The sequence below is a fragment of the Pyxicephalus adspersus genome, chromosome 11, assembly GCF_032062135.1.
Source record: "Pyxicephalus adspersus chromosome 11, UCB_Pads_2.0, whole genome shotgun sequence".
Taxonomy (NCBI): Eukaryota; Metazoa; Chordata; class Amphibia; order Anura; family Pyxicephalidae; genus Pyxicephalus; species Pyxicephalus adspersus.
This window is the reverse complement of record NC_092868.1, coordinates 10,707,734-10,779,822: the sequence shown is the minus strand read 5'-3', so window position 1 is coordinate 10,779,822 and position 72,089 is coordinate 10,707,734. Positions and strand designations below refer to the sequence as shown.

Genomic DNA, 72,089 nt, shown 5'->3' with positions numbered 1-72,089 from the left:
CTGGAACTGGACAACGTGGCTAATAGTTATTAATGAGCATTCCACAGGAGAGCGCTCCTGTGTATATAAAGCTTTCATCACTCTGGACAGAGTTCAGTAGACTAATATTCAGCTTTCCTCCATCTGCATGCATGATTTTTTTTTTAAGTTGAAAATAAAGTTATTACATACAGGCTTGAGTCAATTTTTTTTTTTTTTTGTGTACTGCCATCCATAAGACTAGCGGGGTCAATGCTAACCATGTAGATGTAAACCCAATCACTAAAACATCATGTAAGATTTACCTCGTTATATAACTTTGAAAATAATTTTTGAACAATTTTAAAAGCTAAAACATTACATGGTAATTATGACATCAAGGTCATTTTCCAGGCATTTCCTATTATTGAGTGGCAACTAGGGATGAGCTGGAATGCCTCTGGCATTCTCGCGAAAATTTCCTCAACTTTCCGATGGGTCCATGAAATTTCGGCGAACGGATTTTGCAAAACCATCGGAAGATCGAGGAAATCATTACAATCCCTGGCATCGTGATGATTAACCAGAGATCGCAGTTGAACTGCAGATGAACTCTTAATTGAGAGTTCATCTGCAGTTCCACTGCAATCCCCGGGCACTAAAGGTTAATTAACGTCTAGTGCCCTGGGATCGCAGTGGATTCTCAGCGCTACATTCGTTCATGCAGCCCTGGGAATCCTGTGTGGGATCCCCGGCACTAGAGGTTAAATGGGGACAAGCTTTCCTCAGCCAATCAGAGAGCACTAGAGGTTCTGAATGGGGAGACTTGTCCCCATTTAACCTCTAGTGCCGGGGTTTGCACACTGAGATGAGATTTTTTTTTTACATTTGATCTTGTTTGGTGAATTTACACTGGTCGTTCTCGCTTACAATTTTGGTAAGCAAGAATGGCCGAATTCACAGCGAGATTGAGTTTTAAAAACTCGCTCACTCATCCCTAGTGACAACCCTCTGTCCCGTCTCCTGTGATCCTGCATTGTCACCCTTTTACAAGTGCGTCCAAATGACAATTTTAACACAAACGAAAAAAGTTTTGCCACCAATAGCAAACCTGCAATGAAAAATGGGGAGAGGGTCTGGATGTGCACAGAGGACTGAAATCAATTCACAATCATGAGCAAAGACGGAGCACAGAAATGTATCATTTTTGAAGAATCAAGATGCATTTTCTGCATTTACCAAACATATATAACAAAATAGTTTTCATTTTTACAGACTAGAAGTGACCATACAAATGAAATCTAATATTAGGTGTTTTTACATACATAAAATTAGACACTCAATAAATAATAAATTCTGCTCTGGGCAGGGCCGGATTTAGACTTTTTTTCTCCTCTAGGCTAGGAGCTTGGGATTCTTCCACCAGAAGTATAAAAGATGATAAAATAAAGCTATAGTGCATTTCTGGCCTGTCAAATACTCACCAATTCTGGAGAGAGACTACTTGTACCAAACAATGCAACCTGTCAATTATGGATAGCCTTGGAACCCCAATAACTCTTAATTAACTTCCAGAGAAATGCCTCCCCTCTTTACCAGAGCACCCTAGTTCACAGGTTGACCTTATGAGAAACCCGGCTCTGTCTCTAGGTCCTACTTTTTACAGCCAGAGGTGATTGTGGGCCCATTGGTGGAAAGCTAGAAAGAAGAACAAAATGTTTTTTTCTATATCAGATAGTATGGATGTAAGCACATACATCTAGGAGCATACTATAACATAGGCCATAGGAAAGACCACCATTGGAGACCTGCCAGGGCTATAAATAGGTCTTCCTAAGGAAGCTTTCCATTAATAAGTATAGCCCACACCCAGCTTTAAGAATACTCCTCACTCAACAGCATGGGGGGCCTGCCTAGAGGAAATTAGGTTCTAATTCTCCCTGACTTACAGTAAATACAGTAAGAATGGATGCGCATTACAATTGTGATCCTGCTAAACCTGGGATATGCATTTTTTTAGCCGGATGGCTTTGTACATGGTAAATTCCCAAAGCTCAGTAATAGGTTTGCTGTGAACAAAAGTAAAGGTTCAAATTAATAGAAGTAACAGTTCTGAGGATACCTATTATTACCCTAATTAGCCAAATTATAACTTATAAACTGCCATGATGCTTTTCTATAGGACCCCCATGCTGGTGTCTAAAGTTGTTTCATTGTACACCAGAATGGCATTTGGCTTGGAAGCTGTGAAATCAGAGAACTTCTGCTTTCGTCTATTGATTTATGGTCAATAGATTGGGGCATTAGGCTGGTTTCCTGGAATGTTGAAAATTTTTTAACGTCCTGAAGATTTTAAAGTTCTTGGGCTTTACATTGGCCACACTAGAAGGAATGATTCACTGGATGAAGACCTGTGTTGTGAAAAAGGCACATCTTCTTGATAATGTTTTAGAACGAAAGGCAGTGTTTAATAAATCTTAAAGTTAACATGACAAGGGCCAACCAATAGTGCTTTTGTATCAACCTAGAAGTATACATTACCACCAGGTTAACCCTAATAGAACATATTATTTTGAACATACAGATACAAATTGTTTCTTATAGGGTGTACATGGGAGTAGAGTCATATGTTTGTCACTAACCCATTACTAAACAAAGCATTAACAATTGCAATAACCAAGCTTCTGGGGGGCTCTTTCCTTTGCCTCCAAGTTCTTTTTTCATAGTTACATAGTAGGTTAGGTTGAAAAAAGACATAGGTCCATCAAGGTTAGCCACTAGGGAAATAAACATATCCCAGATATAAAACCCTATATGACATAGCTGGTCCAGAAAAAGGCAAAAAACCCTGGTACAATTTGCTTCAACAGGGAAAAAAAAGTCCTTCCTGATTCCATGAGGCAATCGGATGTTCCCTGGATCAACAGTCACTGTTATTTTTTCTTTAAAGCCTTAATACCCAGTTCTATTCTGTGCTTCTAGAAATACATCCAGCTTTTTCTTAAAGTAATCCATAGTAGTTGCTGAAACTACTTTCTGAGGGAACCGATTCCACATTTTCACAGACCATACAGTGAAGAATCCCTTCCTTATCCGGAGCTTAAACTTCTTTTCCTCCAGTCGCAAAGAGTGCCCTCTTGTTCTTTGTAATGATCCTAAAGAGAATAATGGGGAAGAGAGTTCTCTATATGGACCGTTTATATATTTATACAGGGTGATCATATCCCCCCTTATACGTCTCTTCTCAAGGGAGAATAGATTCAGTTCAGCTAATCTCTCCTCATAGCTCAGCTCCTCCATTCCTTTTTTTAGTTTAGTAGTCCTTCTCGGCACTTTCTCTAATTCCACAATGTCCTTTTTGAGATGTGGTCTGACCAATGCTTTGTACAGGGGCAGGATTATGTCTCCATCTCTGCAGTCTATTCCTCTTTTATTACAAGAAAGTACTTTACTAGCTTTAGATATTGCAGCTTGGCATTGCATGCTGTTATTAAGTCTATGATCTACCAGAACCCCCAGATCCTTTTCCATTCCTCCTTTTCTGACTCCCCCAAATGTATTCCCCCTAGACAGTATGAAGCATGCATGTTGTTAGCCCCCAAGTACATCATTTTACATTTATCTATAATAAATGACATTTGCCACTTGGCTGCCCAATCAAACAGTACATCCAGGTCTGCTTGTAGATTATAGACATTCTGTATGGACTTCCATTACATAGTTTGGTGTCATCTGCAAACACAGAAATGGTACTTTTAATCCCAAACTCTATTTCATTTATAAAGATGTTAAACAGTAAAGGTCCCAACACTGAACCCTGGGGTACACCACTAATAATCTTAAACCATTCAGAGTATGAATCATTAATTACATCTCTCTGGATATGGTCTTTAAGCCAGTTCTCTATCTTTTTACAGATTGACTTTTCTAAACCTATTGGCCCTAACTTGCATATTAACCATCTGTGGGGTACAGTGTCAAATACTTTAGCAAAGTTCAAGTACACTATATTAACTGCTACTCCACTGTCTACCTGTTTACTTACTTCCTTTATAAAAAGAGAGTTAATTTGTTTGAAAACTTCGGTCTTTCTTGAAGCCATGCTGACTATCACTTATAATAATATTTTCCAGCAGAAACTTCTCTATGTGGCTCTTTATCAAACTCTCTAAGACCTTTCTAACTATGGACGTTAAACTAACGTGTCTGTAGTTACCTGGTAATGACATGGCTCCCTTTTGAAGATAGGAACCACATTGGCCTTACGCCAATCCATCCGTACCTTACCAGTGACTAAAGAGTCTCTAAAAAATTAGAAATAATGGCTTTGAAATAATTGAGCTCAACTCTTTGAGGACATGTAGATGTAGTTTGGAGTCCTAAGCAGGCAACCAGCCCTTGAAATCTGATATTTGAGGCCCTCAACTTGGACCTTCCTAAAAGAGATCCAGATGTTGTAGCTCAGAGGTAAGTGTTCTGGCCTTTGCAATGCTAACAACACTATCTGCATGGAGTTTGCAGGTTTTGCCCATGTTTGTGTGGGTTTCTTCTGGGTACTCTGGTTTTCTCCCACATTCCAAAAACATGCAGTTAGGTTAATTTGTTACCCCCCAAAACTGACCTTATTAAAGACACATGACTATGGTAGGGACAATGTAGATTGTGAGCCCCTTTGAGGGACAGCTAGTGACATAACTATGGACTTTGTGCAGCGCTGCATAATATGATGGTGCTATCTAAATACTGTGTAATAATAATTCTATACATGGGAACATTCACTAGAGAAAACAGTGGGATTATTTTTTTACTGAATGCTACTTCAGCCTACTACCAGCATTGGAAATTCACTTACAAACGAAGATGTACAAACTGACCCAAATCATCATCAGAGAGAAACAGACCAAGGTCCTTCAGACCATGGAGCTAGAAAATCCAAACTGACAGGCCCTCGAGTGGAGCAACTTTGAAACTTACTTTATTTGCTCCTTTCTATGGTTTTTTTTGTAAATATTTACCAATGAAAGCAATAAGTTCAAAAAGTGCACCTCAAACTGCCTTCAACTGCACAATAAAATGTTTGGCAAATGCTGTGACTGACATTACAAAATGCATAGTTTTTAAAAGATGAGCATGGGAGCCACTAACCTTAGGATTTTTGACCTCAAGTCTAAAAAGGGCCTAAGTGTGCCTAAGTGTTATATTTTTGGAAACATATATAGAATAGCAATCACATAGATTAGATTGCCTAATCTCCATTGTCTTCTCACTAATAAACCAGATCCAAGTGTATCTACAGGTTGTCTCCTTCAACCAGTTCTTTGAGTGCACCAAATATGTTTAAGCATTCATTTGCCAGAAAGCATTTCCCTTCACTCTTTAGTATATATTGTATCTGTTGTCCTTAACAGGGTACTGTAGCACAAGTAAATTGCAACATACCTATGCAGATGCAGTAAGCAGTTGGTCCCTGTGCAGAACTGACTTGTGCCCCCTCCCAGGGCCACCATCCGACAACCAGTGCTACTGTACTGGGGCCTATTACTGAGCTCTGCCTGAAGGTCTGCTTTGGAGGGTCTGTTACTGAGGTCTGACACAGGGGTTTATACTGAGGTTTGCCACTTGGGGTCCTAACTGAGGTCTGTAATGAGGGTCTGTTATTAGGATCTGCAATTAAGGTCTATTACTGAGGTCTACCCTGGGGGTACATTACTGAGGTCTACAGTTGGGGGTCTGTTAGTGAGGTCTGCAGTTGGACGTTTGTCACTGAAGAAAATGTCACTGAGGTATACACTGGGAGTCTTTCACCAGGGGAATCTGTCACTGAGATCTGCGCCGAAGTCGGCACTGGGAAACTGTTAAGGGGGTTTGTCACTGAGGTCTGAAGTGGGGGTCTGTCACTGAGTTACTGAGATCTACACTGGGATTCTGTTACAGAAGTTTGTCACTGAGGTCACTAGGATCTGCACCAGAGGTCTATTTACCTGTTTCCCTCTAATCCTCACCCAATATTCAGTAGCCAAGCACACTTTGATACCAGGTGAAAACAAAAGGTCTGGGTATCCAGCATGGGAGCCAGGTGGAAGTGAACCCTGACCCTTCAGTTTCCTTGCTGACACTCCACTTGCACCTGAATCCCTTGCTGGCTCACCCTTGGAGTAACTATGGCACATTAAAGAGACTGACTTAGTCCTCCAGGCTTCATGGAAAACTAAATAAATAAAATGTCACTTTGTAATGTATGGACGTTTTTAAGGTTGCTCATAAACAGAGAGAGCAATCATATGTGCAGGCACAATATCATCATACTCTGGTCAGCCCAAGTTCCAATCCCTGGAGAGCTCCCTATCAACTTTCAATGACCACTTAGCAGTATAATTTTAGTAAGTTTATGCAAGTGCACGGAGGTGTGTTCAGGGAGGGGGCACAGAGTACAGTCAGTTTGTGTCTGCATGTATACTCAAAGCAACGCATTCACCATGGCTTATATCAGGAGACAACCATGGGGACTAAGACAAGCTTTCCAACATTCATTTTATGTTCCCTCAACACCGCCAAGCCAGTGGATGTCTTCTTGCTCCCATAGATGAGGCACTAGCTCAATCGAGCCACTGTACTTTCCTTTATGGATTGCTTTAACTGTAGATTTTAGAACTTTGGGCCTAGACTGCTTTTAATTAATGAACCCCTGCTAGTTTAATGGGATCATACAAGAGATTCAATGTTCACAGATTTTTCTGATTTGTTTCTGACTTGTATTTTGTAAAGAATGTTTGATGGTTATAAAATGCAGTGTTTAAATTTTTTTTACTTTTATACAGCTTTATTATGTTTTATTGTGGTATATTAAATTTGATTGTTGTATCAGTTGAACTTTGATCAGGAATGGCTGCTCCTTGTTTTATTGGGACTACTCTCTACTGTGCCATCCTCTGGTTGGTATAGTAAACAACAGGGAGTGCTACCATTAGTTGCTGGTTGTTAGGGTGCACTCCCTGCTGTCTAATAATTATGGGTGCACAACAGTAATTCAGGTAAGTGATCGGGGAAATATCAGTCATTTACCTGGTTGTGCACCCATTGACTAATGTATATCAAGCTTTACCTAACAGAAGCACAATTTGACAACTTGTGTTGTTATCCCCATGGGCCCCCCTTGCAGTCACCAATTCTGTCTTAATTTTAATTACAGTTATTATTATTATTATTATAGTTAGCTCGTCCTGATGTTATCAGCATATTCTTTTCAAAAAGAAAAGCAGAAGAACAAGTTTATCACATGCAGTAAAAGCTAATGTAAAGATTATAAGGAAGGGGCAGAAGAATGCAGTGGGAGGGGGAGCATTTGTAAAGAAACTACGCAGACCCAGACTTTTTAAAAGCTTAGGGAGGTACAGAGTTTAGAGGAGGGAGGGGATGTGGTTCAAATGAATAGGTTTGTTGGCTTGTTGGTTCCACTATTGTAAAATACCTCTATTAGGAAGATGTCTGCACAACAAGTAAGTGTCAGCTCCTTACTCATTTATTAAACTGGCAGAGAAAAACTTTAGACTATTGTTTTCTGACTGTCACTGAACCACCTGTTTGATGACATACAAATAGAGTTGTAGAAATTTGCTTTCAGGTACTTAAATCTATACTTTCAGGTACTTTCCGGGTATTTTTCGGGTACTATGTTTTCGGGTACTTAAATCAGTAAATCTATTTCAAATGACTCTGGTTATTAGGAGCAGTGTTGCCATTTGCTTTTCTTGATTTTGCACTTAAATGTTTCTTTTTTTGTGCATGACAGGTAGATTTAAATCTGCTGTGAGTTTTATTATTATGTATTAAACAACAGCTTTTAAAGAACAGAAAATATCTGTTTTGCAGCTGTGGGCAGTCACAATTGATCCACCGGTAATACGAATGCTAAGTGTCATGATTGGGCATGGGTTAGACTTTTTAGATTTAAATTAGGGAATGATAAAAGGCAGAGTTACCTATACTTGTTATCACTCACTCACTTTTATTTCTCCTAATGAGAAAATAAGGTAAAGGGAATTTGGGAAAAGACAGATGTTAACCACAGCTGGACCTATTATGCACCGTTGTACAAATTGCACAGAACAAATTTGGACATCTGACACATTTCAAAGTGAATGTAATAATGCTTTTTAAAATGTTCCTAGTTGTATAGTATGACACAATCTGAAAATGAACTCTTTAATCACAGGTTTTTGCTTTAGGTATACACATTCTACAAAAGTTTTCTGATAAAACAATCCAAATAATTGATGTTTGCTGTAGTATTTTGTCTGTTTCATAGATAGATTTCATCTATATATTTTTGAAGTTTCAATAGACATCTAATAGACTTGTTCTTCTGCTTTCATGGATGGTTTGTTGTTCATCCAGACATCCAATAAACTTGTTCTTCCTAATGTTTAGCAGATGTGTTGATCCTCCTTTGCTTTGTTGTTCCTCCAATTCAGTGTAGAGATAAGCATTGCAGAAGTCTCAGTAGAAGAAGAGTGTAACTGTGGTTGCATTTGAAAGCACAAAGATTTCTATACATACTGATTCTACCGATTTAAAATCCACTGTGTTATATGCACTTGCAGAAAAAGTAATGTGAATTTAAAGTGACCTACATTTTTGACAGACATTTCTTCCTGATTTGTTTGAATCTGTAATTACTCCCTGATTGATAGCGAAATGCGTCAGTAGGGATCATATCCGATGGGAAGGATGATATCAGAAAAGCCATGAAAGGGCTTGGAACTTTGCCAAAAAGTGTATCAAATCTTGTACTAATGCAGGCAAAACACATTTTTGGAAGCATAAATCTACAGTATCTACCTTACCCCCAAACACAGTGATGATTGATCTTATAAACATCATATATTATATATAGCATCTGTTTTAGGGAAGTTCAGTCAACCAGCCTAAATTAAGGAGAATGCAAAGTGGGAACTGAACTTAGCACTCCTCTACTACAAATACCAAGCACCGAGACACCAAAAAATAGACAGTAAGCATTTCTCGATAGGCACCTTTTCTCTTTACCCACACCCACACAGTAAATTGTTTACTGAATTCCTTTGGTGTTACAAAGGCAAACACCGGAACACTGCTAGAAATTAATCTTTTTATTTAAAGGTATTTACATTGTACAGTTATAAAGAACATCAGTCTACGTGATAAAATGAGTGGCAGAACATAATAACCTCTTTATCTCATGCTGGGTGAGTAAAGCTTTGCCCAATCGTGGTCACCTATACAATTCATTAGTAGTCGTTTTGGGTGGCAGTAGGAAAGCGCGAGCGTTGTACATATAGGCCGCCTAACGACCTGTTTGTGCTATGAAGAGTCAAATGGGAAGGACAAGTGGGAAAAAATGCTGAACATCGTTGGGAGACAGCTGTACTGGTAGACATCAGCGTTACAGACGTTCACCACATCTATGGTAAAACTAATATAGCAATATGTTATTTTTTAAAAAGTAGGTTCCTATAATTTCTTGTGTCATAGTTGCTTGTTCTCGCAAACCCCTGAGGAAGCGCAGCAGGCGAAACGCTTCGGGAATGAGACCTCACGCTTTCTCTTCGTCATTTCGTCACAGTATGTGATTCATACCTTATTCTAGGAAAACTGTACCTAGTTATTAAGTTGATTCACAAGCATTTGGGGACATACTTGACAAATGTTAATTGTTTGGTAACCACCAATTTCTTTTGAAAGGTAGCCCAGTGTCCAGTATATTATTGAGCAAGTTTGAAATACATTTGCCAAACACAACCCTCCATCCCTTTTTTCTTCTTATTTTCTCACTATATGTTTTAAAACTGACCACTACTAAGGGGGAAAAAAATAATTGGATAGATTTTGCTATTTCTTCTAGTACCCCCATTATAAATACTGAGAAGTCCACCCATCCCTGCATTTATCCTATGCATAACCTTTCATGCTTGGTGACCTGAGCATACATGTAGATGCATGAAACGTTTATCATGGAACTGATGACAGCTTGATTATGTCTGTGCATCCAACTTTCATCAAAAGCTTGTCAGGGCAGTAAGTTACATAGTTATAAAGACACACGTCCATCAACACAAAAATAAGGCAATCTAAAACTGTGAACCTTAGAACCCTAAACCCATAATTGGACAACAATCTACAATGTTTTACGAGGCTGGCTAGACCAAGCTCCAATGGAAGGCCATTCAATATTTTATTATAAGTATGTCTTTCTATAGGTTTTTCTACAATGGGCCTCTTCATGACAGGACTACTGAAAAAAAAATAACTCATTTTTATTCTGTAGTTTTAGTGAGCCAAAAAAAAAGTATATGCAGCCATGGAAGATGGAACTACAGACCTCAGATTGACCTGTTCTTGATCACAGTGGCTCTGTGCACGCCACTTAAGTTCTTTTGCACAAAAGTCATAAAAACCTTGTCTATATGGAGCTTATCATCATATCCTATTGTGTGCCACTTCCCTTACATCTTAGATTTTAAGCTCTTTGGGGTCCTCTCCTCCTACCGTGTCATTGTTTGTATCTGTCATTTGCAACCCCTATTTATAAGCATAAAGCATTGTATAATCTGTTGGTGCTATAAAATACAGTTTATTATTTATTTAAAATAATATTAATTTATTATTAGTGTAGTGTAACAATGATGCATTTCTAAAGTAAAGTAGAGTTATGTTTCTGTGGTAAACTGTGCATTTTAACAAGCAATGGCAGGCTATTATATTCTAAATGTAGAGTGTCAACTTTTAACTGTATACATGCAGGAATTTAAAGTAATGCCTTCTGAGAAGAAATTTTTTCCTAATCCCAAAACATGACCGGATACTGCCTGGATCAACATTCTATTTATTTCTTATTATAAAAGTTTAAAATAATAAATATAAATTTTAATAACCAGGTTCCATTTGTGCATTGATAAACACATTCAGCCAATTTACAGCAAAAATCTCCTGTGGAATTTTATTTCCAATTTTTACAAGCACTTACATTAAATAAAACTTTCGGAATTTTAAGTTTAAAACTCTTTCACTTCATATGACAGGGATTATTACTCATGGCCATACATGTGTTTTTGTTGCTTTGGAGTAGAACATGAAAACAATTACCTGAATAAATAATTATATATAAAAAACTTAAGAACCAATAGCCAGCAATGGGGAATAGATGGGCAGTTATGTATATGTATGTATATAAATATATAAAATAAAATAACAGGTAAAATTAGGCACACCCTTACCACTTCCATATTAATTAGGAGGGTAAGTAGCAGCCAGGTACTAATCAAATGCATTTGATTATTTAATTAACATTAAGTGTGACCACTGCTAAAAAGGCAAATGTTTTGGCAGTTTGCTACTCTGGGGCGTTCAGGTGTGTGCTAACACTATGCACTATGATCTTAGAATAGTAATTGTTGCTGCCCATCAATCCGAGAAGAGTTATAGGGCCATTTCCAAATAGTCCATCATTCTGTAGAGAGAAAAATGGAACAAGTGAAGAACATTCAAGACAGTTACCAATCTTCTTAGGAATGAACTAGTAAGCAAATTGAACTCATGGACAGTGCAGTATAGAGAAATTTACAAAAGAAACCCAAGAGCTACATGTCAGACCCTGTTAAATGTTAAAATCCATGACAGTACAATTGGAAATAGACTGAACATGTATGGTTTGCTTGGAAGGGCTGCCAAGAGTGAGTAATTTCTCTCATGGTAACATGGTTTAGAATTGCTAAGTTGCATCTGAACAAACCACAAGACATCTGCAACAATGTCCTTTGAACAGATAAGACCAAAGTGAAGATAACCATAATGCACAGGGCCATGCTTGGCAAAAACCAAACACAGCATATCAGCACGGTGATGAAGGGGTGATAATTTGGAAGGGTGATAATTTGGGCATATTGTGCAGCCATAAGACCTGGGCATATTGCAGTCATTGAGGTCAACCATGAACTCTTCTGAATACCAAATGTGAGGTCATCCTTGCGACAGCAAAAGCTTAACTGCCATGCATATGGACAATGGGCCTGATTTATGAAAGCTCTCCAAGGCTAGAGAGGATACACTTTTATAAGTGATTCAGCAGACTTGGAATGGATCTGGTCCAGGATTGAAAACATACTTTTAGGAAACTATTCCGGGTTTGCTGGATTACTCAGCCTTCCTGATGAAAGTGTGCATTCTCTGGAGAATTGGAGCTTTATAAATCAGACCCGATAAGTACAAACATGCCAGCAAATCTATATCAGAATGGCTGAAAAAAAGAAAAGAAGGTGTTACAATGACAAAAGTCAAGGTCCAGACCTCAACCCAATGGAAATGATGTGCCCGAACCTTAAGAGAGCTTTTTTCATAAACAATTGTTCTCTGTGAACTGAAGCAGTGTTGAAAAGGAGAGGACCAAAACTCCTCCGCAATGATGTCAGACTGATAGTCTCTTATACAGAAAACGTTTACCATTGCTATTTTCATTTTGACCCCATTTCTGTTGCATAATGACACAGTGGAATCTTTTGGGTGTTGTTTCAACACCTGAGGTTAGACTTAACTAATTTTAGAACCTGCTAAGAAACAGAAATTAGCATGTTGTCCTGATATGTAAAATGTCCTGATATGTAAAACCCTAGAACTAAAATAGGATGTACTTTCTTTTTCTTGTGACTGTGTATAAAAGTGGGTTTATTCATGTGAAAAAAATGTTTCATGGAAAGGAAATGTAGCCAGCCACAAAGACTCCTGCATCCTGTCTCAAAACGGCCTTGAACAGATTGAATTTAACTCTTTACAGATGTGTGCCATTCAGCTGCATCGGCTACCTATGTCACTTCCAATGAATACGTTTTGAGCCAAATATGTGGAATTAAGTAATGTATTAGAAAACATGGATGAGAATAAAAAAATAAGCTACTCCTTAAAAAACATTACCTAAATTCAATACTGTTATGAAAATTTTAATTGTTTTAGGCTCTTATTTTTTTTTAGGATTTTTTTATTTTTATGTTTTTTTTAATTTTGTAATAAAAATTTGGGATATTCTGGTAAATTAACATACACCAACCAAGATACACCTGGAGCAGATTTAAAGTCTACACCATCTGTTTGAAAATCTCATTCGTTCCAATGGGCCAGTCCACGCCAAAGCATTTTCTTGATGTAAAGGAAGCTGTAAAGAAAGTGCTTCTGGTAGCATATGAAAGCATTAAAACACCCTAAAACACCTTACAAATGTCTAAAAATGATCAAAAAGTTCCAAGAAGAGAGTAAGAATAGCGGAAAACAACTTTCAAATGCCCCAAAACGCCCCCAAACACCTAATAAATGCCCCAAAATTCATTCATGTTAATGTAGTGTTTTGGGGCATTTGAAAGTTGTTTTCCCGCTATTCTTAATCTCCTCTGCCATATATCTTGCTTTAAACCTGCGGTGGCGGGTCACATGGTAGCATGCTTAGGCATCTGTCATGTGATTATTGTGATCATACCTCAAAGGGGCCAATGGACAGACTTTAAGTCCACAGCCTATATAGTTTGTCAAGGCTATAAAGTGCTATTTAAGTGATTGAAGATGAAGTTACAAATATAATGAGAGCACAGCTTCCAAACTATTCTTCACTAGGTATAATTTTGCAGGCTTAGAAAACTTGTATTTTGTATTGTACTTGTATATTGTCATTATGATTAGTACAATGCATTTCGGTTGAGCAAAGAGGTGCTCATGTCTGTAAAATTGCTGCAACATATTGCACTTGTGAATATTATATTCATCTCCACCTAGACCAATACACCTAGACCCTATGCAACATATAAAAAATTCCATCAGATGACTGATCTTTTTGGCTGGACCTAGAGCTGCCAATGAGCATGGACCCACGCCCAATTAGTAGCTAATTTACTTATGTCCAGATTCACTACAGTACTCAGGTACAGGTAAACCCTGTAATATTACCATGTGTGCACAGATACAATACATTTCCTGTTCTTTGGTGATCGCATGCACTCCTTTGAAGAATATTCACCCAGCAGAGCCGAAGTCTTAAAATTCCTAGATCATCATATCATATGACAAGTATTGACAAGCTGCCATTGATAGTGGTCCCTTTTCTCCAACATAATTATCCTGCACAGTGTCATTCCCCTTTGGAATGTGCCAACAAACATTTCCGCCAGGATCAGTCTCTCAGTCCTGTGCTATCCTGTCTTCCACCCACAAATGTTGTTATGTGTCTTCTAGCTTTATGAGAGCTTGCAGCTACAGTTTTCTTGTTGAATGAATGAGCGTTGTATGATAAGACCTCGTTCAATACAATTCAAGATGCAATAGGTTGTAGTTTTCATATAATGGGAATGAAGCCTTAAAGGTGAATCTTATTGATGGCTGAATTATAATGCAAAAACCTGCTTTAATGGCTTCCCAAAGGAATCTTATCTAAAGTATTGCATTCAATTATTCCTCTGCAGCATACTTGCAATGCTAGGATGAATTTTTAAATTTTAAGAAAAGAATGATTGTTCCACACTACATTGAGTTGTTTTTTGACTTATTAATATATTATTATTGTTGTTTTTGTAAAGGGAAGGTCACCCTGTAAACTTTGAAATTGTCAGTTTTCCTGTAGGAGCCGATATCTGTTATTTCAGGGATATTGCTCAATAGGGATTCACATGGGACCACTGACATCTGTCCAGATTCTGTGATATATGTGCCATAGCTTCCTCTCTGGGGGTATTTATATGTATTAACTCCATTTATAAAAATAATATATTTTCAAGAAATGAAACAGGTACTACATTCTCAGTTGTTACAGATGTCACATGTACTTCCCAAATTACTTCCCTATATTACAAAAATCAAATTTCAGTGGTTTACTTTTTGATGGAATGATGCATTTTTATTGGACATGGAACAAAAAAAAAACAATATATTAGGATAATATCAAAGAAGTGTAAATGTTAGAAATAAATAACATAGAAAGTGGTCCACTGAGTTTACCAATTAGTATAACCTTTTGGTCTAAAGCCCTGTAAATGATAGATTTTTGTTACTGGAAACAATATTTCATGATCATTTCCAGTAACTGGAGAATGATTGAGGGCTGTAGTCACAGCGTTGTTTTGTTCTGATTGAGTGGCTCTCCGCTGTGTCATAGGAAAGTACAGTGGCCATCGCTGTTTGGTCATTGGGAACGCCAGGATGGATTGATACATGTCATATTCTATTTTTTTGTCCAAGAAGATCACAATTATTCTTCATTGGCAAAAAACATCTACTGTGTATGTACAGCAGCTTAGGAGTAGTCTTATATTTATTAGAAACATGTTTAGGTTCACTGTTACTGTTGATTGACTCATTTCTTTTGCTGAAAGTGTCTACTCTTACATTGAATTCCATGTACAAATATCAAATTTTTGTAAATCTCACACAGTTTTTCCTGGAGACTCTACAACTAATGAGCACTATCCAAACAACTCTGTTCAGTTTCATAGAAAGGGGAAGGGGAGAGAAAGAGTGGGAGGCATCCAGCTTCAATCTCTCCCGTAACAAATGACCACGGTTTGCCTTCAGTTGGTCCACCAACTGGATGGATCACTAATTAATCGGGAGACTCATGCACATATGTTAAAATTACTTCTATGACAATCATATAATATGACAATTATCTATGACAATAAATATCAAGCATGTGCAAGTAGCTTAAAATGATACATTCTATGGTTGGTATTACACTTTCCTTCTGCTAGTTCAAATTTTCACGTCTCACAGACCCACTGGCATGAATAGAAAACTGCAAAAAGCCATAATTTTTTTTTGCAACCCCCATAGGCAACTTGCACTCCTCCATTGGACTTTACATGACTTTGCTTCAATTGACATAACCCATTAGCCTGCTCAACCAAAGCAACCAACTCAAATAAAATATTTAAACGGTGAACATGCTTGCAGTTAACCTAAGCAGAATACTGGCCCTTATAAATGGAATATTCAAAACTTAAAGAGATGGAGCTTGCCTGCCGCCTCCGGTTTCCCACAAACACCCATTGTCCAATCAGACATTCCATCGTAAAAGGCATCAATAGGAATGAGAATCGGCAAGCTTAGGCACTATCCAGAAGTGTTGGGGCTTTGCCTATTCAGAGCAGAATTATTCTGAAACAGAAGTGAATGAGAACCTTCACTTTAAACCAGCCAGCAGCTTTTATTTTTACTATATGGAGATATCTTCACATGGGTGGGGGTCGTCATCTAATTCTAAGAGCCAACAAAGAAAATAGTTTAAAGGTACCACAGAAAAAATGATGAAAAAATAAGGAAATGAGTATAGAAACCTAAATACGGTGTTCTGGTATTTGAGAAAGTTAAACATACTTAGGCAGCCACCATCAGACCTTTGGGAGCCTCCTAGTTGTCACTTGACATTAGGACCCAGCTAAACCATGAGCATGGAAAATACTATAAACAATCAGGGTAATAAGTGAATACAATTGTGTATTCCAAAATGGAATGGGCCAAATTTTCTTGCACATTGCATTTACGTTACTTCCCATCTCTAGACTCAACCAATAGGAGGGTCAGTCACATGTGACCATACATCCACAATACTTGAAAGTAAGCCAAGTATTTACTATACTTGCACAGTTTGATTGGCTCAGTTTTAAGTCATGGAATTTACATGAGCACTCTTTTCTTTAAACTGTTTTGCTAACCAGCAGTATATGTGAGGGTTACACCTATATGAGGACTGCATAAAACCCAGAAAGTAAAGTCGATGGATTTTATCTCAATTTATGTATTTCCTGCATAACCTTTAGTATTTGTAATTATCTTTACTTGATCAACTTGATTAGGATTCCTTTTGAAGGTTCAATAATCTTTTTTTTTTTGAAGGTCACCATGACTTACCCAGTGAGCACCCAGCCTCAGATGGTACAGCTAATGACCACTTCAGCAAGTTCCAGCAGCTGGAATTCTGATGTCTTTGACTGCTGTGATGATTGTGGAATCTGTAAGTATAATGTAATGTCCCACTATAATAGGTTATTTTACAAGCTTGTAATTTAGTAAAGTGGTCACCAACCTTTACAGACCTACGGACCACTAAATGCACAGAATCTAGACCGTGCATGTGCAGGGAGCCGTGTGTCATTCAAAGAGGAAGAAACTTCCCCAATAGTGACGTCATGATGTCAGAACCCTCCCACTCAGACCTGCGATAGGAGAGTGGGTGGGTTGTGTCAATATGGGGAACATGATCCACGGCTCTGGCCGCTGCGCCCCCCAGTTGGGTCTTTTTCCTGACCCCGCTTTGGGATGCACCGACAAGAGCCACAGACCACCAAAATTTTCTCTTGGACCACCGAATGGAATCTAATATGGTGTTGCCAATATTGTAATGTTGCCTCTATCGCCTATGGCCATTATTAATATGAAGTTATGAAGTGGCATTCTTCTCCCTTCCCAATGGCAAATAATATTCTCTCCTCTTTAATATGGCTATCAGTGTGGCTTTGCCCCCTTCTTTCTCATGACACTTTTTGTACAGTTGCTCCCAATCCCTCATAGGGATTAATATGGAGTTGCACCCAGCCCCCATGGTCATTATTATAACATTGTCCCTATTAGAGCCTCCATTCTTCTATTTTACCAGGAGTTAACAACCAAGAAGTTTTTGAAAATGTTCTTATATCTGCTCATTGTATGGAAAAAAAAAACATTGTCTTAGCATAAACCGTACTTGGGAAAATTATCCTCCAGGTCCATGTGCCAAGTGAAGTTGGGGTGGATGTTGCCCTAGGTAGACCATTTTCATTAAACAGTTGTGTTTTTAATTTTGAAGTTTCCAATATTGTTGGTTGGACACCAAGAGTATATTGTAAATAGAATAGAAAATTTGTAGAGGTAAAGTAAAAAAATGGAAAGGTAAAAAAAGTTATTACTTTCCCCTGTCTATGCCCTCAAATGGCCACAAATGCTGATGTCTACTGTTTGGGCAGCACGGTGGCTCAGAGGTTAGCACTCTAGCCTTTGCAGGGCTAGGTCCCAGGTTTGAATCTTGGCCAGGACACTATCTGCATGGAGTTTGCATGTTGTCTCCATGGGTTTCCTCCAGTTTCCTCCCACATTCCAAAAACATGCAGTTAGGTTAATTGGCTTCTCCCCAAAAATTAACCTTAAACTGTGGTAATGACATATGACTGAGGTAGGGACATTGTACAGTGCTGGGTAATATGTTGGTGCTATATAAATCTATGTAATAATAATCCAAAAATTCACCAAAAATCAGAGCAAAAGGTTGGAGTGAGCCCCAGGGCCCACCTTTCTGTTGAGGAAATCCCGAAAGTGTTCCTGAACCAACCCAAGTATATCAACATGTTCACTTATAATATCCTAAATTTAAAGTATATTATCCAGTCATTCATTTTGCATTCTCTATATATTCCCAGAGGTGTACGTTGAGGTTTTAACAGGGTGATTCTAGCTATCTTTTATGCTTATCATGTTATTTTATTCCTCCCAGGTCTCTGTGGAACATTCTTTCCTATATGTTTAGCCTGTAAAGTGGCTTCAGATTATGGGGAATGCTGCTGCTTGCCAGTGGTTGGTGGTGCCATGCTTGCCATGCGTACAGGACTCAGGGAACGACACCGTATTCCGGTAAGGGTTTTTTTTTTTGCTAATTTGTGAAACTGGAATCAGTATGAGCTTTTAGCTACTGAAGCCCAACAAGTTTAACAATCTAACACTCTCTTAACAATCTAGCCTCTAAATATTAGAAGAATTAGAGAGAAAGCAGAGAGTAAAAACTTACCTCCTCTCCTGCCAACCCCATGAATGCTACTTGAACCAATAGAAATGCCCCCTTATAGTCCACCAAAAAAACAATACATTTGGAAGTGCCAATCTCCTGGGTGCCCCTCGCCATTTAATGGTCCACTGCTGAGTCCTGTAATGTGAAAGTCAGCAGAAGGATCCAGTGTGGACGACGCCAGTGAATTTCAAAGACCCTTTCTACTGATTAATGAGAGGTTTATTGGCAACAATGCCATCTTGTCCGTTTGAGGTTAGATACGGGGCTACTTTACACCCCTTTCTAGAGCACTGCCTCCGTCCATTGAGTATGGTGGGTGAAGGCTACACAGGCTTGGGTATTTGCTTTTTTTCTTTCAAGTGTACAGACTGAGACAGGTGGAAGACGAGAATTTATCTAGACTAGAGGCAGAAGACTAAAGCAACGTACACATGTCCAATGGTTCTCGCCCGATAATCGGCTCAGGGCCAATATCGGGCAAGAATCTTGTACAGCACCAGTCGTCCATCATCCAAATGACAGTTCTGGCGGATCCATGGACGATGGACGACAAACGATCCTAATGCAAGGGAAGGGGGAAAGCATGCAGCGGGGTGCTGCTTTCCCCCTCCCCTCTACGCATAGAGCAGAATGGTGCTGTATGTACAGCACTCCATGCATCGTGCAGTGCTAGTCGGTGGAAAGGAATGTGAAAGACCCTTTCCATCGACTATTATTGACGTGTGTATGCGGCTTTAAAGGGAATAGATTGAATTGAATCATCAGGTTCTGAATTCCTCAAGTTCAAATAACCAATAATTTTAAAAATCACCAATCTGTCCTACACATGATTGGCCATAAAAGTTAATAGAACTTCACTAGGCTAAGCGAACATTCCGATCTTTAAGTAAAAAAAATATAATCCTACTGGCAAGACCCTCCATTTGTGGCTGAAAAACAGCTGGTAGCATAAATTTTTCCCTTCCTTTCTTAATCATGTAAACATAGCAGTACCTTCATTATGCACTTCATCAATCTTGTCTCAACACTTGTTAAAGTAAACCTTTTCATTCCCGAGCATGGAAACATAGCATCTTCATAATCTGTACATCCAATCTTATCAGTTATAAAGTAAACTTTTTTATTCCCCAATCATATAACTTCTTTAAACCCTGACCCCCCCCCCCCCTCCCCCGGCAGCCTTGACAGATTAAACAGACTTCCAACTGTTGCCATTGGCCACTGGAATATGCAGAAAACAGTGACCTAGATATCAAACTTGGCAACTTTTACCCTTTTTTAACCCCACTTTAATTCCCGGAAGATTCTCAGGCTACATAAATGGTGTCGCTCTCTGCAGAGTAAAACATGTATATTATTGTGGGAAGTCTACTCAGTATCTTGCCGTAAAGACAAAGAGCCCTTATGTACAAGCAGACACCACTGTAATTATATAAACAGTCATTTACCTTCTTCAGCCATAGTTGGTTTTCTATAGAGGTATAAAGGAACATTTGACCCTATGCTATCTCCAGTCCTGTTTTTAATTACTTCTTTGCTGTTGGAGCCTTGTTTATCTTCTTGCTTTTGATTTTTGCCCTTTGAAGTTGTCTGCAGAGGGACCCGAGACATGTTGCCCTGGGGGGCTCAAATTCCTAAAATCCATAGTATGAAAACCAGACCATCTGATATTACCTCCCCTTGTAAAGGAAGGAATAAGTGTCAACCAAAGTACAAGTAGCAGTATTTTACATACTGTTTAGATACAGTATGTTGGTAATCTCGTTTCTGGTGTAATCTGTAGAGTATGGTTATATCTGTAAAAAAGAGATAAAACATCAATGGAATTTTTCCAAGGACATGGTTCTTCAATCTTTGAAGAACCCAACCATTAATGCATGCTACTTCCATACTGATTACACTTTAATTATCTGTTTGCAAATTTTTTTCCCATTTGCTTTAAAGTATCTACTGATTTTATCAGCTTAAAATCTGTTTCCTATTTGCCAACATTGTCATGTCTGTTATGTGAAGGAATGGAGTTATTTACGAGAATAGAGTGGATTGAAAATAGGGTTACTGGGAGAGTGAAGACAAATTTATTCAAAGCAAAAAAGGGGGGGTTGCTAGATCCTTGTGTCTGGTGATATTTGTGATGGATTTGTATCTATTTACATTGTTCATTCTTGACGGATTTTTTTAGACCATCATTTATTTTTGGGCTGTCCAAATCTGAATGGAACATGGAATGTAAAACTATCTATAAGTACTGGTAGATGGGGTGACAATACACTGAGTTCCAAACCGGTAGTCCGTGAGAAATTTTTGGTGGTCCGTGGCTCTGGCTGGTGCACCCCTAAGCGGTGTCAGCAAAAGGACCCCGCTGGTGGGGTGCACCGGCCAGACCAGCGCACCACGTCCCTGTACAAATTCCGGGCTCAGGGAAGTGGGTGGGATGTGTCCTTGGACATAACCTGCCCACTCCCCCATTGCAGGCTCAGATCTGCGATGTTAAAGTTGGCGGGATTTTGTCATCATGACATGACTATTGGGGAGGTTTTTCTATTTGAGTGACACCTGGCTCCCCGCACATGCACGGTCAGGAGCCGGTAATTTTAGTGGTCCACGGGACCGAAAAGGTTGGAGGCCACTGCTGTAAAGTATAGGAAGGTTTATTTCTGGTCCGAAATTCTCAAGGAAAGTGGGAGTCATAAAATAGAATAAAATGCTGTTGGGTGGCAAATTGCAGTTTCCAACAGGACCAAAAGCGGCACATTTTTGGTTACCAGTAAGATTAACAATGGTAACATTTTTGTGTCAAAATTATAATATTGGGAGTCCTAAAACTCCTTCCAATTTGTGTTATGGAGGGTACTATTATTATTACACAGTATTTATATAGCACCATCATATTACGCAGCGGTGCACAGAGTTCATAGTCATGTCACTAGCTGTCCCTCAGAGGAGCTCACAATCTAATGTCCCTACCATAGTCATTTGTCTTTAATACAGTTTATGGTCAATTTTTGGGGGAAGCCAATTATCCTAACTGCATGTTTTTGGAATGTGGGAGAAAACTGGAGTAGCCACACAAACACAGGGAGAACCTGCAAACTCCATGCAGATAGTGTCCGGACCAAGATTCAAACTGGGGACCCAGTGTTGCAAAGACCAGAGCTAACCTCTGAGCCACCGTGCCCGAAGGGTAGACTTCAGCATTTTTGGCCGGAGGGCATAGTCAGGGGAAAGTAATAACTTTTTTTTATCTTGGATTGCATGTTACCTTTCCATTTTTGTAGTTTACCTCTACAAATTTTCTATTCTCTTTACAATATACTCTTGGTGTCCAACCAACAATATTGGAAACTTCAAAATTAAAAACACATCTGTTTAATGAAAATGCTCTACCTAGGCCAACATGTATTATTATTATTATTATTTATTATTTATTATTAGATTGCATAGTGAACATTGATTTGTGAAGGGAATTAAATTGCATTGATCTCTAGCAGACTCTGTTCTTTAATGGTCCCGTTCAGCGTCTTCAAACACAGCAGTTGAATGCCACCAGTCCCTGACCATCTCCAGCAGTATGTCATCAGCCAATCTTCCATAGCACTGAATATTATATGTGGCCCCATTGGGAATGTAGGGTATGCACTTGGGCCTCAGCATATGTAGTAGGTTTACCACCACTTTTAAAGAATCTAATTTCTCTTTTTGCATTTCAGGGTACTATCTGTAATGACTGTGCATGCCTCACATTCTGCGGACCTTGCTCGGTGTGTCAGATGGCGCGTGAACTTAAGGCCAGGAGATGAGAGGCCCTTCAAGGAAAACCTAGGACATGTATACACATAGTTCTGCTTTGCTTTTTTTACATGACGTAGTACGGAAGGTTTTGAAGTAAATTAGTGCTTCAACCCCCCACTACCTAGTATATATTTCCTCGTTTTAACTATTTGGCCTCCGGCCCTTTTCTCTCTAAACTAACGTCTGCATCCTTTTACGTCTGGCAAAATCTTAATTGCAATGTTCTGCCTTATTGAGAGGCCATAGGAAGAAAGGGAGGCCCCAAGGCTGAGCAAGATTCAAATCACTGAACTATACCATATGTATTCTATTATCCTGAGCTCAATCACATTCAAAATTTAAAGACAGAAAAAAAAAAAGATCTGGAAGTCATTATAATGCAATGTGGGCACCCTTGCTTGTTTGATCCATTGCCATTAAATTCTAGTAGTCAATATGTGATAAAATATCAATCAACAGAACCTATATTTATTAGATTTTCAATAGATTCAAAGTTCTAATATCTTTTCTATTAGATATATTGAATAGCATGTGGCCACATTTAAACATCCAACAAGGAAGAAGTAGTCATTAGGAGTTTGATTGGTGAAGGGGGGTGTATTCATACTTACTTCGCTTAGTCAATCCCTTTTTTGGTAGTTTATTATAGAGTTGCCCTTTCAAAAGATTTCAAAGTCAGATTTTCTTTTTGAACTTAGCGCTGTTTTTTCAGCGTGTGGAGATTGTGGACCGGCAAGAATGTCTCCTTACTTCTTTTGTACCGGGTGTATTACTTTTCAAAGCAGCTTTTTTAAATTTTTTATATAATTCTTTGCAAATTGCATGTTTTTGAATTTTATACTTGTAACACACAAGAATAAATAGGACATTTGTTCTCAATAGTTTGTTGTGATGACTTGTTTGTGTTTTTTGCATTTTTCTAGTTAAACATACTTTGTTATTGGGTATTCATGAACTTACCTGGAATGTAAGGATTGTACATCTGATAATATACACACAATTGAGTGCACATGAAAAAAAAAAAAATAATGGAATTAAAAAAAATTTACATAAAGATATTAAAGTTTTGGTTGCAGCAACGGTTCCTGCAAATTAGCAAATGTTGTGCTGCTGTCTTCGGAGAAAACTTATAAATCACCTTGACATAGGGGTCATTTATACCCATTGTTACAAGGGTGGCCAAACGCCTGCCAAACACTGATCAACCACCTCCTATATCCTTGTAATATAAACTCCTCCATTGAAACACTATTTCTATGGAGGATACAATGGCTGTGACCCCGGGCTGCTCTCCTGATTTGGCTTTTATTCCCGCCCCTGCTTAATCACTATCACTTGATATGATTGTGGTTCATAGAAGAAGGTGCATAACTCTGGATGGGGCCAGTAATGTCACATACCTGGTGGATGCCCAAGGTGATCGGGGAAACCTATTGTCTGAATATGGCTGCAGTGGTCCTCATGTGGATATTCGGAATCGTTGGGCACCAGGGGGCATCATTTTCAGAAGACAGGGTCCAGGAAAGCAGATCAGAGGCAGGTCATATCACAGACAGGGGTTGGCAATTTGCCAACTAATGCGGTACAAGGCAGGTCTAGGAACAAGCCAAGGACATCACCCATAATACAGTCCATACAATGGTAATAGAAGAATAATCCAAAAGCACGGTACAAACCTGGTAGCCAAAGGTAATCCAAAACACAATGTGCATATAGGGCATTAAAATATGTCACTTTGCATCAGCTAAGAAAGTACATTATTGCACATGCCGGCTCATGGATGTGTTGACCCCTCCGGTGACCCCTTCCTCGGTAGGTATGTGCGCACATGGGCATGCATGAGCCTGAATTAATCTGAATGCTCCTTCCTTACAGTCAATTTGAACAAATGCAAATTTTTTTATTTATTATTATTTTATAATAGCTCATTACAAGAACTATGTAGGCATGTGGTATCAATAATAATTGCTAACCAGGATGACCAGAAGCCCTGGGAGGAATAAATCTGCACTGCTAAAATGGCTACAGAAATTCTGATTACTGCACATCCAGAATATAAATTCTATATTTCCATTTCCACAACCAGTCCCATAATGGGGTCCTCTTCTACATCCCGGGCTGGGAGGTCTATCCCAGTGGAACACTGCTGGTCTCCATGCTCTTGCAGAACGGAGGTTGAGGATACCTGCTCTAAGAGATTCAAAGGTACAGATTAATAAATTTAAATTCATTTATGGAAAAAAAAACACTGCAATTAAGGATTTAAAAAAACTTGATTTCCCTGTGTTTTTACCTGAAGTTTTTTCAAGTGGCTCAGTTTTTTCAGTAGATTGTGAACAGGCAGGTAAGTATGTTGTACTGCAGAAGAGACAATACCTGTCTTTTTCTGCAATAAAGACCTGCCTACATTTTGAAAGCAGAACTGTAGTTCCACTTTAAATTGGTGGGAGGGATTCTTTAAGTATATAAAGATATATGTGCCCTCTTGCTCTTTGTAATGATCTGGAGAAGAGTTCTTTATATGGACCATTTATATATTTATACAGGCTGATCATATCCCCCTTATACGTCTCTTCTCAAGGGAGAATAAATTCAGTTCAGCTAATCTCTCCTCATAGCTGAGCTCCTCCATTCCCTTTAGATGATCCGTGGGGGGTATATGTGAAAATCACTGATACCAATGAAGGAAGAGAGGTGTGCAGGGGGCTTATTATTCTCAATTTTGTCGCCTCTGGCATTGATATAAAAGGATGCGATGCCAGTGGTTATTACTGCTGGTACCAATAAAGGGGAAGGGGGGGCCATGACCACTGACACCATTGAAGGGGGTAATATTGCTGCCACTGGTGCCAATGGCGGGGTGGGTTATGGTCTGACACTGATATCAATCAACAATAAACAGACAAATAGACTCCTGGTAGGTCAATACACATAAAATCTCTTGTGCTTAGTAAACTAAAAAAGATTTAAAAAGTTTTATAGAACACTGGAGGAAGCTCATAGAAAAGTTTTATTTGCCTTGTCATAAAAGGTAACCCCAGTGATTGCTATGTACAGCAACACCCCTTTTTTCTCATTGCACTGGGCTCCATGTTAATATAAATGTTAATTCCACATAAATCACCCATTATCTAGGCTAGGATGGTAATTAACACTAATTAGTTTCAGAGGAAAAGATTATCCATGGAGGGAGTGGAGAGATAGCAGAAGCTGAGTCTGTGCTGGGATTTTAAATACAGGGGCTGACAATGTTTGTGAGTATTTTATAGTATATTGTGCTGTTACTGGATAAAATATTAATAATAAATGCTATTAGTTACATGTAAATCTGAAATCCCAATAATATATTAATATTGTTTTGAGTCATAGAAATTGTTTTCCTGAATTTATCATACATACCCAAGGTATTGGTGAGGCACCTGGGATACATTCAGACATCTCTGCATGTCCTGTATACTTTAATGTGCATTAGGCACTAAAAAAGTTATATATTATTTATATGTGCTAATGTTTCACAAATACTTTGTGCTTTAAAAAAATGCAGTGTTCCTAACGCTTTTTACAGAGCTAAATTGAACCCTATACATGTAAAATATATCTTGCAATGCATGTTATAATGCAAAATTATATTGAAAATGCTGCAGAACTGCTGCTATAAAATACTGCTGTAACTACAGACCCATGGGTCCCAATGCAGAATTTGGATTTGAGCCCCCATTCTGCAGCAACAGTGCACCACCACTGATGGTCTTCTAGATACAGGCTCATGGTTTTTAAATATAAACTGTCTTTATATAGCGCCAACATATTATGCAGCGCTGTACAATAAATAGGGGTTGCAATTGACTGACAGATACAAACAATGGCACTGGAAAAGGATCTTACAATCTAAAGCTGCGTACACACTTGCAATTTTTGTCGTTGGAAAGGATCTTTCTTTGTCGTTGGAAAGGGACTTCACGATGCATGAACGGTGCTGTACATACAGCACCGTTCATGCTCTATGGAGAGGGGAGGGGGAGAGCGACGGAGCGGCACCCTGCTGCGCGCTCTCCCCCTTCCCTTGCATTAGGATCGGTCATCGTCCATCGTCCGTGGAACCGCCAGGACGGTCATTCGGACGATGGACGACACCGACTGTACACACGGCAGATTTTCGCCCGATATCTGGCCGATGCCGATTATCGGGCGATAAAAATCTGACGTGTGTACGGGGCTTAAGACATCTAGCGGCCCCAATGCTACTTATTTGGGCCATTAGTGCCTCTTTACTTCCCTTTACATAAGAGTCTTACAGGCTATCTGGAGTAAGGGGACAGATCTTGATTGAGACCTTTGAAACACATCAGTTAAAATGCATAATAAAATAAAAAAAGAGGTAACAAGATAATATAATAATTCTCAAAGTTTTATGGTTAATGATATGTCCCCAAAACCCAGTACATAGATCCATGATGAATGTTGTGTCTAGCCATTCTCAACAAGGGTTCATTCAGAGTTTCCTTGATCTGTAGCTGATTGCCCCCCATTTGATGATGCCTGCAGAATTCTAGAGCCAACTGCTTGAGTCTAATACTAGTATATTTATCTATAAAGGTGGCATTCTGGCCGCCACTGTACCATTTACTTCCACTTGCCACTGATTTAGGTGGCTTTTTCCCATTGATCTCCCTAAAAATTGTTTTTAATAGGGGTTTCCTGAAAATGATTTCAAGGGTAAAAAGGTTGAGAAAGGCTGGCCTAGAATTTGCTGTGTTTTGGCTTTCTATGTATGCTGCAAAAAGTTGAACAGGAATAAAAAAAAAAATGTAATGATAACTAAATACTATAATGCAGTTTCTAAAGTTGATGATCCTTATGCACATATTTTATATTTCCCTTTAAAGGGGATCCTGCAATCTTTTTCAAGGAAGATCTATATTCCCCCACAGCTTTCAATAAAATACCAGTTGCTGATTCTTCCATGAAAGTCTCTGTTCGCGTGAATCTGTTTATGGGGTGACTGTTTTTGAACCCTGGTTCTATGTTGTCAGTCTATCACAGGTACTGGTGATCGAGACACCTTGATCAGTGACGGTCCATCATTGCCATTATAAGGAAGCTGGTCCAGGGCAATATTGGACAAGTAGGCAGGGGCTGAAAAAGTAGATCTGTAGCACTGTACTCTATATCTCCTCAGAACAATGACCGAATCTCGAATTAGTTTCTAAAGGGAAAAGGCTCCATAAATTCTGATATTCTGGAAACTTTCTAACTGCAACGCTCAGGGGTATTGGTACAAGAATGAGAACCTGTCTATGAAATATTATGTGTTATGGATGTTAAAATAAAAAAATGCCTGGCAGGTGACGGCTCTAAAGGAAACCAAAAATGTAGTATTTTCCTAATATTCCACCCATGTCCCCATCAGGCAGTAACTGACAACCAGAACCAAATGGCGCTGCCAATGATCCAGGTACCACCTACAACACCAGTACATATGGTGCCGGCTCCAGCTCCCATGCAGATGTCTGTACAGAAAACCATGCCACTGCAAATGCTGCATGTCCCACCATCTACGCCTGTACATATGGTGCCAGCTACTGCACCCATGCAAGTACCAGTGGCTGTGCCCATGGCAATGCAGACTTCAGGTCATCCTCCTGCACCTCCTGGTATGTGATTCTTATTCACTCTCCTCCTATCGTCATGTACACAACTTACAGGTACCAATCACAGTGATGACTCTATGGTATCCTATGCTGATTCCCCAGCCAGAAGCTTTTCTTGCTGTAGTTGTCTTCCTTCTTGAATGCCAAGGATTGGCATTCACAATAGAACCATGCCACCTGGTAATATACTCCACCCTTTTGTATCTAGCAGAATGATCTCTGGGTTTTTGTATCTGCCTATATTTTAGTTACCATGTTGGGGGGATTTTTGTTGTTTACAAAGCTTAATATCTCAAGCTGAAATGTGTTTACAGAGCTTAATAACTCAAGCTGAAATGTATAAACTCAGCTGAACAAGTTGGAGTGCCTTATCTTTCAAATGTTGCAATATGGAAAAAGAGTGTCAATTAGAGAAAGTACAGTCTGAAGGCAAACGGTTTCACTTCTGAAGACTTCTTGGGGCTATAATAAAATCATGGGGCAAAAATGCGTAATCTGCACCAAGTACATAGTTGTCTAGGGAGAACTTGCAGGCACTTTTATGGAAAACCTAGCTGAAAGTGGTATGGTTCTGCTGCTGCGTGGACCTGTGTAGCAATTTACGTCTATGTGCTCACGAGTTTAATCTTCTATTTTTCTAGCTGTAGTCACCCAGCCCCAACCACAGACTTCTGTTGTACTGAATATGCAGGGCGGCTCACAAATGTATGACCGTACGGCTATGGGACCCTATGGAGGGCCTATGGCGTTCGGACCGATCTCATGGAGCAGCAGCCTCCTCCAGTGCTGTGATGACATCCCAATATGTAAGTACTTACCACATAAGTGAATTTACTATGCTTTCCTTGTTCCAGAGAGACTCCCCATGCAGCTCTTTTTTTTTTTAAAGCTGAACTCCAGGCAGATGAAATACATGAAGTGATCTGTTTTACCTGTCAAAGGATTTGTATTCTTTCTATCCAGTTTTGAGATTTACACTGCTCCGGTATGGGGGGGGGGGGGGGGCCCACCTTCCCCACCTTCCCCACCTTCCCCACCTTCCCCACCTTCTGAGTAGACAATCCTTACCAATTAAAATATGCTGGAGGTCACCAACCTAAAAGACTGAGGACATCCACTGTAGAGTATAGGTACTGCAGAGGACAGCTCCAGATTAAAAACTATTCTTCAGCATATTCTAAAACTTTTGTTTTCCCCTTTCAGGCTTATTGGGTTGTTGTTGCTCCTTCTTCTTTCCCTGCTACCTGTCTTCAATGTTTGGTGAATCGTGCTGTCTTGGAGTGCTGCCCGGTGCAATGTTCGCATTGCGCACGGGAATGAGAGAACGTTACAGAATACCAGTGAGTCAAATACACATTTTGTTTTTTTCCTTCCAAATAGAAGGCTGATTTTAGGTTCAAGGTTTAAGGTGAGCATTTTAAAATGTTGATGTGTGTTTTTTTTTTTAGCTCTTTTTCTATAGACTCTTCAAAAGACATTTGACCCTTTAACTAATTGGTGCAAAGCAATAGTGTTTGCCTGCCTTTGCATCAAGAAATGCTCACCAATTCTCCAGCAAGTTATACTTGTCAATTTAGCTATTTTTTTTTCTTTCGATCTCCTGACCTCTTCCATGTGACAATGATTGGAGTTGGCAACCAATCGCCAGGCCTGAACATGTTATATAGAAGAGGCAGTGACCTCATTCACCCTGGTAGGCTCTGACCGTGGAATTGAGTGGACTCCAGCAGTAGGAAAGCAGAAAGGAAGTATGGATAGATGAGGATACTTTGCAGGGGGCTAAAAAACGATGATCTGAATGGGCAACATGACATTGGCTTTTTACAGACCTCTGTGCCCAAAAAAGTCAAGGTACTCAAAAAGTTTAAACCCAACTCTGCCAAATGAAGAAATGACTAATATTTCTGCAAATGCTAAATAGAGGCACATGAATGACAGACCTTACCACTGCCCCCCAACCTTCTGGCATACCTGATGTAGGTAACCTTAATACCCATACCAACAGAGCCAGGAACAACACAGGATGGAAAACTGGCCATTAGGAAACTAGATTTGGAAGGTCTGACATTGCCCAAAGTGTGTCTGATAGTTGTCTTACCAGGTTAGTATACAGCACCTGGAGCAAAATAATAACAAGGGCCAATGGAATGGCTTCCATCCTACTTCTTAGCAGATGATGATTTTTTTAGGGGGAGAAGAAATGGATTGAGATTTAGTGAGCCCCTAGAATACATTGTTTCCACCAGGGGATCCCTGCATTGAGACTTGTCTAGTCTGGTGGTGTCCTAGGGGGATTATCCTGAATAGTCTGCTGTTGAACCTGGGGATGTGCGGATACACATCTGGGTGTTTTCAATCTGTGACACTCTCCAAGCTCAAACCACCTGACCCCTGGACCAGACCACTAAGGAATGAGAAGATTTGGGAATTTTGCTGCAGACAGATATGGAGGTTGGTTTAGCTTAAGAGGTTCCCAAACCTGGGGCAGTTGGCTAGATAAAGCCCTAGCCTTGCATAATTCCTCCTGCCAATGCAAAGCATGGGGCACAGCATCCCCCAACAGACCACATGTGCATGTATGTCTCTATCCCAATCTCTCTCATTAACTGTAAAATGTACACCAAAATAAAAATAGTTGCAGTTGAAGCATTGATACCCTCACTGCCAAAACTAACTCTCCATACCAAAGCCTGTAATGAATGTGTGGCACATTCTCTTACCATATTCTCACTCTGTACAGGGAAGTCTTCTGAACGACTACTGTGCCGTTTGCTGCTGCTTGCCCTGTGCCCTCTGCCAGATGGCCCGAGAAATGAAAGGGAGAGAGTGGCGGAATAGCAGATTACCGATGCCATGGAGGGTGCATGATCCAAGAACCATGTAGGCCACATTGCTTTGTTGTATTTGTATTATATTGTAACTTTCTGTATTTATTATGAAATATCACTTTATATATTTATAATCAATAAATATTTATTTATAGCTTTGTGCATGGCTGCTTATGTTATAGGGTTCATCCAACCAAAGTATTTTCTGTTTCAGTGTTCTTTCGGACCTGGCTTTCCCACAATAAATGTACTTAGGGGAAAATCACTTTTACTGGTGAAAGCCCTCAATCCCTCCACAAGTCTACTGAGATAGCAACGCAAGTATCCCAGGAGGCTGCGAGTTTCCCTTTTGGTCTTTATCACCACTGCGGTAAAGACAGAAGGTGAGGAGACCCCTCCATGAAATAAAACAATTTATATAAGTGGATTTTTTTTTTGATAAAGAAACTGTCATGATAGGTGCGCTTTAACTAGAGGGGTGAACGTAACTTAGTTAATACATTTCAAGCGGGATTTTCCAGGAATAAAACAATTTGCCAAATAGCAAATTTTAAGAAATCTATTTCAGATTTCATGGGTCACACAGGTTCTCCCATGATCGTTTATCCTCTCCAGTCCTGGAGAGCTTTAAAAACCCAGACCCATTATTAGTTTTATACACAAGCCATCTATTAGTGACCAAAAATAATGCATAAACATGATTTAAAGAGCAACTTCCATATCATAAAAAAAGAAAAAATGTACACTTACCTTTACTTCTGCAGAGCCCTTGATCCTTCCAGTTGGCTTAGAATTATTCCCACGTTGTCTTGAACTCTTTCTTCGCCCCAGCACCACCATATTCTTCCTTGGTCTTTTGGCTTCTGCCACCCAATCACGCACTGTGCAGGTGCAAGATCGAGTGATGCTTCTTCCTAAATGCACTGTGCATGCATGAGATTGGGCTGCTCCTTCTGCACATGCACGAAATCAGGCATGCATGGAAGGATCAGCCCAAAGGCTCCTGGGATACCTGATGTAAGTAACCTTACCAATAGAGCAACAACACAGGATGGCAAACTGGCCATTAGGAAAGTAGATTTGGAAGGCCTGGCATTGTCCAAAGTGTGTCTGATAGTTGTCTTACCAGGTTAGTATACAACACCTGGGGCAAAATGGCCAATGGAATGGATTTATTTTTAGATTGATTGATTGGATTTGTCTTAGGGGGAAAAGAAAGATTGGGATCTAGTGAGCCCTTAGAATCTATTCCTTCCACCAGGGGATCCCTGAATAGAGACTTCTCTAGTCTGGTGTTGTCCTAGGGGGATTATCCTGAATAGTCTGCTGTTGAACCTGGGGATGTGCAGATACACATCTGGGTGTTTTCAATCTGTGACACGCTTCAAGCTCCAACCACCTGACCCCTGGACCAGACCATCAAGACTAGCCTCTGCCCAACAGGCCATTGTGAGAACTTTCTAAGACTGCATGCTAGGACTTCAGACTCCCCAGACTCCAAAGCCACGAATCCAGGGATCAACAAAAGAGTCTGAAGTTGTTACTGAGAAAGGGACGCACTAGCCTGAGATGTGTCAAGGGCCAACAGAGTTAGTATAAGTAATAATTTCTGAAAGATCAGGATCCACCTGAACCTCCGAAACATTTTGGCCAGTCAGAAATGATGTTCATGTATGCATGATGGGGATGTCATAAGCGCATTACGAGGCCAACAATTTGGTGAACACTCAAGCTGCCGAAAATAAGCCAAGATACAAACTGATAGCAAAAGGCCCAACAAACAAAACTTTGTATACACTGGAACGATGGGGACATGGCAAGTAAGCATATTATGCTTATGGTTGGTAGGCCTAGACAAGAGTTTTCATTTTGTTTAGTCCTCTTGTAAGTAGCAGAAGAACGTAAAGGTATATGTAGCAGAAAAAAACACTTTGATAAGTAACTCTTTCCTTGCTCCCCAAGCAGTTGGTGGTCTTTTACCTTAAATACCCCAGCTTTTGGGTGAGCCCACACAAAATTGCCCTTGAAATTATGTTTATTTCCTGGTTTATTCCAATTACGACATTACCTGGTATGGTCTCTCTAATACCCCTGAGGAAGCCCAAGGGGCGAAACGTGCCGGCTTATAGACCTCCCTCTTGTTCTTTACAAACTATCACGCCAGCTAAAATTAGGAGTTCGATGTCTAGTTGATTCCGTTCACAATTTGTGTATATGAAAGGACACCACTATATTGGAAATAATTGGTATATCAACGTCACAACTACTATAACCTGCACTAATATTTTTTGTTTGTATATACAGTTTATATACCACTACCGTGTATAAGTAAACTGTAGTACTATGTAATTATGTGATCAAGTCTTTCTATATAAAGAAGTATTGTTTCTGGCCACACAAAAAAAAAAAAAAAACCTCTGCCTTCTTTTTCTTAATCCTTTCAAGTTTCCACGAAAAACCCTGTTTTATTAGATTGATCCAAACCAAGAGGCCTTATCATAGTAGGAATTTTTGTATACCAAAACTCTGTCTATAGCCGCTTATACTTATATAAAGTTTTAAGAAAGAAAGCCGAGACAATTCAGACATGGATGGCGGACGTGTTTATTATCCGGACACATCTCTCTGTAACAGTCAATGTTCATTGAAATGAATACTCTCCCATGCACAGCTGCCTATGTACAAGCTATTTGTTCTGGCAGGACAACAGTGGGTCGAGTATATGGACACTTAAGTAACACCAGTGTAGGCAACTACTAGCTGCTGTAAATGTACACTTTCCACAGGCCTGTGCTGTTTTTAAAGGATATACAGGACCCTATCAAATGATGCCTTACATTCTTTTAAATTATTTTATTTTCTATATTATCTGTTTGACATGTAGGTGGTGCCGGTGCATCATCTTTAGCATAAAGCAGTGTCCTAGGACCTATTAAAAGACCCTGTTTGCAAATTTTAATGTAGGAACATAGGTGTGCTAATTAGACAAACCAGATTGGATTGTATTACCACCTGTGATTCTAAAAACAAAAAAAAGTCTAACAGCCTTGTATGCACATCTAATCCATATGTAGGATTGTGATTTTTTTTTAAATTTACTAATATAGTGCTTATAATTGTTGTTTGTGTGAACTAGGCTTAAGGTGACTCAAAATTGCATTTGGCTGTCTCATTCTTCCCTAAGACAGCTTTCAAAACTAAAAGTTTCAACCATGTAAAGGTTCTGGCTGCTTGAAGGAATCTATTATATTACCTCTTATCTTAGTGACATGAGTGGCTGCTACAGGCAACAATAGTGCAGAAATTGTTCATAAGGCCTAGTGGTTGAGGTTGCAGTGTCCAGCTGGTGGTACAAAATGGAATGAGAAGTCTGATGACACCCACAGAACCACAAACCCCTCATCTTCATCAGTCCTGGTTGCAGGGTTCTCTAGAACATACATTGATCACACGAGTTGTTGGCAGACAGCAGCTAGAAATTTGTGAAATGCTGACCTATGAAGCAGTGTTCTGTTAGGCCCAAAAAAAGCCATTAAAAAAACAAAAACAAAAAAAAAAAACAGATTGCACTAAACCATCATAAATACCCTCCCCCCCTCTTTACTTAAAAAAGTTCATAATATAATTTGTTCATCTCAGGCGGAGTGTTTAGGGTACCATGCCCTTACATAGTCTTTTTCAGTCTTTTTTTTTAAAGCTGACAGCCTTTACCAGCTTATCAAAAAGTCTTATGAAGTTTTATAATTTCCAGTCTGTAGTTAGTGTCTTCACCACTAGGGACCCATTTTCAAAGGGACATGCTAGTGAGGTTTTCATGGCTGAGAAGTCCTTTGCGGGAACTGCTGACCACATGGCTGGGGCCACAATATTCCTGAAGGTTATGGCGTAAAGTTACAAGGGCCGATCCCAAGCATGCTCTGTTAGGAGCCTGAGCTCCTCCAGGCAACTGTAACAGTACAGTGACAACACCAGCCATACCATCATCTGTGGGTTCTAGTGTGATAGGTCCCACTCTAAAGTTGCAGTATGTATACCCTAACAGCTGTGACAAGAATGGATCAGAGTGGCGTAACGAGGGAGGTTGAGGGGTTGATGGGTCATACGACTTTACTCTTGGTTTGGAACGGTGATGGTGGTGATGATGGTGGTGATGTTGAAGCGATGGTAAGACTGGTCCTCCAGGGTGACATCCAACCACCTCCACATCAGGGTGGAAGTACACAGTCAATTTGGCAAACGGCCTGCTCGCCATTTTGCTCATCTCTTGCAGGTGACGTCTTTGCTCCCGTCTCACATCGAGCCACTGTTTAACTTTCCAGAGCAAGACACAAGCAGAAAGGAATAGGAAAAAGCAACTAAAGAATACAGAGAAAAAAACAAAAAGGTCTATATGTGCTTGGTCTTGACGGAAGAAAAGCAAGCCTTGGGACTCTCCAGAGCCTGTGGTTGCATTGCCCAAAAGCAGCAAGTAAAAGCGACTATTCTTCAATGTGTGGAGTTCATGAGGGTAAGTGATGACCACACGATCTTTGACACCCCGAACTATAAGTACCGTCTGTTGATTGCGAACTGTAATGTAAGTGATCAGCGCTTTTGGACGCTCTTCACGAAGCCAAGTCGACCTGCTGACAGCATGCCATACACTACTGTTGATTGATGCTACTGTTAATGGCTCTGGACCCGTAGGAATATCATTATCTGCTGACCTGTAAACTCTGACTGAGTGAACTCCTGTTGATGGGTCAACATCAATGGCAAAGCTCTCCGGGGAGGTGGACACAAACACATCCACACAGCCAAAAGTCACATCAACAGTGACCCTAATGTCAACATTGGTGAACTTTGGCTGGACTCCAAAAAAGACACTACGTCCATATGGCAGGTTCTGGATGTTGGGCTCATGAAAGCAGTTATTCTGAGATGTCGGGTCGAAGCAGTATTCTTGTTCTACAGTCATAAGCCTGTAACACTGACGCCCATTCACTGGATTACCATGGAAAGAGTCTTTACATTTTGCACACTGTAAAATACAAAAAGAAGAAATTATATTTTTGTCTAGTCAGAAATATCTCTACTGGTTCCAAATGTTCATCATTATAAATCACCACAATTTTTTTAGTTTTTCGTGAATGTAAAATTTTGAGTAATCTGTAACCATCAATTAGCACAAAATCAACCAGTTACATTGGGTACAGCACTTTTCTTGTTGAAACTTTGTTTTACAAGTTGGATAATGTCATTAAGGACTGTCCAAAATACAGCACGCCGAACACATGGAGATTATTATTGCGCCACCATGTGACATGATGTGAATACAACATCCTAAAAATACTCAGAAAAATACTGGTCATGTCCATTATACTGATTTTTGTAACAATTGCTATGCATCATTGAGTTTTCCCACATAGTGCTTTGCCATGTTAAGGCTCTACCTGGTATTTGTAGCATTCCTTTTTGTCACTCTGGGGACTGTTCTGACAATTCTGCGTCTCTGTGTTGTTACTACAAGGACAATTGGTGCCATCAAGCTCGTTGCAAGTATCTGCATGTCCATTACACTGGCATCTGTGAAAAACACACAAAACTGTTAGAGAATGGGTCAAAACTGATACCTTGAAGCAAAGCTTTGTATTAAATGTGAAATTTGATATCTGACAACATTTAAGCAGATTTCACAGCTTGGAGGTGCTGTGTTTGATGTGTGTTATGTGTGTTTACGTGTGGCACATTAAAGCAGCCCTTTCTTTCGGAATAAATGTCATTGCAATTAACCAAAGGGTGCAGTACTGTGTGACTTAACAAAATACAAAGGTGATAAATCAGCCTTAAACCATATTATCGATATAATTAAAGAAAAAAAAGTTTATACACATTATGGTACAACACAGAACTAGCCGGACAATACATTATGGTATGTGGCCAGGGTATGGAGGCCCTTTCTATAATGTGAGTAAGTAGAGACACTTTTGGAGGTAATCAAACAAGATTATTTTACCAATAGTGGACAGCAAGATGTCAGTTCGTATTTTGTTTTATTGTGTCTTTTTACCACCACTCAAACATTCACTTTATTAAACAGGCTAGGACACTGGTCAGGGCTCTTGTTTTCCATGGTTGGGTTTTTGATTTAATTTGCCAACCGAGACACTATCAGCTTGAATTTTTTCTATGGAAATGAGGCCCTAAAAACAGTGAGTAACTGTGGAGCTTCACTGGAATGTAAGCTTTTCAAGGGAAGGGAGTCTGATGACACTCACTTGGTGCAGCGTTTGTCCAGCAGGAAATATCCAGACAGGCAGCCCTCACATTTGTCTCCAAGACTGTTATTCTGACAATTCACACAGATAGCGGTGTCCTCTGTGGGACCCTGAGTAACCCAAGTGGGGATCTAGAGAATTAAAATGAAACAATTTACTAGGAAATAACAAATGCAGAAAAAAAACACTGAGGGATACCTGCATTTATAAAACAAAATACAATTATCCAATGACCCCCACCTGTACCTAAACAAAATAATAAATATAAAAAATTGTAAGCATGCATTTAATTGCTGAAAGGACATTGCCCGTCCCTTCTGCAATAAAATAATCTTACCTGCCTGTTTGCAATTTTTATAAATAACACTCACCTGTTTTTGCCAATTCATGGGTACCATGATCTTCACCAAATCCTCTTCTTGGTTCGGGTCTTTTGTAAAGCAATTCTTCAAATTATAGCCCTCCGCCCCCCAATTTACCTACCTACACTCTTTGAAGACCCATGTTGTGTGACCCAAATGGAGCCATACAGCTGAATGAAATGACCTTTTTAGGTCCCAGTAAAGCACCTTGGGCATTTCCTTCTTTAAACTGAGATAAAGCTCCACTCATTATGCTCAAATACCAAATGCCTAAACTTTACCGGGTAGGAGAGGCTCTGAAATTTGACAGTTGAATTATAGGAAGCAGGATGAGGTGCTGGAAGGGGAGAGGCCTGCTATACACAGATGTAGGTAAGGGTGTTGGAACAATAAGTCTATATGGTGTATGGACATTATATTGTATTAAATACGTTTAATAAAAATCCTGGCCTGTGTGTTGCACTTCAACACTGGAGCTGAACAGCCCTATTCTAGATAAAGCAAAAGCCATATCTGTACAATGTGCCTGTGTATGTTTATTCTTTACACACCTTCTCTGGATCCAAGGAATATTTCTCTGGCTCCCACAGGGCTTTCTCGTGTTCCTCCACTGTCATACACACCTCGCTGTTCCCTCGGCAGAAATCCAAACAGGGCCGACAAGTTCCACCATTAATAGCTGATCCCACAAAGAGGGGCTTACACTTTTCACAGTGCTCTCCCTGCAGAAGAAAGAAAAAAGCCATTTACATGGTGAAAATAGACCTGAGAGACCCTGACACATGAGCTACATCACTGAACTACAACTCCTATAATGCACCGCTTTCACTGCACACTAGAGCTGGTGTAGCACCTGCCAAATTAGGCAAATTTAGAAAAGTGTCTAAAAGAGGAACCAAATACCCTCATAGCAGCAAAATTCAATGTTTCTTGTAGTCGACTGGTATTGAATTTGAAAGTTACCCACACCTCAAACCTCAAACTCATCCACATCCCTAATCTTACTTTTCATTAATCTATACGATTCATAATGTGTGACAAAGAAAATTAAAGTAGATCATGTTTTACTAATGATGATTGGCTTTTACAGACGACCACACTATTTGCTACAGTTACAGCAACATGTCTCATAGAAAGTTTATAATACAGACGTAAATACGGCACTCACCATGGTGTTATTGTGGCACCGCAGACACACATCTTCTGCTCCGAGCCCCACACAGTCACTGTGCTTATTGCAGCGGCAGGCTACCGAGCAGTTCTCTCCTACATAACCAAAGTCACAGCGGCAGCGGTTTGGCTCAACACAGGTTCCGTTCACACATCCGTGTTCGCAGACAGGGTGACACAGGCCTGTAATGCTAAAGGACAATGCAAGACTGAAGTGAGAAAAAATGCCTCCATATGTGGGTCAACACTTCTCAACTCAACCGTTCTCTTGTGGGTGGATGGCAGATAAATGACCCCTACCTGCAATGGCCAGTACAATGACATCACAAAAACCTCCAGAGCTGTTCACATATTTTATACTTTGTGAAATATGGGGAAAGACATTTAAACTGTCATAATCTGACTGGAGATTTTGACCTACATAGGTGGATGATAAATAAGCCAAAAATATAGGCAGATTTACTTACACTATGAAAAAGATAAAGAGTCTTGCACAGTTGTACAGGCTCCTTTACTGTACTGAAATGACTTGCTTTAATATTTCACCGCATATGATGCAGCTTTTACTGCAAGCAAGTCAAATAGAGTCCACCTCACTTCCTAGATAGAAGACATCTAGTATAATTTAGCTCTTTTTTCCCTTGCCTGTCTGTCCCTGGCCTGCCCCTTTCATTTGCTGAATTTCAGGTCTTTGAATTAGGGGGCTCAGCATTACATGTGGGAGTTACCTAGGACCACCAAATGCCCCAAACCCATGAAGTAATTTTAATATTTGCATAACTTCTCACGAAAGCCTACTGCTGCGTCATGGCTGAGGGCAGGGTGCTATGAAAGCTATGTAAACCACCTCAGTGGCCCCTCTCACCAACCTTGACAGGCCTTTATTGCAAAACACCAAGAAACACAGAGACAAAGTAATGACATAAGTGGGTATAGTTATGGTTATAGGGCATGTAATAAAAACTAAATGGTTTTGAATAAAAATTTAGCATGCTAATGAAAGGGAAAGACTGCAAAACATAACACCCAGCAAATAAAGATCTAGTGAAAACTGGACATATCTTCTCTATGATAATGTAATCATTGTAACTTTTTTTTACGTTTCAACAGTTTTATTGTGAACATTTTTAAGCTTAGAAAACCATAAACAAGGGACGTTTATCACAATGTTCATTATAAAACATTAGCATACATTTCATACAGATTAACTGATGGCTAATATTGAACAAGTGTTGACTGGTATGCTCAATTTCAAACTATAGCAGTCCATCCAAAGCGTTGTAAAATTAGATTATATATGAGGGATCAAGTGAAATTTTTGAGACAAACTTCTTAAGAGGTGGCAAGTGATTGATCAAGTACGAAAGACCTCTTTAAGTTATGTCAGGCCCAGTTTTATTTGAACAACCCTCAATTGGATCCATCAGTCAGCAAAAGAGGTAGAAAAGTAAGGAGAACAGTGACCAGGTTTAGTTTTCCTGTATTATTTTGTAAAAAGCCTGTTGTAATTCAACAGCTTGACATAAAACTCACTTAATAAGTGAGAGAGGAATAAAGATCATCCTCAAACAATATTTCACTCTATTTTGTGATTCTGGGGCTGTTTACTTACGTGTGCAGGGTGTAGCCTTTCTTGCATGTGCACTTAAAGCCGTGAAGAAGGTCGCTGCAGTTTTGAGTCTCATTGCAGTCATGATGCTGGTTCAGACACTCGTTTTCAGGTGGGCAGGACATGAAGGCCCAGTCGGACTCCCTAGAACTGCACTGCTCCCCAATACCTGAAACCAGAACTTCGATTAGTTTCCAAGTTACTTTTACCCAAATGTTATGACCTGAACGTGAACAGAACTAAAATCAAACTCAGCAAATCATATTTCTGAATTACTTCGCTTACCAAGCAGTTATACCTTTATGAATATCACACTAACATTTTTTTTTCTTTACAGGAAGATTACTTTTACAATAGCTTAATATCTGTGGATGCTAACCATCACACCTATAAAAGCATGTTCTTGGCCACCCTCATTGTGCCTTCACTCTTGGAAGCCTCATTACAAGATTTTTGAATGTGTCTGTGGGAAAGTTTGCCCATTAAACCACAATGGCATTTGTAATGTCAAAGGAAAGGAATTGGAAGACTATACATTTTAAATAGAAGTGTGTCCTTCTATGTTCAGGTATAGTCCAAGTGAACTGTTAAACAAAAGTATCTTACTTTGTGTGGGCCCACTGGGTCCTCCTTCCATGCATCTCCCTTCCCCATTTCCTTCTTTGCGGGCGCACCAGCCACAGCGGGGATGCTGGATACAGGCAGCACAGTGGGTATGTCGTGAGCAGGATGGAGAGCAGCTCTCTGTACCACTCAAAACTCTGCCACAGGCTCCAGCAGCACAACGCATAGGCAGGAATGTGGGACTCATGCACTGTAAAAAAGAAAGGTATTTTAACAGACCAAAAAGAATAACAGAGGCTATTTGATGAATTGCAGATATGATGCTCGCAACATCCTTGGAACCTTAACAACGTTTTAGTACAAAACATTACACTAAATATTACAAATAAAATCTCATTCAATAAAGGACAATTCTTGTCAATAATGGAAAATGTTGGCCAAGCGAAAGCTACCTGTTTCAGTGCGACGCTCCACACACATTGCTGCCAGCCCCCATCTGCCCCCTTAGAACTGAGGCATTCATGGCATGTGCTGTGATTGTAACAAGGAGTGGGACAAGGAAGAGGTGGTGAAGACTCCACTGGCATTGGAGAAACATTAAGCAATGAGTGGCTGAAACAAGTCCAGTCATAAGTAGGTTGAACACTGAGGATCCGCCGGGTTTCACCTACAGGCGAGGAATAAAGCAAAAGAGAGGGAAGGGAGGGAGAGAAAGATACATGGGTTATTCAAACAGCTTGTTATATCAAGAAAACCCATAAATCTTCTGTGATTTTGATTTCCTTACCTGTACGTTTAAACTGACGGGTCCACATGCACTTTCCTGACGCAATGCATTTTTGGCAATCAGAAGCCTCACATGAGATCTCAGAGCAGTTGCTGGCCAGGAAAATCTCTCGCTGGTTAATACGACAGTCATTCTCAGAGGTGCAGCTCCCATCACTGCCAATGCAGGCTCCCTCTGGGCAGTTTGTGCACCATTTGCAGCGTGGGGCTCCCTAAGAAGTAAACTTTTATTCATCTCAAATGTATCAAAGTGAACATTTTTATTACAACCTTTCTGTTCTTATATCAAAGCAGCAAAATAATTACAAGTGTATGTGCACCAATGATCCAATATTTTTTGCATTTAATTTGATAGCTTTGGTAAAATTCCTATTAAAGGTTTAATTTTTTGTTCTATTTCACTTGTATAAATTAAGCCTTAGGTAGACACAAATTAACTGATTTAGTTAAGGAATGGAAAGGCCTAATACTATACATTGTGTAAATATTGACTTTAATTGTACAATAATGTGCAGATTTGCAGAAAATTTGCTTTTCACACAATTGGATAGATAATTGCTAAAAAAATCTAGCTAATTCATAACAAAGATTTTCAACTCTGAAGAGACCTCACACTGTCTATGCTCAATTAGTATTTCCAGCAAACATACCAAGGTAAGCTGGGCACTCATGGAACGAGGGTGCTGTGCCAGGCACTCACTGCAGGTTTTCAGTCTTCTGCAATCATCTGCCGATCTTGGCAATGGGAAGCATGATGAGAAGGCTTGGGGACAACCACGCCTGTAAGACAAAATTATAATGTTTATTAGCAACTAATCAATAATCATCTCCTGTGTAAACAAGACATGTGATGCCCACAGCAATTACTCACACCCTACTTTTACAAATTTTGCCCTTTGAAACTGGTGTTTAACAAAACTTTTCTGCTTTGATTATATACCTCCTTTTTTATGCAATGCTGACAGATATTGGTTGGGAGAGGGTTAGCAGGATGCAGTACATAGCTTCCTAGAAACATCACAGCATTTTTCCTCTGTACTTCTCTTAAGAGAGCTTTGTTGTAATGAAGCAGTAGGCTGGCTCTTGGGTGAAATGCAAATATCAAAATACCATAATGGTTGGATGTCAGTTTGAGGGGGGGGGGGGGGGGGCATTCTTAAGCAGTCTCCCAAAAATGAGCCTCCATGATTGAAAAGACTGGAAACCAATTAATTAAAAGTGGGCTAAAGACATCCAGGCTGAGGACAAATGGGTTAGATGATGCTTTTATTAAACAGAAATCCATCCCTTATGTACAAATGCTGCCAGAATGGATGGTCTGGCTTACTGCCTTGTAATGTGCTATACTTCCAGTTTTAAAAGAAAGTATAACAACAGTACCATAGAAGGAGAGGGGCAACAGTAAGGAAAACACAACTCACCATATTTAACTGGTAATTTAAGTTACTGTATGGACCATTTCCCCCCTTGCTTTAAGAGACTGGTGAGGAGGTAAAATCTATTATGATATTGCCATTTTGACTTTGTTTTAAGTCCACTGGAATTCCCAGCTTGGACTGCACACCTGTTCTGTTTTGAGCTTTACCTAACCAAGTGGCCATTTAGAGTTTTTAACACACTTTACAATATGGGAATTATTTTGTGGTTGTTTATTACATGAGCATTTACACACTGAAATCTTTCTGTTACCTTTCAGCAATATCAGCAGACATGCAGCTGTGCTGGCACCAAACGCAACTTGCTGAGCTCTGATTGCAAGAAGACGGAGTGCTGAACAACAAGCAAGGGTCAGAGGGCACAGACAGTGTCACCATGCGTCCCAGAGCAACACCATTAAACCCGCCTGAAATGTAAAGTCGGCTTCCAACTACAGCAACTGCGTGGCCTATTGATTCATTCATGGGAACACCAAGGACTACATCTGAGGAAGAAAATAAACCGGGTCAGTAAAAAACAGGATACACTTAAAGAATATGTAAGAAGAACTGGCAAAGAGCAGCCAGAGCCTCTTTTTATACTTCATAAAGCAGTGGAAAATAAGGGGGATATCAGTGGTTACCAAGGTTGTTAAAAAATAATTGCACTTTCAAACAAGGTGCAGTTAAGTTATTCCACTAGGTCTCTTCCTCTGACCTAAACTTGCCTGTGTTCACCCTTTTCACAATTGCTTACCAACATCTAACAAAAACATTTTCTAGTTTGCATCCAGAAATGTCCTGGTCTTGCTATGCATTACACTGTCCCAACTTCTATGGGGCTGTTTCTAAAGGCAATCAAAACAGTCCAAAATAAGTGTAACCAGAATAGTGTGGGTTGTGAAGAAAAGCAGCTATCCAATCTTCGTAAGTGAGCAGCTATAGAGAGGGAGGGTTGTTTTTTTTTTTTACAACTAATATTTTTTTTGTAAGAGTAGTTATCTTTTAAGTAGCAATATTTTACTTTGGCTTCATATGTTTTATTTCAAACAACCATTATTTTTTTTTGATTCATGCAACATAGTATTACACAGAAATAGGGCACATTTACAGTTAGGTCCATAAATATTTGGACAGAGACAACGTTTTTCTAATTTTGGTTCTGTACATTACCACAATTAATTTTAAATGAAACAACTCAGATGCAGTTGAACTGCAGACTTTCAGCTTTAATTCAGTGGGTTGAACAAAAAGATTGCATAAAATGTGAGGAACTAAAGCCTTTTTTTTTAAAAGGCTTTAGGGCATTCATTACTTTGAAAGTAGCAAACGCCATGGGTTACAACAGTAATCAGCAAACTACCTGATCACAACTTACTAAAAGTAGCATATGCTGATCCAAAAAAAAAAAGAAGAATTTTCAAAGGGGGAGATTTATTAAAAAAACGGGTATATCCAGTGTTTTCCAGGCCTATGTTTTTGAATAAATCATAGAAGAAGTCACTTTCCTCTCTCTTGCATATGCAGACACAATGCTTGTGAATAGTCCACATGTGCCATTTCTAAATACAGCAATCATTAATAGACTTTGATGGGCACTTTAGCGTATATATGGTTCTGTAATCAAAGCAATGATTGCCATGGAAAATTAAATCGGCCTTTTAGAAATATCATATAAATTTGAGAGAAAAAAATAGGAATTTGTTAGCCAATTCTTCACAAATGTCTAAGGCTGAAGTTTTGGCTATAAAGGCAAAGCTGTAATTCCTCAAGAAGAGTGACAAGTAAAAATTTGGATGGGGATAGAACTACACAAGTAGTCTAAAAAAAATTACATTAAGCTAATAAAAAATTCTTATTATGGTAAACAAGGATCCCCGTAATGTGTAGTCATCTTCTCACCAGTCCTGTTTGGTCTGATCCAGGAATTGCAGTGGATTTGATAGAAGAGAATCTCATTGCTGTACTCCTGCTGTTCTGTCCGTCCTCCGACTACAACCATGGTGTCCTTCAGTACCGCAGCAACATGGAAGAAATGTGATAGAGGCTAACAAAAAAAAAAAAGGCAAAAGGTAAGATAAAAAATAATTGCTTATTTAAAAACAAGACGTTTGCTAGCCAAAATCAATTTTAAAATTACTGCAATACCTTTCTTCCCTGAGAAGGGGCAAGCAAGCTCCAAGTAAGATTAGGATAATATAAACTGTACAGCTCAGGAGAGGGTGTAACAGCCTCCACATGAAACCGATGTCCACCAAACACATAAAAGGCATCTGTAGCTTCATGATACACAGTTGAATGACCATACAGACCTAGGGAAAAATATATATACGATAAGACTTCATTCAATATAAATTATGTTTATTTTAGAACTTCAACTTAGGCCAGGCATGTCCAAAGTCCGGCCTGGGAGCCTATTGTGGCACGTGTTCAGATTTCAACTGGCCCGCAGCCTCTGTCATAAAATTAATAATATGCTGCCCGCCAGAACTTCTGACTACAGTATAAAATACAGGCGTTACAAAAAAGCTATTTTATATTTCATTAGAGTTGATCAACCGCCTTGAATTTATCGGCCCACTTCTCTGCGGGCATAATCGGCAGGATTGGGAGTCTCCATGTGTGCACAGGGAATCCCCTACATCATTATAGTGGGCGTGTGCTGTGCAGGACCCGCACTGACCACACCCATTCTGATTCCAAGAATGTGCTCAGCAGGGAGCCCGCACTTACACCGGAGCACAGGGAATTCCTCACGTCACCCTGGTGGGTGGTGTGCGGGACCTGTGCAGACCACGCCTACACTAACCCTGAGTAGATACTGAACGGTAGGGCCCCCACATATTTTCACCTCACTAAATCTGGCCCTCTAGGGCTATTCCTCCGCCTTATGTCCTTTTATTTAAATTGCTCTCATTTGACAAACATGAAATAGAGGGCTGAAGTGACCAGATAAAGTTATTTGTATTAAACAATTTCTTCGCCAGTTGCTTATACTGTTTGAAGTGCAACTCAATAATAAGTCAAGACTTACCAGTAGGTGGTGTGCCTGTATGGTGTCCCACTTTCCAGATTTCTAATTCAATGTTGTATTCCAAGATGCGATTATTAAAGCCGTTCTCAGGAGAGTATCCACCAATCAATAATAACGAAGATCCACGGCGTGAAGTGAGCGTGTGCCCAGCCACTGATGGCAAAAGAGGATCCTAGGTAGACAAAGTGTATTACTAACACTGTATTGTGTAGTCTACTTAAACTGAAATGCTAAAAAAAAATCAAATACTTTATAAGATGACAGAAAACAATTTGTATGCTCGCTCTCCTTGAGTGTCACACTGTAATGTGTCATCTTTGTAAAACAAACATCATATATTAAATATATGAACACTGCAGCAAACCAGAGATTTTTCAAGAATCATGCCAAAAGGATGGCAAGGTAAACTTGATTCCGCGCCGGCATTTAGGATTCATGCCGGCATTCATTCATTTGGTATTCATTCATGCCCGCATCTGGCATAAAGTGGAAACTTCATTTTTATTATATAATTTCCCCCCACCACGACAGAAGTCAGTGGAGGTTTACTGTGCAGGCGCAGCTGAATGTAAACAATTAGGAGCTGCATATGTATGGGAAACACTGAGATCTTGGTAAGTAAGAATGTGTAATGGTATGGAAGAAAAGTAGTATACCTGGACAAATGGAAAACAGAGAAGCAATGTTAAGTACTCACCGATTCTTTCCGCCATTGCAGAGTAGTGAGATTTAACACCCAAAAGTCACTGTAGGACCCAAAACTTGTAAGACCTCCCAGAACATACATGGCATTTCGAACAGAGTTGTAAGCAGCTGCGTGGAAGTATCGAGGACTTGGGCCAGGGCCTCCTCCCTCAGTTCCAGCCAACATCTGTGTCCAGCGTCGTTCAGAGACAGAGTACCTGTGGCATCATAAAAAAAAATGATAAATAACCATTAAAAAGAAGAATTAAAATGATTCAGCATGCTAATAATGCAATCCAATAAACCCAGCAACTGTGCAATGTCAGTTCATTCAGATAAAAAAACTGAAATAAATGCCTTGTGGGCATCTCAAAGATTAGATTTGACATAGAGAATAGAGAAGAAAAACTACACAGCAATTTGTTGAAACACTTAGGATAAGACTGGATAATGTGAGAAAAATAAAAATGTGTGGATTACCTATAAACGCTGCCCAGCACCCCATCCCGTAATGATAAGCCCCCAAACATCCAAAGAGTGTTATCTGGGCCTTCCACCATGGTATGTCCCAGGCGGTGCAGAAAACGACTTGCTGTATCCTAAAAAATTTTATGACATGGTCAGTGACTGCTGCAACATTTTGGTCACCAATAAAAGCTGAGATGGTTTACACTTACTGCTGTGAGTTGAGGGTCCATGAGACTTTCCCATACAATCTTTCCAGAGTCTAGATAGACGGAACAATCATCTCCAGCAAAACCAGGAGAACAGAAACATACACCAAGAGTCTGTGGAGACATCATGCTGAACCATAAGAAACATTGTAAAAAGTGCACCATTCATAATGAGAACATTGTGGATACATTGCCACACTGGAAATATAAATAATGAGAAGGGGGATCCAAGGTAAATGTATATATACCGCTGATGTTTTCCATGGGTGCTTTTACAAAAAATGTCATTAACTGTGCATCAAAGGTTACCAATCTAATTTCTCCAACATAGTCAGGATCTATTTTCCCTACCACAGTCTAGAACCACTTTTATTGTGTGTGTGTGTGTGTGTGTGTGTGTGTGTGGGGGGAAATTAACCTAACAGTACGTTTTTTGTGATGCCGAAGGAAAACTGGAGGGCTGAAGAACATCTTTGCAGATAGTGTTCGGCTGGGAATTGAACCTGGGACTCAAGATATTCAAGATATTAGAAGCCAGGGACAAACTCAGCCCACCAGGTTCCTTTAGCAAATTTTTCATTACCATTTAAAATAAGGTTGAATGTGACTTATTTGACTTAGCAGAAAGGCAGCCACTGCTACCTTCTCTGTTATTGTTGTCTGAAAGGCTCTCAATGTTTCTCTTTAGTACTTTAAAAACACTGAAAAAGGATGCGGATTGTCTTTGCTTTACAGCCAGTCAGTATAACTCTGCAGTGAAGCTAAGCCACAAAGCAGCATTCTGGATGGGCTCGCTGCCCACTGGACAAAGTAGTGATGCGTATTCACTGTCAATGAGGGAGGGTGAACTGCTAAGACAAGTAAATGAATTATGTATGTAAAATCACAGGTTTAACTGGATAACACTGCACAATCACCCCTGATACCACCAGCAAAAAAATGCTTACAGTTGTTATCTTTCACAGCAGGCTTATAGGAGTGGAAGTGTCCTACTTTTTGTCTTACTTTTTTTCATTTTAACTATGTGTTTAACAATTTGCCTGGAGATTTTTTTTTCAAATGCATTCTGAAAGGAAATGTGTCTACATTATCTTACCTGGTTGCAGACTCCCCTACCAACGTCAGCAGAGCAGTTTCGTGGACAAACGTTTCGCAGACAGTAAGGGCCGAATAACGGACTCTTGCAAACACAGCTCTGACCCCGACACACTTTATTGGGCTCACAAGGTGGGTAACATTCATGCACAGTGTAAGTGGCATTAAAGCCAGAAGGCTCTGTGTTATTTGCTTCATAATACACTACAAGAATCCCTAGGAAAAAAAAGTACATTTGTAATATAAATATTCCAGGTCGTTCTTATCATCAATTGATTAGGTACTCAAATTCTGCATTAGAAAAAAACCTGGCTGTCCATCTAAAAAAAAAAACAGTCCAACTGGCCTCCATCTGAACATTCTAGCTGTCTGGCTGTCTCTGGTTTCAGTACTGTCAGAGTCACTGGTTCAGATTGAGCAGGCCGATTAGAAAGTCAGAACATCTGATCTGCATACTACTTCTAGGTCAGTATACAAGTAATAAAGTTCATCTTGATTTTATATATTGCAGACTTTAACAGAATGGGATTCAGAGTCCAGATTGCAGATCAGGGCAGTAACATACTTCCTGTCCTGCGGTTACATTGATTGTTCATAGTACTGTATCTAATAAGAAGCAGCCTTGTCATCCCAGTGAAAAATTTAGGACTACAAAACATATCACTCCTATTCTTCATAACCTAAGAAAGAGGTTTTCTGCAATGCAGAGGTGGGCAGCACTAATAAAAGGAGGGCAAGTTGTTACCTCAAAGGTGGATTAAGGGAGTAAGGTGCAATCAAAGAAAGTAGGAAAAAGATAAAGAGGTTCTGACCCATCATCACCTGATGAAAAAATAAAAACACAACTTGAATAAGCACTAATCTGTACCTGTAGTTGCCTCCACAGTCAATGGCATTTCACCTCTTCCTCGGCCACAGAAAGCTCCCAGCAAGCTACGATCAGACTGAAGGAGGCCAGTGTCCAGGAAAGCTGGATTTCCATCAAACACATACACATAGCTATTCTGTAATGAAGGAATTGCAGAAAGGAAGTAAAATTATTAAAGAGATCATTGTACAGCTTTACCTGGTTACCAAGGTGTTGTTACACTTTTTTATGTATTTTCCTTTACATATTCATTAAGCACAGAAAAAAAGGTCTTCTTTAACACATATCTAATCAGACTATTTTAAAATACTGCATAATAATTCATAATTATTAAATTGCAAGTAGCTGATGTTGCAAAATATGCTATGAAATAAACTCTTTACCTTTCACCTTAATGAAAATAAAACCACCTAGCTTAGTTTGTTATATATAGGGGCCAAAAAGAATGCAGTCAGTGCTGGACTTTCTTACTAAAAAGAGGTACATCTTTTACAAAATTTGTTTTAGCAAAATAAAACTATACATATAATTTAAAAGTCATTCAAAAACATAAAAAACATGAAATAAAAATGAGCAAATAAAAATTATACTTTTCTCTAAAAGTCAAAAGAATAATATTGGTTACCGTGCATGGGATATTGAAATCTGGCTGCAGACTGAAGCTAAGCCGGGGGCAGTTTTCCTCTGGGTGACAGGGCTCTGCTTGAGAAGACACATTTAGCACCCACAGACAGTATGAGCCACCAGGAGAGCCCAGGGCAGAGGATGACACATTGGTAAGCAGCTGACGGCCCTGGCATTCAAGGTAACAAGTTCCACCATTCCTATTAAAACACAGGAAGAATAAGGGAGTTAAAAAAAAGGACTAAGTTCCATTGCATTGATTACAGATGATAAGGGTAATCCTCTCAATGTCACCTCTGCATAACCTATAGTGGCTGCAGGTTAACATCAGTTTCATGTATATTGTAATCATGTATAATGTATAAATTAAGTAAACACACTAAAATGGAGTTGTGCTTCTAATTTATATGGAAGTTTTACCCTAGAATAAGGTGAGCACTCTAGAAATCCCTTTTTAAAGATCCCAATACCAGATGTTGAACAACATGGCTCAACTTACCTGGGGTCTCCATAGTACCCAGGAGCACACTTCTCACAGTGTTCGCCTTGTGTGTTGTCTTTACAGTAACACAAGCCCGTCTCTCGGTCACAGTAACCCAATTCAGGAGTTCCATGTTTGTTGCAGGCACATTCCTGGCACCCTGGCTTCTGTGTGGCAATTCCAAAGCTGCCAGGCTGACACTCCTGGCAATGTGTCCCTTGTGTCCAATCTGTATAAAGATTGCAGGTACACATCATCAATATACTTCTGTTCTCTTCATGAAAAAACACAATAGGGCTTCCAAAAAGATTCATTCAAATTCTTTAATTATATTACAGATAATATTTGCCAACATACATTTTCCCCTGCTGTTTTACTGCAGCTCGGCTTAAACTTTTTATTTTTTCCAGCCAACAGATCCCTTCCTGTCTAACACTATATTGCCCGGAAATACTAAATGTGCTGCATACTACCCAGCCTACAGCCTCCCTGCTGTCTTACTTTATTTTATATCACAATGCTGATTGTCCACCCACTTACCCTGACAGGCATCGCAGATGCCTGGTCCATGAACACATGTACTGTGGAAATTACACCCGCAGTCCACACTGCACTCTACTCCACTCTCTGTCACATTTGTGCGGTTAGAAGTCCATCCGAGATCACAGAGACAGGAAAAAGATGGAGGCCCACTGCAAGTGCCATGGGAGCACTCATTGTAACATCTGTAAGCAAACAGAAACAAAAATGTAAGAGGTAAAGGGAGAAGAATAATGTATAAATCAAGGCACTGTCCCTAAAAGTATATGCTTGCCAGTAAGGCTAGTTACTTAAAAAAAATCTGGCAGAAATTTTACCAGTTCCACAGAGAACAAATTGAATATTCTGTGAGCAATCTGTAGCATAGCAATGTCAGACGTATCTAATCTATATTTAAAAACATTTCCAGACTACAATATGGTCAGCTCCACTGTAACAGAGCAGTCTGCTTCATACCATGATAAAATATTTATATAAAAAAAGATACAATATTGCCCATAATGATGATGACCACACTTGTCTGAGCATTAATATAAATTGTCAGTATCAAGACTATAGAACATCACCTACTGGCTGACTGCATCTAAAAATCTTACTTGATTTAATTAAATTTTGTGTACATATCTGAAATGGGAAATAATACTTAGATTGACTATGCTTTCCTAAGTAACCAAACTCACGTTTGATTGCAGTGGGTGACTCCATCGCCTGTATATCCACGGTCACAGTGACACTCATACGAGTCAGGAGTGTTTCTGCAGGTGGCATGCTTGTGACAGGTGGCCATCCCCAGCCTGCACTCATCAACATCTGGGCAAGAAGCATACGACCACTGAGCTGGCTCTGCTGGTAATCCAGCCAGCGTCAGAGCCCTGGAACACGAAGAATAACCTCGAACGCCAGAGTAATCGCCTGAGAAGCATCTGAAAGAAAAAGGGAGAACAGCAGCTGATTAAATATTAGTGATAGTTTGATGACCGTGAGGAACACCAATGGAAATTCAACATGCAGTCTACCCAAAACTGATACTTTAATTTAAGACTTCGAAAAGAGGCAACTTCCACCCCATGCAAAACTAAATCAATTGATTGTGTGTGGCTTGTGTTACATGTTAAACTCCACAGGGATGTTTCCAAACCATGCTAGAACGTACAAACATACATGTATACAGTATTTTTATTACTTAACTACAATAAAAGCTGAACCTCAGCAACACACGTAAACTGGAAACAGACAATTATTATATAATAACAGTCCATAATATTACCCACTCAAACCTGATTTGGCTAGCAATGTAACTATTTAAATTAATATTGCTATGCACGTTGTCTTACCTCCCCAGGGTCGGGTTGTCAGTGTTCCCACACCAGCCACACTCAAAGTCTTGCAGACACTCCCGGCAGGTGTTAAACCTGGAGCAATCCATACATTGGGGCACAGAATGGACACTGCAGAAGAGGGAGACATGGGCCAGGAAAATTAGGAGGAGCTAGATACTAAGCGACACAAAATACACAAATTGTACAGCTAAATATTAACATTTTTACTTTTGTTGACCTTTTTACAAATTGCACATTATAGGTTACCAGTATTAAGGAACATTGACTAATGGCTGCATGGCAGTGGGAATTTAAAGGCTCAATGCTATTGTCTTCTTCACAAAATGGTCGCTGCCTGGCTAATAAACTTTGGCAGACATTCCCATTTTTGAAGAATAATATAAAACACTGTATAAATTAGGTATTTTCTACTCCTGATGAAAGTCAATCAATGTACAAGAGAAAAAAAACAATGCATAAGTAAATACCTATCATACCAGTCCCTGCAGTCACCATAAGGATACTTTGCCAGGTAGGCAGCAAAGTAAAAGCAGCTTTCAGTAGACTGGCACCACGCACAGTGACTGGAGTTAGAGAGACATTCAGAGCATGTTCTGCGCCTGCAAAAATAGACCAATATGACATATCAACAAATCACTGACAAAAAAAAAAAAAAAAAAAACATATCAAATACTACTGAAGACCCTCAATAACCTTTAGATACCCATCCTCGAGACACACAAAGCAAATTTAAAAGCAACTAAAGTGCAAGGAGACTTTTGGCTAGGCACAGAAGATAGAGGTGAAATACAATAAAGCAAACCTGTGCTTTGCTTCTGTCTGGCAAAACAAAACATTTACTTTATTATCCCTTTCCTCAACAGCACATACATAATCTTTGCTCCTCGATGCTCTGTTCAGCCGTTGGAGACGGATAGACAACACCCAGAAATTTAATAATGGAGCATGCTAATAACTCTACTCCTCATGTGACAGCACTTGGTAATTGGTCCAGCACTGTCCTATGTGATTGGGGAAATGTTTTCAGAAATTGCTGTAAAAAATAGCAATGTGCCATTGTTTAATAAAAATAAATCCCAGAGTGACAGGCAGTCCACAGTTTAGCTCCCATTAGGAATAAATACTGTGGTAAACACCTTTACATTTTGAGGCTCCACTTGTCCATTACCTGGCCTGTGCTAGGCAGCATTAGTACTGCTAAATCATAAAAGGAGTGAAATGGTTTGGCATCAAAGAGTTTCTAGGATAAAAAGTGTACTGGCAACACCAAGAGTTTGGAGCCCTGGCAAGCAAATGAAAACACCAACTCATAACAATGCATGAACTTAGTATTTTGTGAAAGAACTTACTGATTGCAGGCACGGGGACAGTCCTGGGGTGTTCGTATGGAACCACTCACTTTTCCTCTGCGACTGCACAGAGAGTCCCCTTTCTTGCTGCTGTTTATTTGCCACTCACAGTACTGGTCCTGAAAGCACAACAATGAGATATTATTACCTTTTTTAAACCACTAAGACATGCCACCTACTTGTATATATCTTGGCACTTACACTGCTGCAGGCCTCACAGTCACGGTACTCCTCACACAACTGGCAGTGACTTGGGGACAGGATCAAGGGGGTGTCCTGGCAGAATTTTGCCCAATCCACACCCAGTCTGTGGTGACATGTCCGGGTCTTGGAGCACCAACCACAGCTCTGATCTGCCAAGCAGGCCAAGCAGGAAAGGTAGGAACAATCATCAGAGCGATGCGGTTCCAGAAAAAGGAAGGAGATCTCCTAAACAGCAGACAAACAAAAAGCTGTAAGAATAATTCAAAATAAAAAACTAATTGAAACTGATGTTTCAAAGCCCTCATTTTTATCAATTAACTCTCCCAAATGACTGGTTTACTCTCGTGATATATAGTGAAAAGGTTTATAGGCTAGAAACTGAATATTCCTATTTATAGGCTAGGATAGAATCTGAAGTCATAATATGCAATGCATATTTCTATATAATAAAGCAGTATAATAGTTATAGCTTCACCATCCCCATCACTGACTCAGGCATGAAAGGAACACAATTTTATATCTGAGCATTCATATGCCTAAGCTTAGAAACTAGACCAAGATAAATGAAGATTTTTGTGCTTCTGTACATTTGCACAGCAAACATGCATAAAATATGCTAATCAATTACTACTATGAAAACAGAAAAGTTGAAAAAAAGGACATTTGGCTTACACTTCCACCCTGGACACCTGTACGATCCCATGTCAGGCTGAGCTCACTTGTGTGCCCATTTCCAGTATTATTGAGATAACCTTCAATCTGCACTGCGTAGCGGCTTCCACGATCTGCATTAGGAAATAGTCTCTCTCCACTGTTCCTTTGCAGAGCCCGTCTCTCTTTATCCTGGTGTACAGACCAGCGGCCCACCTCCTCCTGTTGAGAAAAAGATAAAAACATGGAAAGAATTTCAAAGCGAAGAACTTACAAATTAATGAGAAATCACCAATGCCAGAATGACACAAACTCTGATAAATCTGTAATATTAGTTTTTGTTTTCATTAAAGGTCTTTAAGTAAATAACAGAACACTCATTGTGAATAGGTAAAGAGACATTTGCCCACTGTATTTAAATAGGCTTCTTTACAATGACAGCTGGGAAAATGCAAATCAGCCTTCAATGTGAACTAGTCTTGGCTAACAAAGCATATCACCTAAATAATTCTAAATGTATTTTTAAATGCACAACATATAACTGGTTATTAATATTTATAGAAACTTACACTGTAAAATGGTAATCCACAGAATATTCAGATAATAGACCATGAATATTCAAGGTTTGTTGCCTTATACTAAATTCCCTTTGGGTTTATGCATCTATGCATGCAGGTTTTTGAACGCAACAATGTGTCAACCAAAAATTCAATTGGCTGCAACAGGTTACCACACTACAGCACGTGACTGGTTTTTATGTTTGTTTATTGTAAATAGCACTTACCAGCATCTGTGCATTGCCAGGGTACCGCCCAAGGCGAGCCACAACGTAGAAGCGCTGGATGCGCGCCCAGATGGAAACGCGATCAGGAGATGAGCCTTGGCTCAACATGGGGTATAAGAACCCTTTATACACCAAAGAAACGTCCACCTCTGTGCTGGGACTTAAAGTGATGGTTGTGCTGCGCACAATTGACACCTGCAAAAGGTAATTTAGTTAGATATACAACAGAAAGCATTAGCTAAATAACACTTTTTTATAACACTAACCTCAAGGCTAAGAAAAATGGGATATATTTTAAAGAAAATTGGAGTATGTAAACTATACAGAACTATATTTAACTATAACAGAACTATATTTAAATTTAGATTTTTCATCATTTATTTTGTTAGGTTTAGAAAATTCACTCATCATTCTGTTTCTCCGGTGCTGCATATACAGTAGTACATATTTATTCATATTCATTTATCTCAGCATGTGAAACTCAGTGAATGTATTAAAGAAGATTGTGACAGTCAAGTAGGAATCTTAAATTTTTTAGGATATAGTATGTCTCTTGCATTGAAAAGCTTGCCTGCTCACCCAAGTTTCCAAACCATTGCCTACAAATCCTGGAGAAATGCACCTATAGGGCAGAGATAACAGATTTTTAAACTAATTACCCAAACAAACCCCATTCCTAACTGCACTTGAATAAGGCACTGCACTTTAAATTCTATAATTTGTACACAAACCTGGAGCAAAGTTCCTAGAGTAAAAAATAAATAAATAAATAAAAATAAACAAGATCTACAATTGAAATGCAGATAATTTTGTGATATACAAGACAGATTTCTTACCCGGTCAGGCTGGGACTCATTGCGGGGCTGCTGATAGGTAATTAAATGAAGTCCAGGCAAAAAATTGTTGGTCCGGCAACCATCCAGTGAAGTGATAAAGGTGTTTTGGGTGCCCCACCAACCATATGTACCTGAAATCTGCCCTACACGACAGTTTGTACGTTCTAATGAAAACAAAATACATGATTAGGAGTTAACAAAAAAAAATAAAAAAATAAAAAAAATAAAATGATAGTAACATTTGGAATGTCAAACAAGAGGACTGTACCTGAGACTGGCATACAGGTTTCATTCTGGACACACCAGCCAAAGGAGCGCGGGATATGGGAGAAACCTGTCAGGTTGGAGCTAAACGCCAGACAGGACTGACAATCAGAGAGAAGTCTTGCCAGACCTAGGCAGCTTTTGTCTGGGCACTGCAAGAAATAACAGACACCGATAGGGGAACAGTTAAAAATTTGTACAACCTCTACACTAGTTTCAATAGGATTCTTTTACTCCACAATGGCCACAATTATTTGATGTGCATAAAATTTTAATTTGCTTAGCCAGGTGTCAATAAGCACAGACAAAATGGTAACACAAAAAAAATGTTAAAATCCAATAATAATACTGCTTAAAAGGCACTACCTTGGTCTTAAATAAAAGATAAATGCCCTTACTTTTCCCACAGGGATTCCTATACACCTTTAAAATTAAACGTGATAGCGCTCCGTTTTCTTTTTTTCTCTGGTACTGTACTTGCATCCTAATCCCTTCCCAGTCTACACAATTCTACAAATGCAACCTCTGACATCTAAATGTGTGTATGGTGCCATATCAGAGGTGGCATGGATCTTGATCAGATCTCACATGCTTTAATGGCATCCACTTACCATGTCACTTTGTTTTGTCTGTGGTGAAAGCTAAAAAGCAGGGTGGAGTACTCCTGCAGTTAACTATCCCAGTATATTCTGCTTGTGATCTCCCAAAAGGTTCACAGCACTAGCATTAAAGAGGCAAGCGAAAGGTGAAATTATACCACAAATGTGGAGTATAAATTCACTTTAAAAGATTCAACTCAGTAAAAATCAAAGCAATCAACTGGCCACACATCAATCCTGTAAGCACAAACAATCAGCCTCATATAGGTTTAGCTACAACTAGGATTTACATAATGTAGGTATTGAGTGGTCAAATAATAACAAAAGTTAAAGGAAAACAAAAAAAAGGAAACATACAATTTTGTTAGGCTGAGGAGTCTGGCAGCTTGTCTGACACCAGGTACATTCTGGATCCTTGGAACATATGGTCTCATCTGTGTACATGGAACAGTAGTCCAGGTGATACTGCAAATCAAAAACATATGTTTATACTGACAAACTCAAAATGTAATATCCAAAGCTTATATATCTCGAACACTCATGTCATACTCACATCCTGAACCGGTGGCTGGTACACAGATCCTGGCACAGGCACTTTGTAGGCAAGCAGATCTCCACGGGGAGTACCGCTGTATCCTCCAGCCACAAGAAGAACCCCACCTTTCATTAGTGCTGCTACATGAGAGTAACGTCCATTGCCCAAACTCTGATGGCCTGTATTTTAAAAACAAAATGTAGATATTTTAGTTTTTAAGCGACTGTACAATATTACAGCCTTGGCTCAGAACACTTCCACGATCAACAACTAACAACATTTGCTTCCATCATACCCTGATGAGGTGGCGGTCTTAGTATATCACTTGGAACCCACTGGTGACAGCCAAGATGGTAAAAAAAGATTTCTTCATCATAACACTTCTCCTCCTGGTAGTGAATGTGTAAATTTCCGCCTGTATCAAGCAAAAAATATCAAGTCAGTATTTTGTACAATGGCAACAAACAGCCACAGCAATAGTGAGTATTAGAAGACCCAGCACACCAAGAAGCCATGAATGTAAAATATTCTTTATAGTAAAGCGATCATTATATCAAAAGTCCCAATGGATCATCAGAGACTAAGCTGTCAGTGGGTTCTCAGCTAGACGCATGTAGATTTGAAAGAGTACAGATCAACAATGTTTTATAGCTAAACCCACTAGGGAGTGTCACCTTTGCATTTTACCTGTGACCAGTGTCTTTAAGACAGAAAGTCATTGAACAAAAACTGTAGACTTCTCACAAATAAAAAGGGTGCTGTCTACCCTTCAATGTAAAGTAAAAATGTTGAGTTTAGGTGCGCCTTAAAGCTCTCCAAGGCTGGAGAAGAAACACTTTGATCAGTAAAACTGGGTGAACCAGCACACCTGGAATTGATTTCTTAAAAGTTATTTGATAGCAAATGTTTTCAATCCTGGATCAGATCTATTTCAGGTTTGCTGGGTCACCCAGCTTCACTGATGAAAGTGTATCCTCTCCAGCCTTGGGGAGCTTTGATAAATCAGGGCCACAAAGTCTTTTTCTGCACTAAAGGTCTAACTGTCATCTATCATTCATTAAAAGGCTCTATTCCTCCTAATTTCTTTATCTTAACTTCACCTGTTAAGCTCAAATAGATAATGTTAAAAATACAGTGGACGCAAAAGGGACCCTAGAATGGGTAATAAAGTATGGCTATCGACGAAAGAATAATACCAAAGAACTCACCATAAATCACCATATAGTTCCCAATAATGGTGGCGCTGTGGAATGCTCTTTCCCGGGGTCCACCTCTACTACCATCTCGTGGCTTTAGAGTAGTCCAGTAATTTAAATCCACATGAAATAAATCTGTCGTGTTTACACGTATACTAAACCTAGACAAATGCGTGAAAAGAAAAAAAAATCATCTGTAGGACAGATTTTCCAGAACCAAATACATTTTATAATAAACTTTCAACGCAAACAATGAAGATTTGTTTTATAAAGAGGCATTCTTTTTTCTCGATGATCCAGTGTGTTCCCACAGTGAAATCTTTCTGTATATTTGCCTGCCTTTCACACAAAGGGCTCTAGTTATAAAGCAGAAAATATAACATTCCCTAGTGGAGAATCAATTACTGCCATTAAAACACATGGACCTGGGATATTCTACACCAGGGAATGTTTCAGAGAATGCCAGCCTTATAAATAATGCCCAAAGTGTTCCTATACAACAGTAGATATTGTAGAATTTGTCATACATAACAAATGAGCAAACCCTTCCTCCTGAAATAGTATGATACACATAAATGGGAGGGTATTGTAAGGTTTATTTCATATGTATGCATAAGTATGCATAGATTAGTAACACTTGGATCCTCCATGCACCAGCACCAGGTTTCCCTCAACTGACTGCAAGGCCCTAGAGGCATCACATGGGGCAAGTGAACTAAATGTCACTCTAAAGAAAATCAGTGTTTACAGCAAAACCTGAAGGAAGACTCCTGTGCAAACAATGGAATACATTTTATGCAGCTTGGGGGAGTAGGAGCTTCACTAACCTAGCAGTGGAAGGTCGATGACCGCCATAAATCACCAAAGTTCGAGAAGGCGAATGGAATACCATGGAATGACCAGCAGCAGCCGGTGGCTTTCCTCCAGCTGGATGGACCTGTTCCCACTCCCAGGAATGGAGATTGAAGCGATACATCTCAGAAGAGAAGACATCTCGAGTTGTGCGGCCTGTAAAAAGGAAGAAGAGCAGAAATACATTAGAGGAATGCAAGTTAATTCTCAAACATGATGAAAAAAAAGATATGAAATTGTTCCGCCAACATAGCTCTGATTGGGGGGAAGGGCCAACAAGTGTCCAATGCCAAAGAGACTGATGGAAGCTGAAGTGCTGTAAAGAGTGACATGGATTGATAATGACCAGCCCATGTGACGGTCATGCAAAGTTTATTTATATCCTTAGCCGCTTTTGAGAAATATATTGGAATAAAAGTAAGGCAAGATGGAAGTTTTAGAATCTTACCTCCAAACACATACAACCAGTGATCTACAGTTGTCGCAGCATGGTTAGCAAGGGGAGGGGGCTTCATGACACTGTAGTGGGTCAGATTCATCCAACGTTCATCCAAAGGCAGAAACACCCAGGTGTCATCAGTCAGCTTTCCTCCAGGTAACTCTCCACCAAATAAAATTAGTGTTCCATTCCACTCCACCACCACATGGGAATGTCGAGCAGACTGAATGAGAAATCGATGTAGAAATGAATGACAAATTGCCACTAATTAACAGTCTACCTACTTAAAAAAATCAATTTGCTAAATACAGAACTGAAATTCATGGGTGTTTAGAATTGATAAAGGAAAATCCTGAATGTATCAAGATGGCTTCCTTTACACAGCGTAGAAGAACAATATGTAAGTTTTGAGAGACCATGGAAATACTAATGTATCATCCTTGGATCTTTGCTTGGCTTATTTTGCCAGGGTGCACAGTTCAAGTACTTCTCTTTCCCAATAAGTGTATCACAGATTAAATGTATAGGTAAACACATACCGGGCTAGGATGGTATGTTCTTCTCTCCCAGGTGTTTGATGTAAAGTTATAAATGGCCATATCTTGAAGTGCAAAATTCAGATCCAAACCTAGAAAGTTGAACAGTTTGCAATATATTAGATCAATCATTCCATTAACAAAATCTGGGTGCCTGTTTGTACACAGAACAAGCATGCAGATGCTTGTTCCAAGTCAGCAAGGTAGAAAATACTCAAGCCAGAGTCAGCCAGGCAACTAGTATTTACAAGAAAGAGGTCAGAAACGGCAGCTGTGTGATCAGTTTTAGGATTAAGAAATAATTCACATAAGTACAATGCACTTAGGATACTCATGTGCCATGTACTGTTTATATTGTGTCAAAAACAATGACTGCAGTCTAGCTACAAAACCCTTAAAAAGTATCCATGCTCTGACAAGCCATGGACTGGCACAGTCAAATGATTCTAAGGAACAGACTGCAGCATAGCTATCAGTAGGACCATTTGTGCTAGGGGGGGGGGTCACTGTTTTTCAGTAAGACAAAAATAGGTCACTTTTGTCCTCCAGGCAGGAAGTTGGGCATTGGGGCAAGTTAGAGAAAACAAAAGATTTTAGAATTGCCTGTATTGTAGCAATATAGAGTATACAGGTCAGTGCTAGCTTTTCTGTCCTTATGCTATAAAAAGGGCATTTTTAGCACATGTGCAAATAGTGGTCTATGGTGTACTATTCCTATCAATTTCAGCCTAGACATGATGGCTTAACAGTCTGTGCCCCCTTCACACTTACCTCCAAATATGTAAAGCGAATTAGTTGGGGGCAGAAAGGCACCAGCGGCAGCAGTGCGAGGGCTGAAGGCTGGATCCTGGCTGCTAACATTGTACCAGGTTCCAGATCCCTGGTTATCAGTGAGAGACAGGTCACATTGCTCTCCCATAAACCCGGGGTAACAGACACAGCGTTGAGTCTCCTAAAATGGCACAGTTACACGTTAAAACATTGACCAAAAAAAGAATAAATAAATAGAAAACAGGTAAAATTTAAAAAGAACACTGGTGCTACAATAGATGGTCAGTGAATGCAGTCATGGTTAAGGTATGGCTGGAAACTGAAGGCATGATATAATGTGTTAATGATGATATGAAAGAGAGAGAGCAAGGAAGGGAGAAAGAAAGAGTCCCTTAGAGAGCCACGTTGGTAACAAAAATGAATTTTTTGGCAAACTCTCTATTGCATAATTCTGTGGAGACCTGTGACATTACCCCTGTAATTACTCATACACAATCTTAAGGAATTTGGAGTACCTGGTTGCAAATCCCATGATGGTGGTGACAGTAGGTGCTGCAGTCAGGAACCTGACAACCTTCTCCACCCCATCCCGAGTCACACAAACACTGGCCGTTTTCCTGACAAGTTCCATGTCCAGAGCAACCTTGTGGGCACAAGGAGAAACTGTATGTGGCGTTAAAACCCAGCAAGTTGTAATTTGCGTCGCTGAAGAGATGAAGAAGCATCTGAAATAGAATTTATGAAAGAAGAATGAATATTTAGACAATACACCTCAATACAGCTACAATACAGAAACGAGTACAGATAGTCTGACTTTACGGCCTATTTAGATATGTGCTGAGTTAAGTCACATGTTGACAAGCGTTGACAAGCAAATTATTTGGTGTTAGAATTAGATAACTCAGGATACAAAAAAAGCTTACATTTCTGCATTTTAAGTGAATTAAAAACCTAATCAATATTTCTACTTTAGGTACTATCTTGTAAAAGGCAAAAGACTAAGAGACAAAAAAATACAACCCCATTACAGACATGTTGTGGATTTATACATACTTTTGGTTTGGCCACTTATAACTAAATGCCACTATGTAATCAAAACAATTATTACCATAGGGGCTACGCTTCAAAATTTAAGGGGGAAGTTTTGAGCTTTCATACTTCCCTTTCTAGCAACCCTGGTCTCATTTATCCCCTCTTCCTGCACTGCAATAAAGCCATTGTTAGGCACTTTAGCATTCAGTGCTTCCACTGTGTCACCCGCCGTGCACTTTTAAATTTATCCCCTGATCTCTGATCCATGTAACATCATAGGGGTCAGGAGTAGGAAAGTATAATGTGGGAGACACAGACACCTAATACTCCTAGGAGTGATGAACGCTGAAGATTCTGCAGTGCTGAAATTAACAGCACACAAGTCCTCTGCAGAGGTGAACATAGAACTTCTTCTAACACAAGGAAGCTCCTTTACAATTTACGGGAGTATCAAGGTTACTTTACCCATAAACTATAAACAGATGGTAGAAACTATAGAGAAAAAGAAAAATAAACATAAAAGAACAGTAATCAAGTGTCTACATTTTCCCTATGGTGCTATTCTAATTTCATCATTGTGTTGAAGCAATAACCAGTACACGTAAATGCATTCAGACAGAACAGAGATTACACAAAACAACTCAAGACGGAGTTGCAAGCTTTTACCTTCCCGGATGTGGCCTCCAGGGTGGGTGGCAGGCTGCTCCCACTCAAGCTGGCTAGCAAGGGATCACTATAGGAGTCTCCATCATACACAAAGAGGTAGTCATAAGTACACTCTGTATCCATGAACAGGAAGCGGAGCAGTACGCGGTAATTGCTGTTGGGTGCTGCAAAATAAAATAAAAAAAAGATTGGATTAATTCATGCTTTTGTTTTTAGCTAGTCATGTTGGATGATTGCTACTGTCTGGATCAATATCTAAACATATCAAAAGGACAATTACCTTAATAATAGTCTATACAACCTCAGCACTAGTCTGCTGCCTTTCATAGGATATAGGAAGAACCTTCATTTTGCAAGGGAAACCATCCCAGCTTGAAGGAATACCAAGGTTTTGCACACCTCAGATGTCTCCAAAAAGGCAGCACGAGTATTAGGAGGATTTGTTTTTAGGCATAATGCAGTAAGATAGTACATTTTTTTGAGGTTTTTGATCAGCAGGTAACATAAAACAGTCCTGTTATTAACCAAGGCTATTGCCTGTGCTGCCGCCCACTACTGTTATGAATGGAACAGAGGGATAACATTTGAACAGAGTGAAACTCAGAGACAACAAGTTCCAAGGCAGCAGACAACAATAGCAAACTGGTCAATGGAGCTGCTTAAATTTAAATTTGCCTAATATAGATTTTTAGTGATTTTGATACAGCCTAGAACCAAAGTGTCACTGCTTCATACCTTCTATCAACCATTCACAGTTTCCGTTCACTGAATAGTTTCCAGGGCCATCGCTCACATATCCTGGCACACTACGCAGCACAGTGCGTTGTCCCTTGCAGTCCCCTGATGCTGCCATATGGACCTGGGACAACAGAAGCAGGCAGGGGAGCCAGCTGCATGTCCACAAGCCAGCGTGGACCTCCATCTCTGTTCAGCATCCCTCAGGATGACCTAGGAAAAAAAAAAAAAGAAGAAGCACGAGATTAGTCAGGATAAAACAGAAGCAAAAACAAATGTTTTATTCAGATTGTTACTGATTAGCCAAGATCCTGCAGTACGGATGCAGATGGTTAAACAATCTTTACCCGAATTCCTTTCACCGTAACATTCGGACAATCCACTGATCTGTGTCTAAGCAACTCATTAATCAGTTACATGTTCAAAACTAAAAGACAAACTACTGTATGACAAATTGTCACCAATACAAAGCACGTGAGCAACCAGTTACACATCAATGTCAGTGAATACTTAATATGTTACAAATTAATGCTGGATACAGATATGTCCTTCATATTCAACCTTTTTGACTTAAGCAAGTCCAGCTATGGATTTTTTTTTATTATAAATCAGCCCCCAATTTCCGCCAAGGTACTTCTGTTTCATACCAAGATGCCCTCAGTATTTTGGAACACAGAGGATTTACTATAAATCATTCTATCTCAAACTTTTTAACATGACGGAACTTTTTAGAATAACTTTCAGGTCTTCGGGAACCCCCTGCTATAATTACTATATACACAAGTTACTGTACAGGGTGTGTATAGTGTGATAGTCCGTGGGAGAAATGTCACCTTTACAGATTTCCAAAATGATCATTGGTGTCAGTAAAACTGACCAGAGAGGCATAAATTACTCAAGGAACCCCTAGAATGCTCTAAAGAACCTTAGGCTTACATGGAAACTTGGTCGAGAAAAACTGCTGTAAATGAAAGCGTATTACGGCCAAATCTAAGGTCTTATACAAGAAGGGGGTAAGAGTTAACAATTAGACATTTAGACAAGTTTTTTTTTTAAAAAGCTACCATTGCTCTTCTCCCGCTAAATATACAGGTGAAATACATATCTACCGTAGGAGCTTAACTTTCCAGCCAAAGATCTGTAATACTGTCCATCTAGTTCTGAGACCAGACAGCACAGCCAGCCTGGAGACCTATCTTTCCTCTACTTTACCTAGATACATACATCAGCATGTACTGAGGTCCTTTCACACTTTTTTATTTTTAGTAAATTTGCTCTTCTCTTTAATCAGTTCTTGAACATCCTGAACTGACTGTATAAAGCCATCTTCAAAATAAAAATAGAAGTACACACAAATCAGAAAAGAAGAACTTCATCCAAAAATAAGATTGAAATCAAAAGCCAAAATCAGCATTTGCTACAATATTTTTTCTGCAGTACTTTGTTCTGCCACTAGATGTCCTCATTCTAATGGTCAGCATGATTCAACTCACTTCCTCCAAGTCCAGGTTGTTCAGGACACAACTCAGTCTGCAAACGAACAGGGAAAGGAGATGAAACGTGATGAGTTAATCTGTCTTTCACAATTATTCTTATTGGCATTACATGGATTGGCTTTTTTTGCTGCCTACAGTTCAGATGGAGAGAAACAGTCAAGAGCGAGCTTACATATGAAGCTTTAGACAATCCTTTGTTTCTTAGCAGAGGCGGTGCCTTTGTTCTCCTCATTGCATTGGGACTCTCATGCTTCAATACCAAACAATTCTCATGACTTTGTGTATTTTTGGTTAGCATTTAGAAAAGTTGCTGTTCATGATTTTTATTATTTATGTTGTTGAAAGAACTAAATTTCTTGAAGTTCAAGGTTAAATCTGAACATCTCAGAGCTACAGCTCCATACAGACGTTAGATTTCTGTTACCTGAAAGAATCTTTTGTGGTGGTTTTCAGTGACAGATGAACAAATGAGCTGTACTTGGCGCTGTACTTGAACTGTACTTGGTGCAGTTCTGTTCTATAGGAAGGGAAAAGGGATGGTCAGCAAGCAGCACGCCGCTGTGTTCTCCCCTTCATAGAAAAGTTGTTACTAATTGATCAATAATCCTGCAGAGCGCAATGATGAACATCGTTGGGGGGGATCACTGTATATATTCTAGATATGTTCGCCCGATGAGTACAAATGTTTGTCTCAGGCTGGGTGTACGTAGCTTAAATAAACTGCAAAATTAGATGATTATTATGACAGCTCAATAGGTTGTATGTAAAGAACTCTCTGTGTGTGCTGGGTCTTATAGTGCCACAACATCTTCTAGCCAGTATCAGGTGTTTTTACAAGCAAAAGAGACTAGAGGGACTCCGGATAGGCGAGTTTGTGTCTTTAGCTCCTGGGAGCCTTTGACCTGCACAGTTTCAGATAACAATAACGCGATCTGGATCTTCTGTTTTGTCTTTACTGGCACGGGGTGTCACAACACCAACAGAAATGGGAAGAAGGTTAAAAACCATCAGAGAAATCTCTGGAAATACAATCAGATGCATGATACAATTTTGTGTAATCCTTACGATTCGTCCTCTGAGATCTGCTGGCAGTGGAAGTGTCAACCCCCCCCCATCCAAATTCTAAGACCAGAGATTACTTAGACCTAATAGCTCATTCACATCCAATGTGATCATGCATTCAGCTGCATTCTGCAATGCAGGGAAATTGCATGGTACTCTGAAATAAATCAATATATCACCGAGGGAGACTTCTAACCACATGGATGGTGTGCGGAACACATCAAAAACATGGGCCATGCTGCATCTGTGGGCAAGTTGTCCTGAATGTGCACAGCAACACATAAAGCAATGCACACAGTAACATTTCTATTATCAGTGTATCTGAAAAAAATCTTAAGAGATATCTAAACCCAACGACAAACAGCTTAAAAGTGCTTAGATGTTATAGTTGCATTAGCTTACTTCTAGGCTTTATTTTCTGCCAGTAAGGGAAAAAAAAAAATTCAGCATCTGCTGCTTCTCTTTGTAGTTCTCTTCATTGGCTTCTATTTCACCTTAGAATCAAATCCAAGCTCCTGTGCTTTGCCTTCAAATACCTCCACAGTTCTTGTCCCACTTACCTTTCTGATAAGAAAATACTCCCCAAGCCACTCTCTTCGCTCCCCCAATGACCTAATAATGACTTTCTCACTGATAACCTCATCACACGCACGACTCCAAGACTTTTCTAGAGTTGCCCCGACTCTCTGGAATGGTCTTCCTCATCCTATTCAGCTTGCCCCTACTTTCTTCTCATTTAAAAGAGCACTCAAAACTCATTTTTTCAAACTTGCCTACCCGGCTTCTTCTGTCTTTTAAAACCGTCACTACTTCCCACCACTACATATCTCTCCTCCTATTGTGTGTTACTTCCCCCATCTCCTAGATTGTAAGCTCTTCGGGGCAGGGTCCTCTCCTCCTGTGTCACTGTCTGTATCTGTAACCCCTATTTAATGTAATGTGCATAATATGTTGCCGCTATATAAATCCTGTATAATAATAATATGTTTTGTAAAGTTACAGTGTACTTTCACAATGTGTGATCAGGCAGAGCTGAATTGTAGAAAGACAGGCGATGTCCCTTCCGCAACTAATAATAATAATAAACAGGATTTATATAGCACCAACATATTATGCAGCGCTGTACATTATATAGAGGTTGCAAATGACAGACTAAAGCTGCGTACACACTTGCAATTTTTGTCGTTGGAAAGGATCTTTCACGATCCTTTCCAACGACAAGGGAGTGCACGATGCATGAACGGTGCTGTACATACAGCACCGTTCATGCTCTATGCAGAGGGGAGGGGGAGAGCAACGGAGCGGCACCCTGCTGCGCGCTCTCCCCCTTCCCTTTCATTAGGATCGGCTGTCGTCCATCGTCCGTGGATCCGGCAGGTCGGTCGTCCGGACGATGGACGACACCGACTGTACACACGGCAGATTTTCGCCCGATAATTGGCCGATGACGATAAAAATCTGCGGTGTGTACGTAGCTTAATACAGACAGTGACACAGGAGGAGAGGACCTTGTCTAGAAGAGCTTACAATTTTGGGTTTAGTTCTACAAGCTCTCCTCTGTCAGAAAACGCTGATCTGCGCATTGCCCGGCTTCCCTTGCAGCTGCAGAACCTGCGTGGGGGTAACATCGTCCCAGCCCGACCAATCAGGAGGGCTGAAGAGCAAAAAGAAGACGACGATGACACTGGCAATGGAACGGGGACAGGTGAGTGGGATTTAAAAAAATGTGATCAGACAGGTATAGTTATTGTATTGCAGGTGGGACATCACTAGTCCCTTCCTGGTCACAGTTATTTTATCTTTTGGGATTGAGTTCCACTTTAAATACAAACAGTGTTGTTCTAGATTTGGATATATTAGGGGAGCAGCTAACGGCACAGATCAACTTCAGTCTGAGGATATTTCCAGTAACATCCACCTAAACTTCATCGGCACAGTGACCCCAATAACCCCCCCCCCCCCCAGGTTCTTGTTGGCATCTATGGACCATTGGGTCCATAGACTTCCTGTCCCAAGGATACAACAGGAAGTGATATTCAAGAATCACAGGACCGGTGTCTCCATTAAAAGATTTCCACTCCTGTTTTGAAACAACTCCAGGATTTTGTCTTTATTTTTCTCATCAATACAAGAGGTGAATCTTAATGCAGACATGAAAAAAAAACATTTCTAATCCTTTCCCAAGCTCGTCAAATCTAAAATATTAGTTTTGTCTTCACACTTGCAGATCTCAGACAATGTTATCAGAATTTCCAGAAAACCATCCACCTATCAGAAGATGGGAGGGGGAGGGGTGATGACAATAGCCTGGTCTCTGCCATAGATACAGTAAACAGAGGGAATGTTGTCACCGTTGGACAGGAAGTGCTTTACTGGCAGGATCAGCAGGTAAGAGGAAATCTAGGGAGCGGTAAACTGCAATATGGCATTTCTCTTCCTTCAAGGGTTTTTTTGAGTGCCAAGTCACCATCGTAACCGCAGCCTGGGATTGGACATGAAGGAACAGCGGCAGACTGATGAGGTCATCTTCAGGGTTCTCCTGCTGCCAGCATGTTTCATAAAACGACACCTGATTGGTCCCTAGTGCTGCTTCCCCAAAACAATTAGATTTGCAGAGCTGTGCAATGCTCAGGTCTGCATAGATACACCCAGCTCTTTATATGTCTCCATCTGTACATGTAGCCTGAGGTTCACCTCACAGGCCAGGCTCTAAACTACATACAGAACCGGAATATACATGCTGAAACTTATAGTGCCACAGCATTAGATAATAAGGTAATGACATGTCCCTTTAGGGTGCATGCTGGGCGTTGTGGTGCCACAAGACACGGCCCGGCCTTTTCAGCACTGAACCCCCCAATATCCAGTCCTTATCCCCCTTCCATCACACTCACCCTACCGCTGCTCAATCCGCTATATGCACCTCTGTACTCCTACATGAACCGGAACCAAAACTCCCCAGCTGCACGAAACCGGAAGTTGTCACTACAGCCCGCCCACTGTACGGAAAATACTTGTGAGCATCCCTGTTAGCAACAGCCCTTTAGGAGAAAAGATACTGGGCCATAGCATAGAGCGACACCTGTGGGTGTCTTTGTAAACTGCCGGTGATAGGATATGTTTCCGTACAGTATCTTTCCAGCGCCATCTAGGGGAATACGTGCGTACTAAATATTAGGTTGGTCCTGATGAAACTCATAGTACAGGAGTGAAGCAACCACCTGTCACTTTGGTCTCTAATTTTTGGAATCAAATTCCTTCTGTGCCCATTTGTGGTCTGATTATTAGATCTTTCTTTAAAAAATGTACCATTTATTTGCTCAATTTTTTTAAACTATACATATTCCTCCATCCAATAATACCTTGAAAATCAGTGTGGAGGAAATAAACCACTTATGGGTTCAACTAATCATAGTGTTTTGTTATTGCAAGCTTGCTTTATCATCTCAGAAAGTTTTTTTTCCATGTAGTACAGTACAATAAAATGATTTCCTTCAATACAGAAAGGTAGAAAGAGTAACGAAGCTATGCATGTCTTCCAGTCACCCAGGACATTACAAAAATGTCTTTAGGAAACATTCTATGCATTGGCGTTATTGCCAGGAAGGAAGCCCCTGTGGGCTGGTGGAGGGGTACAATAATTTACTCTCCCTCCCTTCACTTCCATGGCACGTACTGTTGACCCCTGACAGTACACATTGGACCAATTCCCAATGTTATTAATAAGAAAAATTCTATGCAGTCTGTATTTTTTCAATAAAAGGTGGTAATCCTTTGTTTCCTGCTACTACTCCATTTGTTCCCTCTTGCAGAATAATGCAGCAAAAAGAATTACCCCTCTAGCTTCAGGACTTCCTTTTACAAGCAACTGCCTACTATCACTCACCTCCAGTGATCTGAACCAATAAGATCATTACAAGACCATTGCTAGCTCATTTTGGCCAAACATTCTTGTTAAATTTTAATGTTATAAACGTGCACTTATTATTATGATAATATACTTTGTATGTTACCTGTTAATTTCTTTCTCATGGCCCATCAGGGTATAACAGCCATAACTTTCTTCCTATCAGTTCACTCCCAACCCAAAAAGTTTGAAAGCCTGAAAACCAAAAAATTACACTTAAATTACCCTTTAATCCTGAAGGTCCCTTGATGGCGCTGGTCCTTCCCTCGATCCGATCGCACGTCATCCTGGAGTTTCTCTTTGTTCCTGGCGCTGGGGAAGAGGCAAGCACTAACCATCTTCATTCTTCACTGCCATTTTCTTCCTCAGTCTTCTTGACACGTCATGCGATCTCGCACTGCGCAGGTGTGAAATCAGGTGACGTAGTCCGCTGTAGAGGGGGAAAAAAACAGGCAATCTTACTGCGCATGTGTGAGATCAGCATCTCTTTTCCTTAATAGAAAAAATTCCCCTTCTGCGCATGTCCGAGATCTCCAGCATGCGCAGAAGAGCACCCAGAGCCTCCCAGGATGCATGACGAAGGTATCCCGGGAGACTTGGGAGGCAATCAAGACTGAAAGAGGAGGTGCTGCACCCTTTTTTTATTTTTGCACTTAAAAAAATAAATAACATTTTCCCTTTACACATAAGGGTTGTCTACCCTTTTATGTAAAGAAAAAATGTTGACTTTAGGTACACTTTAATATGATTGAAATATGATAAATAAATTAAAAAAATGGATTTAATACTTCGCTGGTGGGTGCTTACTTTGTTGTCTTCAAGAGCCAATCTGAAACACTTCTGATGGTCCTTTACTAGGATGCATTAGAATCTGAGACACATGGATAGTAGACCCGGTGTTCAGAGACAGCTATTTTCCCATTGAAGTTTATTCTTCCAGTTTATTTGAAGTGATTTCCTAGAACAGTGTTTCTTAACCAGGGTTCTGTGGATCTGGAGGGTTCCTCCAGCAGTTACTAGGGGTTCCTTGAGAAATGTAAGCAATCTCAGGCATTCTTTGTACTGACCACCACACTAATGCACTGTGAGACATGGATATAATAATATTTGTCAGGGGTTCTCTGAAGAGCTGACCGTTATTTCAAGGGTTCCTTCATGTTAAAAAGGTTTAGAAAGAGGTCTTAGATAATCCCTCCTATTCTTTACAATGAAGCAGATTTTTGATCTGCAAAACACCTGTATGGATTTTTGTCTTTTTGTATTTTTGATATAAAAAAATAAGACTCTTGAATAAGTTTTAAATAAAATGTATTTGTTTATAGAAGTTTATAGCGTATATAAGTGCACCTCTAAATTACATATGTTTTCCTTATAATGTGTATGATTGGTGGTTTAATGGCCTGCAGTATATGGTCAGTTTTTTCTGAATGTAAATGAGATTGATGGAAGAAAAGCCGGCCTTGGGACTCTCCAGACCCTGTGGTTAAATTACCCAAAAGCAAAAAGTCTAAAAGACTACTTTCCAATGTGTGGAATCTATGAGGGTAAGTGATGACCACACGGTCTTTGACACCCCAAACTATCAATAATGTCTGTTGATTGCAAACTGTAATAAAGGTGATC

The 72,089-nt window shown here is 39.7% G+C and overlaps 3 protein-coding genes across 6 annotated transcripts; 2 read left to right on the top strand and 1 right to left on the bottom strand.

Annotated features, from left to right (window-relative positions):
• Positions 1 to 7,333: 7,333 nt before the first annotated feature.
• Positions 7,334 to 23,449, top strand: LOC140340766 (cornifelin homolog B-like). The gene is made up of 4 exons (XM_072426146.1): positions 7,334 to 7,454; positions 16,858 to 16,975; positions 18,488 to 18,624; positions 22,489 to 23,449. Exons 1-4 carry the CDS (start codon positions 7,440 to 7,442, stop codon positions 22,576 to 22,578), a joined length of 360 nt encoding a protein of 119 aa, XP_072282247.1. The 5' UTR covers positions 7,334 to 7,439; the 3' UTR covers positions 22,579 to 23,449.
• A 2,344-nt stretch (positions 23,450 to 25,793) lies between these two features.
• Positions 25,794 to 31,203, top strand: LOC140341383 (uncharacterized). The gene is made up of 5 exons (XM_072427095.1): positions 25,794 to 25,824; positions 27,981 to 28,224; positions 28,863 to 29,027; positions 29,425 to 29,561; positions 30,962 to 31,203. Exons 1-5 carry the CDS (start codon positions 25,819 to 25,821, stop codon positions 31,103 to 31,105), a joined length of 696 nt encoding a protein of 231 aa, XP_072283196.1. The 5' UTR covers positions 25,794 to 25,818; the 3' UTR covers positions 31,106 to 31,203.
• A 2,434-nt stretch (positions 31,204 to 33,637) lies between these two features.
• On the bottom strand, positions 33,638 to 69,514 carry MEGF8 (multiple EGF like domains 8). 4 transcript variants are annotated; one of them, XM_072425371.1, is made up of 43 exons: positions 69,454 to 69,514; positions 64,002 to 64,214; positions 63,267 to 63,430; positions 62,084 to 62,293; positions 61,569 to 61,749; positions 60,801 to 60,889; positions 60,271 to 60,484; positions 59,798 to 59,978; positions 58,983 to 59,131; positions 58,070 to 58,189; positions 57,793 to 57,953; positions 57,597 to 57,704; positions 56,645 to 56,792; positions 56,377 to 56,540; positions 55,541 to 55,735; positions 54,778 to 54,978; positions 54,103 to 54,330; positions 53,902 to 54,020; positions 53,020 to 53,151; positions 52,547 to 52,660; positions 51,893 to 52,135; positions 51,213 to 51,397; positions 50,691 to 50,901; positions 50,193 to 50,391; positions 49,568 to 49,703; positions 48,701 to 48,915; positions 47,608 to 47,718; positions 47,411 to 47,529; positions 46,944 to 47,148; positions 46,247 to 46,418; positions 45,361 to 45,524; positions 45,115 to 45,259; positions 43,487 to 43,718; positions 42,448 to 42,577; positions 41,799 to 42,009; positions 41,464 to 41,678; positions 41,054 to 41,261; positions 40,451 to 40,616; positions 38,837 to 39,029; positions 38,220 to 38,390; positions 37,307 to 37,437; positions 36,482 to 36,614; positions 33,638 to 36,069 (listed from the first exon to the last, which is right to left on the bottom strand). In XM_072425371.1, the coding sequence occupies exons 2-43, from the start codon at positions 64,186 to 64,188 to the stop codon at positions 34,837 to 34,839; spliced, it is 8,193 nt and encodes a 2,730-aa protein (XP_072281472.1). In that variant the 5' UTR covers positions 64,189 to 64,214; positions 69,454 to 69,514; the 3' UTR covers positions 33,638 to 34,836. The 4 variants fall into 4 exon arrangements, with proteins under 4 accessions (XP_072281472.1, XP_072281476.1, XP_072281474.1 ...); XM_072425375.1 differs by having other exon boundaries at positions 53,029 to 53,151; XM_072425373.1 differs by lacking the exon at positions 69,454 to 69,514 and adding an exon at positions 66,962 to 67,113.
• Between the last annotated feature and the right edge of the window lie 2,575 nt (positions 69,515 to 72,089).

Excerpts from the sequence above, each read along its gene's own strand:
- LOC140341383 (XM_072427095.1), top strand. Across the intron at positions 28,225-28,862 it reads TCATCCTCCTGCACCTCCTG|CTGTAGTCACCCAGCCCCAA; the intron begins GTATGTGATTCT and ends CTATTTTTCTAG. Across the intron at positions 29,028-29,424 it reads CTGTGATGACATCCCAATAT|GCTTATTGGGTTGTTGTTGC; the intron begins GTAAGTACTTAC and ends TTCCCCTTTCAG.
- LOC140340766 (XM_072426146.1), top strand. Across the intron at positions 16,976-18,487 it reads CTGTGATGATTGTGGAATCT|GTCTCTGTGGAACATTCTTT; the intron begins GTAAGTATAATG and ends TATTCCTCCCAG. Across the intron at positions 18,625-22,488 it reads GGGAACGACACCGTATTCCG|GGTACTATCTGTAATGACTG; the intron begins GTAAGGGTTTTT and ends TTTGCATTTCAG.
- MEGF8 (XM_072425371.1), bottom strand. The coding sequence starts at position 64,188 with ATGGAGGTCCACGCTGGCTTGTGGACATGCAGCTGGCTCCCCTGCCTG. Across the intron at positions 61,750-62,083 it reads ATCATGGGATTTGCAACCAG|GAGACTCAACGCTGTGTCTG; the intron begins GTACTCCAAATT and ends GTGCCATTTTAG. Across the intron at positions 59,132-59,797 it reads CATCGACCTTCCACTGCTAG|GTTTAGTATACGTGTAAACA; the intron begins GTTAGTGAAGCT and ends GCATTTGTCTAG.